The sequence below is a fragment of the Pinus tabuliformis genome, chromosome J, assembly GCF_031772625.1.
Source record: "Pinus tabuliformis cultivar Carrire ecotype Pingquan chromosome J, CPIR1, whole genome shotgun sequence".
Taxonomy (NCBI): Eukaryota; Viridiplantae; Streptophyta; class Pinopsida; order Pinales; family Pinaceae; genus Pinus; species Pinus tabuliformis.
Genome location: NC_142295.1, coordinates 95,525,748 through 95,597,836, shown reverse-complemented (window position 1 = coordinate 95,597,836; position 72,089 = coordinate 95,525,748). Strand labels below are relative to the sequence as shown.

The 72,089-nt window shown below is 40.8% G+C and overlaps 1 protein-coding gene across 5 annotated transcripts; it reads right to left on the bottom strand.

Annotated features, from left to right (window-relative positions):
• Window positions 1-36,940: 36,940 nt before the first annotated feature.
• Window positions 36,941-71,334, bottom strand: LOC149225685 (uncharacterized). 5 transcript variants are annotated; one of them, XM_089377272.1, is made up of 10 exons: window positions 70,919-71,334; window positions 70,547-70,826; window positions 39,353-43,672; window positions 39,173-39,259; window positions 38,932-39,084; window positions 38,618-38,781; window positions 38,184-38,331; window positions 37,874-37,996; window positions 37,676-37,763; window positions 36,941-37,523 (listed from the first exon to the last, which is right to left on the bottom strand). In XM_089377272.1, exons 3-10 carry the CDS (start codon window positions 41,567-41,569, stop codon window positions 37,324-37,326), a joined length of 3,180 nt encoding a protein of 1,059 aa, XP_089233398.1. In that variant the 5' UTR covers window positions 41,570-43,672; window positions 70,547-70,826; window positions 70,919-71,334; the 3' UTR covers window positions 36,941-37,323. The 5 variants fall into 5 exon arrangements, with proteins under 5 accessions (XP_089233398.1, XP_089233397.1, XP_089233401.1 ...); XM_089377271.1 differs by having other exon boundaries at window positions 70,547-70,816; XM_089377275.1 differs by having other exon boundaries at window positions 39,173-39,250; window positions 70,547-70,816.
• Between the last annotated feature and the right edge of the window lie 755 nt (window positions 71,335-72,089).

The window sequence follows — 72,089 nt, the reverse complement described above, 5'->3', positions numbered from 1 at the left end:
ACTGGGAGGTGGATTCTGAATCAAGGTCTCAATCAAATCATCCTCGTTTTGAGGACCTCCCCTGGTGGTTTCTAAGGTGCACAAGGGTGCAGAGTACACCTCATCCTCTTCCCCTTCTTCCAACCAAATTGGTAAGTCATGCTCTAATAGAGGTTGGGCAGGAGGATATAGGACTAGCTGCTTGGACATAGGACCATTTTTGATGGTCATGTTTCTTACACGGCAGCTTATGTAAGCATCCGCAGTGGCTAACCAAGGCCTTCCCAAAATAAGGGGGTATCCAGTAAGCTTTGCCTTTGGTTGAAGAACCAAGAAGTCTGCAGGGTACTCCCAAGAGTCAACAGAGACCAAGATATCCTCTACAATCCCTTCGGGAGTCACGGTGGAGCGATCCGCTAGTTGCAGGACTGTCGAGGTCTTTCTCAAGGAACCCTGAAGGTTGAGTTTGAGCATGGTATCTCTGGTCATCACATTAATGGAAGCCCCTAGATAAATCAACGTGTGGGGTATGATGGTGCCATTGATGTGGACATCAACTACAGGACTCCCAGGATCCAAATACTTTGGGCAGATTACTTGCCCCAACATAAGATCAGACAGTTGTCCTATGACGTTGATGGTTGAGGCTTCTCTTTTTCGCTTGCCTGGGTGTCTGAAACACTTTTCCTTAACCAGTTTGTTGTATATCGGTACATCTTTGATGGCTTGGAGAAGTGGTATTCTCACACACAACTGTTTGAGTTCTCCCAGAAGCTCATCCTCCTCTGGGTTGGGTTGTGTGGTTGCTGTTAGTCTCTCAGGAAAGGGTGGAATGGCTTTTGGTTCACTTTCCTGTTTATCTTCCTCGTCCTCTGGGGGAGGAGGTTGGCGATCCGGAAGAGTCTTCCCAGATCGTAGGTTGATCTCCTGGATCTCCACAGCATAGGTAGGGCATGTTGTTTCCCCAGTATATACCTGCTGGGCCTATCGGTTGTTGGGATTCGGGTTCGGTTGAGCAGGCATTTGGGGTTGTCTTGGAGGAGCAGGAGGTAATGGTTGTGGTTGAGCTGGTGGACGAGGAAAAATGGCAGGAGGAGTACTGTACTGGGGCCTCCATCCCAGTTGAGGTGCATTCCACTGAGGCTGTGGCTGGGCATGTGAGTGAAACGAATGAGTAGTGGGCTGAGTATGGTACTGAGGTGGGTAAGACCATGGGAGAGGTACAGACCAGGAAGGATGAGCAGGGGGACCCCAGGAAGGCATAGGAGCAGATTGGTTGGGGCTATAATAAGCTTGGGATGTCCCTTGCATCCCCTGCTGGTAAGGTCTCGGTCCATGTGGCCTCCTTTGGTTGAGGAAATAGAGAGGTTCAGTGGGCGCCTCCGTTCTTTGGTACATGGCTTTAAGCCCAGGTAAGGTTGGGCATTGGTTTGTGGGGTGGTCCTCCTCACAAACAAAACATACCTCTACCGAATGTAATGGGCACTCGTTCTTAGGGTGCTTCCTTGTACACCTAGGGCAGAAGATAGCCAAAGCCCTCCCAGCTTCCTCTTTCTTCTGCTGGATTCGGAATGTATCAAGTTGCATGGCAATGGTCTGTCTCACCTCGCTCTTGAGGTCCTCTAACTGATTTGCAAACTCATGTTTGGAGAAAGGAGTACTAGCTGAGAGGGGGTTTCCTCTACCTCTTTTCCGGGCTGCCCTATAGTGGTTCCTAAACACAGTCTTTATATCCTCATAAGGTAGTTGGTAAATATCTCCTCCAGCTAGCATGTGAAGGGTATCTAGAAGGTCTTCAGGGACTCCTCGGAGCAGGACCAACTTGAGAGATTCAGGGTCAAGTGTGCGAAGTAAGGAAGGTTGCCTCCAAGTTATACAAACCAATCAAGAGAGGATAGAGAGAGATATGTGATGAGATGAGTGATGTCCAAATGAAAGCGAGGTCACTCCTATTTATACACTTTGTTGACAGTGAGGGGACACATCCATTGGGCTTCTATTGATTTGGGGTAGCATCGGATGTGCTCTAGCCACGAAAATTGGTGGAGATGCTAAGGCACATGAAATCTCCAATACCCAGAAAGGGTTTGGGTAGATTCTAAACAGTTTGGGAGATATTAAAATAATTAATATTTTTAATGGATCCCTAAGTCTAAACTCAGGGAAAATAAAATAGTAATGTGAATTAATATAAAACTGTGTTAGAATGGTTCAAAAGTCATGGATCAAGCCAGATCTAATCTTAGTCGTTGATTAGGGACTTAATCTTGGTCGTTGATTTGTCAACAAGAAAAGTATAAGAGAAGGCTTGAGGGTGACTTGGAGAACACACCAAAAGATCAAGATTTCGACTTTCTGGGGCTGGGTTTGCTAAGAAAGTTGAGAGAATGATCAGAGTTGCAGCTGAGGGGTAGTGAATGCAGAAGTGGTGGGCTCCAGTATTGTAGCAATAATGCTACAACTCCTGGGACTCCCTTCTTTAATCTTATCAACCCGGTAGTTCGTAACAAACTTGGAAGCGACGATGTTGTATGCACAAGTACTTCCTTAACCAGTTTGTTGTATATCGATACATCTTTGATGGCTTGGAGAAGTGGTATTCTCACACACAACTATTTGAGTTCTCCCAGAAGCTCATCCTCCTCTGGGTTGGGTTGTGTGGTTGCTGTTAGTCTCTCAGGAAAGGGTGGAATGGCTTTTGGTTCACTTTCCTGTTTATCTTCCTCGTCCTCTGGGGGAGGAGGTTGGCGATCCGGAAGAGTCTTCCCAGATCGTAGGTTGATCTCCTGGATCTCCACAGCATAGGTAGGGCATGTTGTTTCCCCAGTATATACATGCTGGGCCTATCAGTTGTTGGGATTCGGGTTCGGTTGAGCAGGCATTTGGGGTTGTCTTGGAGGAGCAGGAGGTAATGGTTGTGGTTGAGCTGGTGGTGGAGGAAAAATGGCGGGAGGAGTACTGTACTGGGGCCTCCATCCCAGTTGAGGTGCATTCCACTGAGGCTGTGGCTGGGCATGTGAGTGAAACGAATGAGTAGTGGGCTGAGTATGGTACTGAGGTGGGTAAGACCATGGGAGAGGTACAGACCAGGAAGGATGAGCAGGGGGACCCCAGGAAGGCATAGGAGCAGATTGGTTGGGGCTATAATAAGCTTGGGATGTCCCTTGCATCCCCTGCTGGTAAGGTCTCGGTCCATGTGGCCTCCTTTGGTTGAGGAAATAGAGAGGTTCAGTGGGCGCCTCCGTTCTTTGGTACATGGCTTTAAACCCAGGTAAGGTTGGGCATTGGTTTGTGGGGTGGTCCTCCTCACAAACGAAACATACCTCTACCGAATGTAATGGGCACTCGTTCTTAGGGTGCTTCCTTGTACACCTAGGGCAGAAGATAGCCAAAGCCCTCCCAGCTTCCTCTTTCTTCTGCTGGATTCGGAATGTATCAAGTTGCATGGCAATGGTCTGTCTCACCTCGCTCTTGAGGTCCTCTAACTGATTTGCAAACTCATGTTTGGAGAAAGGAGTACTAGCTGAGAGGGGGTTTCCTCTACCTCTTTTCCGGGCTGCCCTATAGTGGTTCCTAAACACAGTCTTTATATCCTCATAAGGTAGTTGGTAAATATCTCCTCCAGCTAGCATGTGAAGGGTATCTAGAAGGTCTTCAGGGACTCCTCGGAGCAGGACCAACTTGAGAGATTCAGGGTCAAGTGTGCGAAGTAAGGAAGGTTGCCTCCAAGTTATACAAACCAATCAAGAGAGGATAGAGAGAGATATGTGATGAGATGAGTGATGTCCAAATGAAAGCGAGGTCACTCCTATTTATACACTTTGTTAACAGTGAGGGGACACATCCATTGGGCTTCTATTGATTTAGGGTAGCATCGGATGTGCTCTAGCCACGAAAATTGGTGGAGATACTAAGGCACATGAAATCTCCAATACCCAGAAAGGGTTTGGGTAGATTCTAAACAGTTTGGGAGATATTAAAATAATTAATATTTTTAATGGATCCCTAAGTCTAAACTCAGGGAAAATAAAATAGTAATGTGAATTAATATAAAACTGTGTTAGAATGGTTCAAAAGTCATGGATCAAGCCAGATCTAATCTTAGTCGTTGATTAGGGACTTAATCTTGGTCGTTGATTTGTCAACAAGAAAAGTATAAGAGAAGGCTTGAGGGTGACTTGGAGAACACACCAAAAGATCAAGATTTCGACTTTCTGGGGCTGGGTTTGCTAAGAAAGTTGAGAGAATGATCAGAGTTGCAGCTGAGGGGTAGTGAATGCAGAAGTGGTGGGCTCCAGTATTGTATCAATAATGTTACAACTCCTGGGACTCCCTTCTTTAATCTTATCAACCCGGTAGTTCGTAACAAACTTGGAAGCGACGGTGCTATATGCACAAGTACTAGCTCTTGCCGCAGCTGTCACTTGGTCAGCTGGCACAAGTCCGCTAGGAGCTTAAGCCAACTTCTATGAGCTCTTAGAAAAATCTTTTTAATTGATGGATGAAAGCTAACTCGAAGGAAGCTAATCTAATTACAAAAAGGAAACTGAAAGTCAAAAAGAAACGCAAACCCTAGCAAACCCTAATTCTACCAGCTAGTCCTACTGGCGCAAAGGAGAGCATGAAAACTACTGAAAGGGATGCCATTACTTCTATGAAGGTAAAATACATGTGTCTAGACTACCTCTATCTGAAGAAAACATCTTTTTGCATTTTTGTTCAAGTTGTTAGAATTAGCATGCTTGTGCTTTCAACTGGCTTTTTACTGTGCATAGGTGGGTCAAGGAGGAGAAATGCTTGGAAGAGGTCGGGAAGGTTCAGAGAGGGCCTAAGGAGTCCCTAACACCCTTCCAGAGAGTTTCACAAAGTTTGGATATCAAGAAACCTCATTTGTGAGCTTCTACAGGAAGTCTGCAGGGGTTCTACAAGATGTTTCAGAATTTCTACAGGATGTTCAGAAATTTCTACAGGATGTTCTACAATTGGATTTTGGATGATGGGTGAGTGAAAGAGGATGCATGAATGGATAGGGAGGTAGGATAGGGGTTTGTAATGACTTAGTGACAGAGAGATGAAGTGATGAGAGGGTGTGGAAAGCTAGCTTGTCTTAAAGAGGGCAGAGGAAATGGAAGGCCAAGAAGGTAGGGTGACGTGGGCAAAAGAGTAGTTGTGAGACAAGGGATCTAACTTGGAGATGAGCAGTTGGCCTGGACGAAGCTTAGATGGACGAGAGAGTGATGGAGATGCACCGCACAGTGTAAACTTAACCAAATCAACCACGTCCTGCACATAATCAAAATATTAACTAATCTATCCTAACTGTTGATGAAACCAATGAACAGCAACGTTATTTCTAAAGAGAACCACGTGCAGTACTGAAACAAAGAAACATCCCAAGAGGTCTGAACGCATGAATAACTCTTACAAATGAAAACACTTCACCGAAGATTGCATGGGTAAGCAAACTAGTGTTTTTGTTGGGTAGCACTATCTGCAATTCCAGCCCCTAGGAAGAGGTGAAAATGAGAGTGCAGGCAACCCTTTTCTGGAGCTTTTATCACTTCTTATCTCATTACTCTATTCTAGACGTCTGAAACAACTCTATTCTTCAACAATGACCTACTTAACCACACAACGAAATCTAACTCAACAAATTGTGTTTCAAATGCATGCAAAGAAAATCATAATGCTGAAAGGAAAGATATCAATACAAAGAAGGAGGCCCTAGGCTCTCAGGTTGGGCCCAACCCCGAGAGATATGGCTCCTCTAGAAACTCAGAGCTGAGATCAAATCTGACTGCTTCTCATTAAAAAATAATAATCATAAGTCAAGAGGTATGCCAATGATGGCTACAAAAGAACAAAAATAGAGCTGGCAGCTCGTAGTGCAGAATGTGCAAAAGTTTTTCCAAAAGTCCCTTTCGAAGGCTGAAGCCTTATCATTTATACATCACGAGGCCCCAAGCTGGCCTCCTAAATCTATGGGACTTGGCTGACCAAACTGGGAGTGAACAGCTGCTTCCACAAAATCTGTTTGGTTGCCTTCTAGATCCGGTTTTGGTGGCTTTTGGAGCTCGGAGTTGGGGGTGAAGATCCCAAGGAAGGCTATTTAATGCCGTGGAAAAACCCCCTACGAATCCTCAACCCCAGCTTGGCTGTCTCCTAGCCCTTTTCTGCTCGGTTTTGCTCCAACATGTGTCAAAAATCCTGAAATGAGCACGTGTTAGCCACCTAGGAATAGTGACTACCCTTATTCGTACAAATGACATAAACATACTAAAAAATGATGCATAAGTTATGAAAAATGAAGGATTGAGCAAGGGTAGTTAGGCCCAATGAGCCCAAAATGTTACCAAATTTGGGGCTCATCAAGAAGCAGAGAGGCAGAGATAGCAACAGGAGGATTAGCGCAGTAGCCGGAGAGAGAGACGCAGAAGCAGCCAAGGGTTCACGCAGAGCCAGCCAGGAGCTGTGCAATGCCTCAGAGGGTCAATGTGGGTGACGTAGAGGGCCAGAGGGCTGATGCAGTGCCTCCAGAGGTTGACGTGGGTCAAGTCAGAGTGACGTTGGGCTAACGCTGGGCCAAAAAGAGGCTGACGCAGTCCCTAGAGGCTGACGTTGGGGTTTCGTGGGGCATATTGGAGCTATCAAAGTGTTTATCTGGGGTTTCAGCCGGAATATCTACTTTCGAGTAGAGAGGTACTACTACCGAGATTTTTCTTTGTTAGGTGAGCCAGATTTGGCACCTAGATTGTATTCTAAAACTGCTTAATAAATAAAACCCTCAGATAGATGCACCGGTTTTCCCGCATTGTGTTTTCCCAGGCACATTAGTCCAAAAACAATGGTTTTACTTGTGTGCTTGTTTCTATTTCCTTAAGTTGATGATCTAGAATGTGTTGAGCATGTACTTGTATTTATTTCCAGTATCTACATGGTAAATAACTTGTTAATTAACAGAACAATTAGGTAGGAATAAATCAGTAAAGTACATGAATGGTTTCTAACATGTAAGACTTAGAAATTCCAACATGGTATCAGAGGGTGGTTGCAGATCACAAGAGAACTGAGGACATCAGCCGAGCAGATCAGCAGCAGCAGAAAACAGTTATCTTGAGTGACAGAAGTTGTTCCTAGCAGAGTAGCAGCAATGAAGGGGTGACGCAGTTCCTGCGTCATCAAGATTGAGCCAGGAAGAGGTAGCGCAAAGACTGAGGGAGGCAAAGACAGGTTCACGCAGACTCACGCAGATCCCAGGAGGGCTGACGCAGTTGGTTGAGAAAGCTGAATTTCCAGTGCCAAGATTGCGCAAAGCCTAGGATCTCTAACCTTCATTTTGTTGGGGTTTAGGAGGCTATGGGTAAGTTGCAGAGTGGATCTGGTGGGGCACTGTAGTCAGAACAGTACCCAATAAGGCAAGACCAAAGAGGAGGGAGTTGCTACCGAGGATTTTTAGCCAAGAAATCCGGATCTGTGGTGCAGCTGCACTAACAATCGGAGTGGGGGCATCTCGACATTGGCATAAGGGCTTCCAGGAGGGAAATCAAGGTTTAGAGGGAGTCACACCAAGAACTTCCATGTGGGAAGTAGAGGAGCAATGAGATGGCAGTGAACGGGGTAAGAGACCAGGACAGATTGGACGGAGCCTCAAACTTCATAGTCTGGAAGTCCATAATCTTGTATGTTCTAGACAGGAATTGTGTCAAGTACTTTGCCTTGAGGACGATAGCTATCTGTTGGCTAATGGGGGCCTGACCCAGGTTCAGATTTAGTTATCCAAACAAACCCCTACATTACTAGCCCTTTCAGCATCATCTCGCAGAGCGCAGATTGAAGTCTCACCCGAAACAGTATGGAGGGATGCTGGAACCAAGTTTCTACACCCTTGAGATGGATGTGATGTCGGTTTATTCCAACTAGACTTGCCTTCGCACAGGTCGCTTCGCGCCCTATTCTAACCTTCATCACCTTCGTGATCCATTACAATTGACCTTCGTGCAGCCCTAATCAGGGGTTGAGATGCTTTCGCGCTGCTAGGGCAGCGAACTGCACTATTTCCCAAACTAGGCTAAGTAACTTACTTATCTTATTGACAGATCTTAATTATCTTCACGTAAACAAATGTTCTTACTTGCGTCCACTTAACCAATACAGTTATACACATTTGTGCATCATATAAGCATTAGAAGTGAAATTCATACCCAATATAACAGATGCATAAACAAGAAATAAAGACGCAGAAATGATAGAAACTTCTCTTTATTAATACTTCCAGATGATTACAGACTCCACTCGCCCTCCGCACTTAGCTACAGGAGTCCACGCACTCAGCGGCAAACTACTAGGCCTCTGTGCACTAAGCTGCAGAGCCTTTACCTACGTTATGACCCAAAACTTAGACTTACACTTCAGAACTATCTTACATACATCTGCATTATCTTATCTTAGATGCCTTTGCTACTTAGAGCTTCGCTCTATTTATACAATTCCATGGTCCGCGGACCATAGGTAGATATTCTACAGCTGACATTCCATTATCAAAATAAGGACAGACAACCCTATGACTCTTTAACAACTAAGTGCTTCGTGCCCACAAAATGCAGATTCTTTACATTGTAATTACAAAGTTGGACCAAAATCTAGGCTTTTAGCCCCAAAACTGCCCTTGGGGGATCCCGCACCCAATAGGCCCCCAACACAAACATCATGACTTGCCCTTGAGTCACTCTACAGGTGCAGAGATCTTAGCGCGAAGACCTCCCAACTCTGATTGGATCACTGCAAGTTGGCAGCACACTGAGCGGCTGCCTGCTGGACTTCCACTACGCAATTTTTGGTGATCGTTGTTGTTGAACTGCTGCCCTGAATCCTCTCCTGAGTTGCTTAAAGTTGCGCGAGCTTTGCTTCAATGGAGGCTATAATTGTATAAGACTCATCAATCCATGGTTGTAGGCGCGCTTTTAAAACTGCCTCTTTATGTCGAGCAGCATCACCTGCTCCTTGAGCGCCTTTGCCTGCTGCATCCTTGCAAGCCTCTATGTAGTTGCCTGCGCAGTCCTTTTTACCTCATCGTATCTCTATTGCAGCTCATGCGCCTCTGTCTCTAAGCCCTCTATGATCGGGTCCTCTTGCAAGGTGGTTAGGACCTCGAAAGATTGTTCGAACAGCTTCATGCAGTCTGTCACTGCACTGTTAACCGCTGCCATTGTTGTTGTGACCGCGGCGGTACATTGTTCTCTGACCTCCGGTGGAGTTGAAGGTTGAGCCTTCAACTGCAGTTCTGTTATCTGCAAGTTCAGCTCCAGCTGAACCCTGGCCATTTCTACTCTTGTGTCGTGCACCCCTGTGGCTAACTTTCAGACGCGCGCCTCCACCAGTTCCTCTGCTTGGATGGCCAACTCCGAGACCATCTGGCAGGCTTCCTCCACAACCTGCACTATTTGTTTGTTCTGCTCCACTGCCTCGTTGCGTTGTAGGCTCAAATGCTCAATGTTGATGTGTTGCTCGCTCATTACCTGTATAACGTGACTCTCCCTAGCCCGAAGTTCTGCGTTGACTACATCCTGCAAAATATTGAACGTCTCCCGAGGGAGCGCAACCATGTTTACCCGACCCCTTTCAAACTATTGAACATAGGCCTGTTGGCCTCATTCTCTGTGATGAGTGCTCCATCTAATATCACTATTGTGTTGGTCATCTTGGTGCACAACATTTCATCGGCAGCTGAAGTGCCGACTATGAGGCGGGTGGACATTGTGCCAGCCTGAGGAGTGCGCACCTGCAACTCCTGTATTTGTGTTCGGAGAACCCCCAATACCAACTGGTGTTGTTCCACAAACTATTCGAGGGCCTCTGCGGTGACATCCCTCACTGTTTTGCCAATATCATGCAAGTCCCCTTCAGTAAGGGTGATAGGGTCAAAAGATGTCTTTGAGGCCTTTGTTTTCTTTCGTGGCCCTACCTACTCTCATGGTCGTGGATGCTTGAGCTAGGTGGACATTGTTTGCAGGTTCGCACCACCTTGTTCTGTGTCTGTCTTCAGTTCGGGGGAAGGTGACTTTTTTCCTTCACACTCTTCTTCTGTTGTTTTATGCTACTGTTCTACTAACTTCGCAACGTCACGCACTGCCTGGGCCTTAGCCGTTGCTTCTTCTTTCCTGCGCTTTTCCACCAGCTGTGCCATCCGCAGTTTTGTCTCTTCCTTCTTCCACTACGTGGCGGACTTCTCTGCTTCCATCGCGGAGTCAGCCGGATCGCGCCACTCTGGCGGCCAAGACTCAAGGACCGCGAAAATTACATCATCGATCACCAAGTATAGTAACTCATGCCACGTCTTCTTAGGGTCCTTCTGCACCCTGATGAAGACATGGTGGAAGTCGGCTTTGAACTCCGTAAAGCTCTACAAACAGTTGTACACTATAGGCAATAACCGCGGCTTGCAATTGATCCCCATCCGGATGTTCATCTCCATAAGCACCCAAAATATCTTGCTCTCCCTTATCCTCTACACGTCTCTAATCGCCTACAGCGAAGCATACTTCGCTGCCTCTGGAAGGTCCTGCGCAATCGACGAGAACTGGCTATCTTCAGGCGACTCCCATGCCACCGGTACTATCGAAAACAGGAGCCATGCATAATGAAATGTTTTTCCCTACTCTTGTGCCTCACGGCAGTTCGAAAGGAACTCACTGCATAGATAGTTTGCCCAGTTGAACGAGACCCCTTTTGTGCATTGCGCTGCTAATGCAACCACTGGCGTGGGCACCTCATCCATACGGCACTTTCGCATCTCTTTCCTACCAATATCTATGTCGCAACCTTGATTGCAAGGTTGTTGATGTTGGAGATGGCATACCCTCACTTCTTCTTCTCCAGCTTAAACTTTTTCTTCATTGCCTCCGCGAGGGCCAACTTGCCACCTTTTCCCTCTGAAATGTTTGCTGGGTCCTCTTCTGAGCAAGATAGCCGTGTAATCCGGTGAATCAGATGGTCTGTGATGGGGATGGGATCCTCCAGCCACAAGCACCCATCATGCACCAAGCAGAGCAGTTGCCTGATGACGAAAACGGTCGTTGGGGCGTTGTGCCAATGCGGCACCCAGAGCAGGTTTAGCAACCCTGCTTCCTCCACACCTCTGAGCCATTTGTGAGGATCCAACTCTACCATTCCAGCCGACGCGTCTATCTTCTGGCGCAATTGCTAAATGCAGGAACTTCTCGTGGTCCGTGAGGTCCCAATCTTCAAATTTCAATACGGGAACTCATCCCAAGTGCGTGCCCTCAAAAATAATATCATCTAAGAGCAGCGGGGTTTTGTAGAGAGCTCTTGCTCTCATCTATATCCTTTGGAACCTTAGCTTTACCCTTTCGCGGAGGAACATATTCCAATAGCCTGGTTATAGGGTCTACGCCCTGGGTTTCAACTTCCATCTCTACATCCTCCTCCTCCACTAGGATTTCTTCAAACTCTTCCTCCTCATCGACCTCCAGATTAATGGCCTTCCCCTTTTCCTGCAATGTGAGCTTGGTCCTCACTGGATTTCTGGGTGAGACGCACACCATGATCATGGTCTGCTTATCCTTCTTAGGTCTCGGTGTGTGTGGTGATTTAGGTACCTCAACGATTATTCTGGCGCTCTCTGGGGCTTCCACTTCCGCAATTTCCTGCGTGGCTCCCTCAGTTGTCACTACTCTTGTGTCCATAACTTCTTCGAGTGCTGACATGGCGCTACTCCACAATTCCTTCAGTGTCTCAGGTAGTTTCTCAAACAACGAATTCGCTTTCAGAGTCTCGAATAAGTCTCAGTTCATGAATACCTGAGCGCGCAACAACTCATTTCTCATATTTCCAAGTGTTGTTTGTTGGACATCCATTTGTAGTTTATAGTGCCTTTTGTATTTGAATTCGACCATTCCCCCACATTCAGTCCATTAATGCTAGATTGGCCGCAGATTTCCAAGAATCTAACCCATAAAGCGTGCCTTAAATGCCTACCACCCGCTCCATTTTTCCTCAAACCAACCATCAAATCGTGAACAGTGACTTTAACGGTCACTTTCCGGCAGACCTGCGCGCCAGCGCAGTTATCTTCGCGTTGTCGCGGACCCTATGACACTTTGCTACTGCACGTAGTCTTGACATCGCTCAGTTCTCGGGCAGAGTAGTTTATAGTCCCGCGCCTACTTTCAGCTGCCTGGAGCGCTAAGACTGTGCACTTTCATATAGTCACATCGTCGGATCGTCGATGTATGGCTTCAAGCGACTGCCATTCACTTTTCCTGGGAAGGGATCGCCATTCAATTTTACCAACTATACTGCGCCACCATCTGTAATCTCCTTAATAATATACGACCCTAACCAGTGCATTCTGAATTTCCCTGGGAATTTATCAAACTTACTATCATACAACAAAACCATATCATTTACCTTGAATGTGCGCAGCGTGATGTGTCAGTCGTGCCATGCCTTTTCGCACAGCTTCTGTACCTGCTGGTGAATTCCAGCGAAAAATCTCTCTTCTTCGGGCTCATCCAACTGCGCGAGCCTCTCCTCCAGGGCTCCACAATCCGTCATACCTGTGAGCATTGCTAAGCATAGACTAGGCACAATGTATTCCATAGGCATTACGGCTTTCACTTCATAGACAAGCCTAAAAGGTGTATGTCCCGTCAGTTTCTTACATGTCGTCCGATAAGCCCATAACATTGCAGCTATACGTAGGTCCTAATCACTTCGTTGCGCATTGCATACCTTGGTCCGTACAGTTTCCAGTACTTTGTTGAACGCTTCTATTGTCCCGTTAGCTTGTGGGTGATATGGTGTGCTCTTCTAGTGATACACCTGAAACTCTTTCATCGGCCCGTTGATCGTCTCGTTCAGGAAGTGTGTACCATGATTGCTCATCAAGATCTTCGGACACCCAAATCACGTCAGTAAATGTTCAAATAGAAACTTTGTGGTAGTCGCGCTCGTGCAATCCTTCACCAGCGGTGCTTCTTCCCAGCGAGTCAGATACTCAGTCGCAGTGATAATATACCTTGCGCCTGTATTTCCTTGAGGTTTAATAGGTCCTACAAAATATATTACCCACTTTTCGATTGGTTGCAACATCATTTGTGGATTCAAAGGCATTTCATCCCTTCGTGATGGCCTTCCTGTCCGCCGACAAACATCACATGCCTTGCAATATGCTTTTGAATCATGTTGAAGGGTTGGCCACCACAACCCGGCGTGTAGAATCTTCTGCGTGGTTGCTCTTCCTCCATAATGTCCTCCCACGGCGCCCCCATGAGCATCCACGAGGATGCTTCTTCACTCAAATTCAGGTACATATCTTTGCATTATTTCATCATTCCCCATCTTGTATAGATGCCCAGTGATGACAGAGAAATCTATCGTGCGCACCACTAATTCCTTCTTTTGTTGGACAGGGTATCCCTTCAGCATAGATCCAGTTGTTAGAAAGTGTATTATATCTTCAAAATGTCCATCCGCTACGCGCACAGCAAAGAGTTTCACGTCAGGGAATCCTTCCTCCAAACTAGTAGGTTCCTCCCCTGTCTTGATGCGTGACAGGTGATCCGGTCCCGTGTTCAATCGTCCAAGCTTCACAACAACTTCAAAATCGTATTCTTGGAACAATAAAAGTCGTCGGCAAATGCACCCCCCCAACACAGGCTTATTGACTAGGTACTTTAGCACGGAGTGATCTATATACATCTTAAAGTGGCCTCCTAGCAAGTAGTGTCGATACTTTTGGAGCGCATATACCATAGCTAGTCCCTTGCACTTAGTGGTGGAATAGTTCTTCTCTGCTTTGGATAATCTACGACTTGCGAACACAATAGGGTGATCCAAGCCTTCTCTGCCATCCTGCGTCAGTACTGCCCCCAGCGCTATACATGACGCATCGACATGTACATGGAACTCTTTCTTCCAGTTTGGGAAGACTAGAATCAGCGCAGTAACCATCTTTTCTTTCAATATATCCAGGCTTTTCTTACAGTCATCGTTCCAGCAGAACGTGACATCCTTTTTCAACAATTTTTCCATCAGCGTGGTGATCTGGGCATAGCCTTTGATAAAATTTCTATAATATCCCGTATGTCCCAAAGTGGCGCGCAGTTGTTTCACACTTCTCGGCGCTTCCAAGTTCAGAATCACCATGATCTTTGCAGGGTCTACCATCAGCCCTTGTCTACAAACCACATGCCCCAATAGGTTCCCAAAAGGAATGAGGAACAGACACTTCTTGAGGTTGAGCACGATTTGGTATCTTCGACAGGTAGCCAACATCAAGCGCAAGCTCGGTACATGGCACTTAACCAGCCCAAATACAGTCCAGGCATCAAAATAGAACTCCAAGAACTTATGAATATATTACTTGAATGCCGCAACAACCATGTGCGAAAAGATAGCAAGGGCATTTTTCAATCCAAACAGCATGAAAATATATTGAAAGCAATCCCACTCAGTCGCGAAGGTTGTCTTGTTCCTATCCTCCAGTACGATTTTGATCTGATGGTACCCCGAGAACCCATCAATGAAAGAATATGCTTCCTCACCTCCTACATTGTCCAACACTTCATACATGAACGGAGTTGGGAATGGATCATGCACACAAGCGTCATTCAATTTTCTAAGATCCATGCATATCCTTATCTTATCCTTCTACCTCTTCTCTTGTACCACCATAGGGCTTACCCAATCAGATTCTTCCACGAGCTCAATGATGCCTGCTGCGAGCATTTTGTCTAGTTCTACGCGGATCTTCTCCTTGTATTTCGGATTTAAGCGGTAAGGCCTCTGCTTAACTGGCTTCACGTCAGGCTTTAACGTGATCTTCATCACTCCTAGATATCTGATTAGTCCTTTCAAATCCGTAAACTTGGTCGGGAATAAGTATTGATATTTGCGGAGTAATTCGGCAACCTTATCCAACGTCACTTCGTCCTAGTAGTCTCTGATCTTCGTGAATTTGGGTTCTGCCTCCATACTAATGTTTACCTGTGTAGTTTTCACCAGCGCGATTATATCAAGGTTCTCAATCTGTGGTCTGTGAACCTTTCGGTGGCCTTTGTTTCTGGAATGTTAATATTCCGCGGATCCTCATCCTCCTCTTCAACAGTTACATTATAACATTCCAGCGCGTGACTCAGCTGAGTAGCCCATTCAGGCTAAATCAAGTCTATCGACTCCTGTGGTATCCTAAAGATGGTTGCTTTTACCTCTTGTAGCGTTTCATCAATACTGTCCCACCCATCCTCAAAACTGAAGGTCATCACGAACCCTTCCGGCAAGATATCCCATTCACCTATCCCATGGCAGAGCTCTGTTTCTATATACCAGTTCATTGGTATAACATCTAGGGTATGACAGAACAGGTGCACCCACTCAGGTTGTGACTTTTCTGCATAGGCCTACGTCCACTTGGCTAGTTGCGCGCACGGATCATCCTACCCATCACACTTATCTGTCAGTCGCACCTTAGGCTTCCCAAATCGTATTCGCATCATTCTCCTACATTCACGTCAATCATCAAACCTTCCTTTGTGCGTACCCCACCATCTCGCGGGCGTAGTGCGCAGTACCCAGTCCAAGTGCTCGAAGCGTTGCTTTTTTGGCACCTCCCTTTCAAATTCATCTAAAAAGGTATCTACCTCATTTAGACCATCATAAGTAGGCAGATCTCTTACTTCTATTGATACGCAGTGCAGCGACTTAGTCATCATATTACAATTCAGTGTAGTTACTTCGTGTAACCGATTCTATCAGCGTTCTATTTCCTCATGAAAATCCAAAGTGCAGGATCTCTCGCGCTCCCATGTAATCCATCCATCCGCGATGGGATTTACCTAGTCTTGGTCTCGTGTTGTTATCTTGTAGATGCAGTGCAGATCATCATCACTCTCATAGTCGCGGATCGGCTCCATATAGCGCGATCCTTCAGCAGGGTCCAGGAGTATAATTACGCATAGTGACTTCTTTTCAAAGATCATTTTTCGCTTCTTCGGATTAATTACCCGTTCATATCAGTGGCCCAGTCAATTCCCAGGAGCGCGAGGTAGGGATTGTTGTCATCAATAATCTCTATTACTTCAAAATATGCCAGTGCGCTCGCTTCCTCAATATCCACAATTATTCCCTGCAATCGCCCCATGGGTATTAGTTTCTTTTGGTTCGCCATTCTCAATCGAATCGAAGACCATTGCAGCACAGGTCTCTCCATTCACTCCCATGTATATTTTGGTAAAACATTCGCGTATGATCCCAAATCCAGAATGACTTGGTCCATCTCGTATTCCCCGATCTGCGCGGTTAGTCTCATTTCACGCCCCATCCTTGTCTTATGATTTTGATCTTGCAGACTACGCACAGTTCACCTGGTGCGGTCCCAACGCATCTATTTATGAGTTCTTGTAACCCCTTTACAGCCTTACTGTCTCGTAGTAGCTTCATACAGGTTTCCAAGAAAGTTGTGAGCATGGAGGGATCCATTTCTGACTCAAGCTAATCTTTGCTCCCTGACATGGAGGCCTCATCTAAGCTCTTCCTAGCTTCCATGAAGTTTTCCCGAGCGCGCTCCAAATCAATCTCAACTTCTTTCGCCGGGGCTTTGCGAACCCAATTACTGTCTTTCGGCTGCCTCCCCTTGTCATCTCCCGTCGCGATTCCACTTCGGAGCAAAATATTTATGTTTGGATCTTCCTCGCGTGACTCAGACCTCATCAATTGCAGGTTCTAAGTCGGGGGAGGGGGTAGCGCTCCTTTGTCGTGTATCCTGGCTATCAGCGTAGGACAATCTTTTGTCTCATGACCAAACAGCGTGCAATACTTGCACGATGGGCACGTTGGATTCGTGCAATCGTGGGCATAATGTCCTGGTCCTCCACAATTGTAGCAAATCAACTATTCGCGACCTCTACCAGGTCCTCCTCCGCCTCAGCCTCGTCCGCACCCCTGAAATCTTGTCTGCGTCATTCCTGCATTCTATTTAAGGGGTCGCGTTTCAGCCTGAACCGTGTAGGTGGGAGTTCTATCCATCATCAATTCATAGCTTCTGCAAGTACGCTCATCATGTCCCACCAACCTACAAAAGTTGCAGAACAACTGTTGCGAAGTTTGCGTATACTTCTGTAACAAGTGGCAGTTATTCGTGGCATGTTTTTCTGCTATTTGACAGATAGTGCACCACAAAGCAGGCACTACACTAGGTCCTTCTTGAACTTTCGGCCTTAAATCCTCCTGCAAGGTAATTCGTAAAAATCGGGTAGTGGTCTTTGTCATGACCCTGACTCTTGCATTTTACGCACCACACTTCTTCGCGCACTTCTGGTCAAAATGTCCTGTCCTGTTTCAAACTCTGCATCTCAAGGCATAGACTCTTCAGCTGCGCGTGGATCTACTAAACTCCTAGGTTAGGATACTGCATCGGGGTCTCATGTATCCTCATAGAAATCTCTAAGGCCTATGCCTGAGTTGTTATCTTCTGCTGCGATAGCGCACTCCTTAAATGTGGTAGTATCGAAGCTACAAACCACTCGCAATGTTGTCCATCTATCAGATTCACATTGGCTTCAAAAATCGTACCTTTCAGCCTTTGATCTAGTTCCCAAGGAGTCTCGCCTAGTAGCATCGTGATTCCTTTAAATCCCACGATCGACTGCACTTCAGATTTAGGCCTGTTAAATTCTCTATTTAATGTTGTTTGGATATCTGCGACTCTCACATTTGGGTTATCGTTGGAGTACTTAATATACCAGGTCAGTGCACGATCCTGCGGGGCGCTAACCAGCATCGCTTTCTTTATATGGTCATCTGTAACACCTTGCACTTCCCATACAGCCCTTACAACGAACCAAAATTGGTCTGGATCTTCAATTCTCAAACCTTTGAACATAGGCAACTTCACTGTGTTTTCCATACTGAATCGCAATGGTGGTGGAGTTGGTATGGGCGAAGATGGAGGTGATGGCTGTGAAGCCGGTGGTGGTGTGGGTGGAGGTGGTATTCGCTTATTTGTCTTACCAGGTGAATATAACTTCACGGAGAGACCTTCGCGAGCTCCTCATCCCCTCGCGGAGGTGAAATCAAGGGTTATTCTCTGGACCCTTATTTCCTTCGTTCTTATAAACCTTTCCACTTCACATAGCGAACATCAAGGTAACTACATAACCCGTTTTTCGCACAATATCATTTTAATCCAAGTATTCAAAGACTTTACATACTTACCTCGTGGTCCTTTGAGAAAGCGTCGCTCTGCCTCGCTATAGTTGACTGAGGTGTCGACCACGAATTTTGTAACAAATCCTCCTATAATATGATCAAGCCAATGATCGATAGCGCGCGCGATCTTATCCTCCAATTCTTCAGCCTTCGCACTAGCTCTGGGGTCCACACAATAAGACCGTCAAGTTTCCACCTTCCTTAGCTATCTGCTAACTTCGCGATCCACTCGTATAGCTCAGTAGGGAAGGACGCGAAAAATATTTCGTGGATCTATGTATACAAGTATTTGTCTAGCCACTCTTGTTTTGACAGTCGCGGGTTCCTATTCTCCTGCGTCGAACTCGTGAATTATTCTGTCCAACCAGCCTTCAATTTCTTTCTTAGTTGGATGCCAGCCTTCAATTTCTTTCTTAGTTGGATTCCAGTGATACGACATCACACATCTCTATGCAGATTCTGGTCCCGGCAACGCAACCATTTGTTGGCTTATGGGGGCCTGACCCAGGTTCAGAGTTAGTTAGCCAAACAAATCCTTACACTACTTGCCCTTTTGGCATCAGCCCGCGGAGCGCAGACTGAAGTCTCGCCCGAATCAGTATGGGGGGATGCTAGAACCAATTTTCCGCACCCTTGAGATGGATGTGATGCCGCTTTATTCCAACTAGACCTAACTTCATGTAGGTCGCTTCGCGCCATGTTCTAACCTTCAGCACCTTCCCAATCTATTACAATCGACCTTCGCGCAGCACTAATCAGGGGCTGAGATGCTTTCGCACCGCTAAGGCAGCAAATTGCACTATTTCCCAAACTAGGCTAAGTAGCTTACTTATCTTATTGACATATCTTAATTATCTTCGTGTAAACAAATATTCTTACTTGCGTCCACTTAACCAATACAGTCATACACATTCGCGCATCATATAAGCATTAAAAGTGAAATTCATACCTAATATAACAAATGCATAAACAAGAAATAAAGACACATAAATGATAGAAACTTCTCTTTATTAATACTTCCGGATGATTATAGACTCGACTCGCCCTGCGCACTCATCTGCAGGGGTCCGCGCACTCAGCTGCGGACTACTAGGCCTCTGCGCACTCAGCTGCAGAGCCTCTACCTATGCTATGACCCAAAACTTAGACTTACACTTTAGAACTATCTCACATACATCTGCAGTATCTTATCTTAGATTCCTTTGACTACTTAAAGCTTCGCTCTATTTAGACAATTCCATGGTCTGCGGACCATGGGTAGATATTCTAAAGCCGACATTACATTATCAAAATAAGGGCGGACAACCCTATGACTCTTTAACAACTAAGTGCTCTGTGCCCACAAAATGTGGAGTCTTTACATTGTAATTACAAAGTTGGACCAAAATCTAGGCTCTTAGCCCCAAAACTGCCCTTGGGGGATCCCACACCCAACACTATCCCAGTTGACCCAGCTGATAATGACAAGTACGAGGAGGCAATGGCGAGGGCCAAGAGCATCATTCTTGACGAGGTCAAGGACCATGTAGTACCACATATTGCTGAAAGGGAAAGGAAAAATGAGATGTGGGAGGCCCTAAAGAAATTATACCAACATACTTTTGTGCAGAGAAGTATGCTACTATAAAATCAGTTGTGATCATACTAGATGTAGAAGGGAGAACAGATCGACCCATTCATCAGTCAATTGAAGGAGATTCGGGATCAGCTGACTTCCATTGGGGCAATGCCCAATGCAGAATTGATGGTGAGAATAGCCCTGAATGCAGTCTCAGAAGACTAGAGGTGTTTGTCCATATCATACTGGGCAGGGTGACCCTTCCAGATTGGAAGGAAATGTGGGCTGCTCTTTTCCAAGAACAGATCAAAAGGCTGAGCAAGGCGGGAAGCAGTGGAAAGGGGATCATAATCAATAAGGAGGAGGAGGAGGATGTTGCCCTAGCATCTGAGGGAAAGCAGGAGAAATGGAAGAAGGACATCTCCAAGTTCAAATGCTTCCACTATGGGGAGTTGGGTCATTATGCGACCTAGTGTCCAAGGAAGAAGAGTAAGGGAGAGACCTCCGAAACCAAGACAGCGCCAGCAAGCGCAGAGAAGGAAGTGGAGACAGACGATGATTGTGCCATGAGTGCACACACACCACTTGAGCAGAAGAAGGGAGACATCGAGCTGTAGTCAGACAAACTACAGGCGATGAGGGGCGGGATCCTTGATGTACCCAGCTCTTGGATTAGACCTTGCTACAGGAGCCCCGAAGAGGAGTAGCAGTACTGGCGGATGTCAGTGGAGATGGATGCGGATGGAGCGACAAAGGGAGCTATAGAGTAGGATTCTTAGGATAGCGTGAGGCAGTAGTGCGAGAAGCATGGGAGTGTTGCACCAGTGCAAGATGGCACAGAGAAGTGTGCAACGGTGCGAGATGCATGGAATAGTTGCAGCAATGCAAAGGTCAGAGAGGGAGCACTTGTCAGTGACAGAGGGAGCTTCATCATCGAGTGTGTTTCTAGCCTGACGAAGATGTCAGAGTTGGGAGATCAGTTACTTACTTCTCAGTAACTGAGTTGCAGTGCAGCAGTTAGCAGTGGTAGTGCTATGGGCAGCACAATGCAGCGTTGATGGGGTGAAATTGCATCGAAACACATATCGGGAATTTTAAATTAATTAAACCTTTGTTTAATTAAATTATCGAACCCTGACCTCTTTAGCGGAACTCAAAACAATATAAATCTCGTTTAAACCTTCAAATTTCGTTCTTCTGTTAAAATAGTTGAACTATTCAATTTACCCGAAATATGGCAAAAACTTCAATACCCACGAAACTGAAAAGAAATAAAACTCCAGTTTATAACTTTCTCGGGTCCGATTCTTGAATTAACTCATGCACGTCTTCACCACGCGATCATTGTCGGATCGCCTCCCTTCACAACGAACGGCTACGATCAACCCAGACTCCAACTAGATTAAACCACAATTGATAACTCATCGCGTCTGAAATTTATATTAACCCGCGTGCATTTTTCGACGCGACTACCATTGGATCTGACTCCTTTAAACGAATGGCCCAGATTAACTGAGTTATTAACTCAGTTATATAAACGATTGCGTCTGATTTCAGAGTTAAACTTCAGCACTTGTTAGCGCGCAATATACGTTAGATATATGGATCTATTGATCGGATGGATCAGATCTTCTTCGGTGTTTCTCCACAAATTTATCAACTAACTCGATCTTATAACGTTTTGGGTCTGTTTCTTGTGTTAAGTTGCGTGCGCATTCACTATCGAACACCGTCGATCTTCTCATAATAGATCATCATTGATCCATCCTGTGATCAATGATGATTCATTTCTTCATTCAATCTCTGTCTGCGTTCAATCGACGATCAACAAAAACTAGTATTTAACAGAGGATTCAGCCTACGATTAAAGGATCCAATCACATAATAAAATCACGCAAAAACAAGCTTTGTACACAACACTCCTTTCATTCATAACAGTATTTACATATATGTACAGAACATCTCGTGCTCTGATCTGTTCTCTCCTCAACTTAGCTTTCTCTAACACTCTAGCACTCTATCTCAAAACTAACTCACTCTTCTTGCAGGCTTACATTTATAGAAATAAGTACATAGTTATGGATTATTCTAAATCCATAATCTTCTCCATAAATCACTCAGCGAATTCCTATTTAAGGATCTCATAATCCCTAAGATTTCTATGAGATCTACACACATTAATTATCCCTAATATTCTCACATAGTTGAGAATATTTCACAACTAAAATCCTCACACATAGATTTCCACTTAATTTATACAAGATTCTTAAAAATAACTAAAAACATCACCCCCCTAATTAACCAAATGAACAATAAATACTCTGAGCAGGATGCTCCTGCATCTGACTCCCAATGTAGAAATAATTCATAGACCCTTGTCTATGAGGTCTCTCACTCTTCTGTAGTAATGTGATAGCTGCAAGTCTAAATGACTTGCTACCTCCAGGATTCCAAAGTCTGTTTTGTAGATGGTCCTTCAAAGAAATAACTGGATCATGTAGTCTGGAATTAACTTCATAATGAATTTTGTATTTCAGAGAATTATTAAACATGATCCTCTATTCTGGAAATATAGACTCGTGTATTGCATGTGGAAACTTGAATACCCATTCTCCTGGTTTCCAAATTTTGAACGAGTCTCGAACTGATTCACCATCTGCATCTATAACTTTGCCAGGTAATTCTATCGTGCTGAGATTAGTAAGAACTAAATCTGGAAGTTCATCAGCATCATCACTCGAACAGTCAACCAAATTCTGTATATCTGTAAAACAATTTTCTCCACCATGCTCTAGGAGTAATTCCTTCTTGTTAATCACATCAACACAATTGATGTTCTCTATGGTGTCCTTTACTCCTTTTTTTTACAGGTTCTCTGGTCTCAACTTCTTTGGCTTTTGTCTCTTTGTCTGCCGCGTCTTTCTCTAGTTGAGCTGCAAAATCAACTTCATGGAATGAAGAACAATCATCCCAATTTCCTTCAGGTTCACAAAAGACTTCTTGATCAGAACAATGGTCATTAGTTGTCTATATAGCAACAAATTTCATACCTGCACTCACAGACAAACTATCAGTTTTAAAAATATCAGACCTTTTGGTCTCTCTTGATGCTTCAAGCACCAAATTCCCACCATGGAATTTCTGGGTTTCAGCAAATCCTCTTTGTTGTGACTCAATTCCTATGAGTCTCTCATTCACCAACAAATCAATATGTATTTGTTCAATTTTGTTCATCAACATAGCATTCCATTTCTGTTGCAATAGATTCTACTTGACCTGTTTCCTTATTCTCCATCCATGTCTTCGGTCTTCATTCACTTTCTCTTGAAACCATTCTTGTAGTATATCCAATTTTGCTTTCATCTATGCAATACTTATCCTATGCTCTTCATCACTCATCTGACATTTATTTGAACCTTTCCTAAGTTTCTCCATGTTCATTTTCACTAATTCTTCAAACTCAAATAAAAGAAAATATTTACCTCAATCAAATTCTAAAACTTACTCCTCTGTTTTTTCCTTTGCTTTCGTTGCGCCTCTGATTTTCCTTGTCATATGCTTTCTTGTCTTTCTAACAGATTTAACTTATGAGCTACAATCAACCTATGTAGTAACAAGTCTCCTTCTTGCTACACATGCCTCACCAAGCTTTTCTCCTCTGAGCTTAGTCTGTTAGCATTTCTTTGGTTCTCTCCTCTAGAACCATATGAGCACTCCTTGCTCTAGGCCACTGCAAATCTTCTCACCTTCCTCTGTTGTTATTCTGCACAAAAATTATAAATACTAACATTGACAATTCTGCAATATTATCATACTTCACGCAGAATCTTCTTCTGCTTTGATACCAAAATGATGGGGTGAAACTGTATCGAAACACATATCAGAAATTTTAAATTAATTAAACCTTTGTTTAATTAAATTATCGAACCCCAACCTCCTTAGCATAACTCAAAACAATATAAATTCTCGTTTAAATCTTCAAATTTCATTCTTCTATTAAAATAGCCGAACTATTCATTTACTCGAAATATGGCCAAAACTTCAATACCCACGAAACCGAAAAGAAATAAAACCCCAGTTTATAACTTTCTCAGGTCCGATTCTTGAATTAACTCGCACGCGTCTTCACCACGTGATCACCGTCAGATCTCATCCCTTCACAACGAACGGCTACGATCAACCTAGACTCCAACTAGATTAAACCACAGTCAATAACTCATCGGGTCCGAAATTTATATTAACCCGCGTGCATTTTTTGACGCGACTACAGTCGGATCTAAATCCTTTAAACAAACGGCCTAGATTAACTGAGTTATTAACTCAGTTATATAAATGATCGTGTCCAATTTCAGAGTTAAACTTCAGCGCTTGTTAGCGCGCGATATCCATTAGATCTATGGATCTGTTAATCAGATGGCTCAGATCTTCTTCGGTGTTTCTCCACGAATTTATCAACTAACTCAATCTTATAACGTTTTGGGTTCGTTTCCTGTGTTAAGTTGTGTGCGCATTCACTAGAAAACACCATCGATCTTCTCGTAATAGATCATCATTGATCCATCCTGTGATCAATGATGATTCATTTCTTCATTCAATCTTTGTCTGCGTTCAATCGACGATCAACAAAAACTAGCATTTAACCGAGGATTCAGCGTACAATTAAAGGATCCAATCACATAATAAAATCACGCAAAAACAAGCTTTGTAAAAAACACTCCTTTCATTCATAAGAGTATTTACATATATGTACGTAACATCTCGTACTCTAATATGTTCTCTCCTCAACATAGCTTTCTCTAACACTCTAGCACTCTATCTCAAAACTATCTCTCACTCTCCTCGCAAGCTTACATTTATAGAAATAAGTACATAGTTATGAATTATTCTAAATCCATAATCTTCTCCATAAATCACTCCACTAATTCCTATTTAAGGATCTCGTAATCCCTAAGATTTCTACGAGATCTACACAAATTAATTATCCTTGATATTTTCACATAGTTGAGAATATTTCACAACTAAAAGCCTCACACATAGATTTCCACACAATTTATACAAGATTCTTAAAAATAACTAAAAACGTCACCCCCCTAATTAACCAAATGAACAATAAATATTCTGAGGATGCTCCTCTATCAAGCATGATGAGAGGGGTTGCAGTGCAGATGCAGCGATGGTAGTGGCAAGGCCATGGGTAGCAGCACGGATGCAGAGAGAGCTGTCATACAGATGCAGCAGTGGCAGTGGCAGGGCCATGGGTAGCAGTACAGGATGCAGCAATGCAGATGATGGGCAGCAGGGCTAGCATTAGCACAGGGACCAATACCGAATGATCAGGGTGATACTCAGGGAGGAGTATTGCTAGAGCACAGTCCTCGCTAAGAGGGAGTGTTGATTTGGGTAGCATCAGATGTTCTCTAGCCACGAAAATTGGTGGAGAGGCTAAGGCACATGAGATCTCCAATACCCATAAAGGGTTTGGGCAGATTCTAAACAGTTTGGGAGATATTAAAATACTTAATATTTTTAATGGAGTTCCTAAGTCTAAACTTAGGGAAAATAAAATATTAATGTGAATTAATATAAAATTGTGTTAGAATGGTCCAAAAGTCATGGATCAAGTCAGATCTAATCTTAGCCGTTGATTAGGGACTTAATCTCGGTCGTTGATTTGTCAACGAGAAAAGTATAAGAGGAGGCTTGAGGGTCACTTGGAGAACACACTAAGAGATCAATATTTCGACTTTCTAGGGATGGGTTTGTTGAGAAAGTTGAGAAAGTGATCAAAGTTGCAGCTGAGGGGCAGTGAATGCAGAAGCAGAGAGGCAGAGATATCATGGGAGGATCGACGCAGTAACCAGAGAGAAGGACGCAGAAGTAGCCAAGGGTTCATGCAGAGCTAGCCAGGGCTCGCGCAGAGCAAGCCAGGCGCTGCACAGTGCCTCGGAGGGCCATCATCGGTGATGCAGAGGGCCAGAGGGCTGACGCAGTGCCTCCAGAGGCTGACGTAGACCAAGCCAGAGTGATGTTGGGCTAACATTGGGCCAGAAAGAAGCTGACGCAGTCCCTAGAGGCTGACGTTGGGGTTTCGTGGGGCAGATTGGAGCTGTGGAGCTGTCGGAGTGTTTATCTGGGGTTTCAGCCAGAATATCTGCTTCCGAGTAGAGAGGTACTACTACCGATATTTTTCTCTATTGGATGAGCCGGATTTGGCACCCAGATTGTATTTTGAAACTACTTAATAAATCAAACCCTCATATAGCTTCTTTGGTTTTCCCGCATTGGTTTTTTCCGGGGACATTAGTCCAAAAACAATGGTGTCACTTGTGTGCTTGTTTCTATTTCCTTAAGTTGATGATCTGTAATGTGTTGAGCATGTACTTGCATTTATTTCCAGTATTTACATGGTAAATAACTTGTTAACTAACAGAACAAGTAGGTAGGAATAAATCAGTAAAGTACATGAAGGGTTTCTAATGTGTCAGACTTAGAAATTCCAACACATGAGTCTACATTTGACTCAGGCCGACCTTGACAATTTGTGCATGAGAGAGAACAAATTCAAAATTTCATTTATGCTTGTCAAATGAGATGATCTTTACATCAAAATTGGACCTCTCGAAAAGAGCAATCCAATGCAATAATCATCTCCATCATATGAGTTGTCCTAAGGTGGAATTTGGCCCTAGTAGCCAATTTTAACACTCCCTTTCAACTAGGGAGAATTCCACCTCTCAATCCATCTGTCATCATGCCATCCTGTACCATCCATGTCATCACTGCCTTGCTTTGCTCTGTCATGTTGAACCATGAAGTAATAATGAAGAAGTGACCGAGAGTGAGTCATAAGATCATACCACTCTCCATTGACTAAAGTCAACCCTTGATCCTAGATCAAGTTGTTGAACACCATGCATCCTAGTCATAGGGAGTACGGTAGTACACGATGCATCCATCGGTAGTGTTATGGTCCCTAACCATATTTTCCCAAATAATTGGCCAAATGAAAGGTACTTCCCATGAGTCTCAGACTCTATGGGTAGGATGTGTGTTAAGCCATCAGCAGGAAAAGGTGAACCACTCATCCTGCTCATATGCCATAGGAGAAGGTGAACCACTCATCCTATGCATATGTCAATCATAGGGGAAGGTGAACCACTCACCCTATGGTCACTAGCTCCAAGAAGTACCCCAAGCCCCCAGGATCTCCCAGAGCTCAGTGTCCAACTCATATGGGACCTTCATAGGAGGGTCATTCCATGACTCCAAGTCTCTCTCGGAAGGTTAAGAATTTGACCATTCCCAAAGGCTTCGTGGGAATGTCTGTGACCTATTCATCTCCTAATGTGTTGGAGCCTTATTTCTCCTCGTTGTATCATATCCCGGATAAAGTAGTACTTGATATAAATGTGCTTTGAGCATTCATTGAACACGGGATTCTCTAATAGGCGAATCCCACTCTAGTTGTCGCAGAGGATCACGATGGTATCTAGCACGTGCTCAAATAGCTCACTGAAAACCTTCCTCAACGAAACTGCCTCGGCGGTGCTTAGTGCAACCTATTTCTGCTTCCTGCTCATACAAGATATTGAAGCGGACCCCAAAGAGAAGTAGCGCCCAGATGTGCTCTTACGATCCACCACACTATCAGCCTAGTCAGCGTCTGAATATCCATGTAGCCTCAAATTCGTGGTAGTGTATCTCAGTCCATAGTGGATTTTGCCTCAGAGATATCTCAATAGATTCTTAGCAGCAATCCAATGAATGTGATGAGGCTCAACCATAACTTGACTCAACGTGTTCACTGAGAAGCATATGTCAGGACGGGAGTTGACCAAAAACATTAGGGCCCCCACAAGTTGACGATACTCAGAAGGGTTTGCTAATCCAGACCCAACAACACTTCCACGTAGCTTCTTAAAGTTGAGTTCCATCGGAGTAGTTACGGACTTGAAATCCACCATCCCACATTTCTCAAGTAGCTTCACAATGTATTTTCCTTGAGAAAGGAAAATCTCACCTGGCTTTTACCAGACCTCCAGCCCTAGGAAAAAATGCATCAGTCCTAGGTCCTTCATCTCGAACTCGGAAGCCAACTCTCTCTTGCATTGATGAATGAGAGGGTCATCACTTGTCAGAAAGAGATCATCAACATAAAGGACCAAAATGAGAGCTCTGTCATTTTCAACCTTGAAGTATAGGTTTGGGTCAACATCGCTCTTTATGAATCCCAGCTTCATAAGATAGTTATTGATCCTCTCATACCAAGCCCTAGGGGCTTGTTGCAACCCATAGACAGATTTCTTCAACCTGCATACATGTGTCTCACGATCTTGAACCTCGAACCCCTCGAGTTGTTCAACATAGACTTCCTCCTTAAGCGAACCATGCAACAAGGCAGTTTGACATCCATCTAGCGTAGGCTCCATCCTTGTGAGGCGGTAAGGGCTATAATCGAACAGATGGTGGTATATTGGGTAACCGATGCAAATATCTCATCATTGTCTACTTCCTTTTGAGAGAAGCCTCGAGCTACAAATCTACCCTTGAACTTTCAGCACTCCCATCAGCTCCATGTTTGATCTTGTAGATCTATTTTGAAGTGACCACGAACTTGTCCTTGGGTCTAGGAACCACATCCCAAACATCATTCTTCATGATTGACTCATACTCCTCGTTCATCGCATCTTTCCAAACTTGTTGCTTCATGACTTCTTCGAATGTGCAAGGTTCAGATTGTACAATGGTACTCATGGTAGCTAATTACCCTTGATACCTATTCGGTTTCTTGCTTTCATGAAATGCCCCCCTCGATGCAATATGTTTCTCAGCGTCTTCAAGGGTATCTTTGAACCACAAAGATCTTTTTGTTGAAGTAGAGGGCTCACTAGGAGGTGGATCAATGGGATCCATTGAACCTTCAACATTAGGCATTGGTTCATTAGGCAGAGGTTCATCATGCTTTTCTGCATCAGCATCATCATTGTCCTTCCTAGGGATAGGAAGATCTCGAATCTTTCTAAGAGTAGAATCTTCATCAAAAGTGACATCATGACTTAATTTCACTTCCCTTTGACCAGGCACATAGATTCTATATGCCTTTGAAGTTTCACTGTAGCCCACAAATGTTCATTTCTTCCAAGATGCATCTAGTTTGTTTCTTTTTTCTTTCGGCGCATGAAAATATATGGGACAACAAAAAATTCTAAAATGAGAAACATCGAGCTTCTTATCGGTGAAAACTTCTTTGGGTGTCTTGAAGTCCAAAGCTTGATGTGGGCATCGGTTTTGAACATACACAGTAGTGTTGGCAACTTCTCTCCATAAGAACTTCGGTAGACCTTGGTCATGAAGCATGGCACGGGTGGCTTCTATGATAGTATGATTTTTCCTTTCAACAACACCATTTTGTTCAAGAGTATATGCAATAGTGGTCTCCTTCTTAATGTCAGCTTCTCTACAATAGTCTTTGAATTCATTTGACTCGTATTCAGACCCAATTATCGGTCCTTAATATTTTGATCTTCTTCCCTGTTTGATTCTCGACCAAGGCTTTGAAATAGCAGAACCATTTGAACACTTTGTCCTTCTTCTTTAAGAAATAGATCCATGTTTTGAGAGAGAAATCGTCCAAAAAAATAGCATAATATAAATATCCACCCAAAGATGTCACGGGCAACATACATGATAGATCAACGTGGACCAATTGAAGAATATCAATGGTTTGAGTTTCACTTGAGGGGAATGGTCCCCTTGTATGTTTTCCAGCGTCACATCCCTAACAAACACATCATTAGGGGAACTTTGAGGTCTAACATGAGCCTCCTAAGAAAAATGTACAACAAAAATAAACTTTATAAGAGCCAATCGGATTCAAGTTGATGATGTCAACCATGGGGATGATTCACCATTTTTGGAGTAAAAAGGTAAAAAGATTCAAAAATAATAAAATAATAAAACTACTTTTTCAACTCAGATTTTCAACTTATATCCCTAAGGTTTTACTCAAATTTTGAGTCGGAGTACTTGTTGGATGCAAAATTTAATTCCTCATCCAAGGAGTACCAATGTTGCATGCTTTTGATGGACCCTTCTACATGAAAAATGAGAAATACATGAAAAAACGTGATTACAATAACGTTTTCATGTATTTATCATTTTTCATATAGCATAGTCGATCGAAAGTATGCAACATGGGTACTCCTTGGATGAAGAATCAAATTTTGCATCCAACAAGTGTTTCCGCTCGAAATTTGAGTAAACCCATAGGAAATAAGGTTAAAATACGAATTGAAAAAATAGTTTTTTTCTTTTTTCCCTCTAAAATTTGATGATGTAATCTAATCTTATTTAATTATTTCCACTATTGTTTTATAATTTCCTTAGGAGGCCCATTTTAGACCTCAAAATTCCCCTAATTTCATGTTTTAAGTTGAATTCGGGAATACATGTGACCATCTTTTTTACATCAAGTAAGGCTTTGAAATGAAGGTGAAAAAATCTCTAGTGCCATAATTCGGATTGTAGAGAAGTATCACAAGTCATTGCTCCTAACGGACTTCCTCCAACCTGGTAGAGACCTTCAACCCTGAATCCAAGAGGGAATGCATCTCTTGGGTTCCTTTGCCAAACATGAACCTTCTCATCAATAAATGTCACCTTGAAACCTTTATCCTCTATTGCAAAAATAGATACCAAGTTCTTTTTCAGATCAGGTACATATAGCACTTCTTGTAAATGAAGAGTTTGACTTTGATTTAAGTGGAGAGAACAATCTCAATTCCTTTCATGGGATAAGTGGCATTATCCCCAAGTATAATCTCCATATTTGTCTTCTTTTCAACCAAGTTTGGGAGGGCCTCCTTGTACCCAGTGAAGTGCCTTGAGGCACCACTATCAATCAACCAATGATCCAATGTATCCGAAGGAGAGGCAATGGTGAGAGCAGAAATAAGATAAAATTATTTTTGTTTTACAACATTAACTTCTTCATACCTAGAGTTTCTCAAGTTCTTGGGAGGACGACCATTTCCATTTCGAGCAGCGGGTTCATTCCTATTTCTTTTGTTATTGAACCTATTGTTCCTTTGATTGTCATTGTCTTTGAAGTTGTTCTTGTTGTCACCATCTCTTGGAGTATCCTTCTTGTGAGGACACTCTCTAGCGAAGTGGCCAAACCTATTATAATTGAAGCATCTTCCTTTCCTTCTTTGTTTGAATCATGACTTGAACCCTTGACCTTGATTTCTTGGACCAACATTGTTCTTCCTCTTAGAATGAGCGGAGGAAACGTTAGGATTGTTTCTATTTGAGGGCTTGTCTCTTTCCATCATCCTTATTTCTTCTTGAGTGCATCTAGCCAATAATTCATCAAATCTCAGAATCTTATCATTGTTGAGGATGGTAGTGTTGAATAATTCATCAAATCTCAGAATCTTATCATTGTTGAGGATGGTAGTGTTGAACACATCCCATTCTCTTGTAAGGCCTCCAAGTGCAATAAGAGTAAACTCCTTGTCACTGGTGACTTCTCCAAAAGATAGGAGATCATTCTTGATCTCGGTAATCCTCATGAAGTAGGATTGGATGGATTCTCCGCTATCCATTTTGATGTCTTTCAACTTGTTCTTGAAAAAGAGAACTTGATTTGAATTATTTACTTTGAACATCCCAACCAGTTTGTCGGACATCTCCTTAGATGTTTCTAAAGGCTTGTGAATAGAATCAACAATAATTTGCTTAGCTTTAACCTCACATTTCTTGTACTTTGTTTGTGTAGATGTGGATGCATTTGAAAGAAACTCCATTACTCTTCCTTTTACATAGTCCATAGCATCATTTTCTTCCAATGTCAAATCTAAAGACATCTTCCATGCATGATAGTCGAATTTGTCCTTAAGCTTGTCCTCGGATTTGAAGTAAGATGTAGTCATCATTGGGACTAGTTCCAAGTCCTTGTCCAATAGCTTCCCTTAGTGATTGCTTTGCTTCACTCTTGCTTGGGCTTTGTCTTCACCTGCGCTCTGATACCATGTTAATTTTAGAGAACAATGGTATGTTCTATGCTTTAGCACAATTTACTTCAATATTCCTTATCAGCTCAATCACAATTTCTAATTATATTCAGTATCAATCACATTAACTTAAACACATTGATAGTAAATGCAAACAGAACATAAAAACATGTGCAGAAGACAAGCCAAGACAAGAGGACATAAGATATGGCGGAAGCCAGGGACAAACCCCAATGTGGGGAAACCCTTTGATCAAATCTTCTTATTATTCGTCAATAGTTCATTAGAGAGAGAGAGAGTACAAAAATCAAATTAACTTGCCCAAAAAAATCCTGTCAAATCAGCAGTCAACTGCAACCCTAACCAGAAAGTCAACGGTGGTCAAAGAAGCGCCAAAATGTCCTCCAAGCAGCTCGGTCAACAGTAGATAAATTCCGTCTTCCAAGAGGGTCAAAGTCAACCCAAAAACAATTTGGTCAACCCAACCAAACATTGTTGTAATTCCTACAGTCAAAGGCTAAAGTCAACACTGAAGTCAAACCAATCAAATTGTCCCAATCACCTCGAAAATTGTGCCAATCAAAGTGGCCTTCAAAATCGAAATTATGCCCTCAAGATCGAAGTCAACGCTGGTCAAAATCACCCAAGTCAACGCTGCCCTGTTTCCTGAAATTTTCGACCTCCAAAACAGTGTTGAAATTCATCCTCCTTTCACACATGCAAAGTAGGGAAGGCTACCTCCAAGTTGTACGAACCGATCAAGAGAGGAGACAAAGATATGTGATGAGATGAATGATGCCCAAATGAGAAAAAGGTCACTCATTTTTATACACTTCGTTGCGGGTGAAAAGACACATCCATTGGGCTTCATGAGCCTATATTTGACTGAGACCGACCTTGACAATTTGTGCATGAAAGAGAATAAATTCAAAATTCCATTTTTGCTTGTCAGAATGAGATGATCTTTATATCAAAATTGAACCTCTCGAAAAGAAAAATCCAATGCAATAATCATCTCCATCATATGAGTTGTCCTAAGGTGGAATTTGACCCTAGTTGCCAATTTTAACAAAATGAACATCAATCCAGCGAGTGCATTGAATATCAAATGGATTTTGTTGTGTTAACAACTGAGAACAAATATTGAACAAATTTTTTTGTGCTAATGAATTTTTAATTGTTTATTTATATGTTTATGTAAGTTATGGTTTAAACCGATATTATTTAGATTTTAGATTTTTTAGATTTTTTTTAGTTTTTTACTTTAGCCGACATTAGTGAAATTTCAGCCGAACAGACAAATTTACACTTCTCCCACATACTGGACTGTAGAATGTGCCTCTCAATGCAACTATGAAATAGAAACAGATACAGATCGGATGCAAATACAAATCCACCAGGTTTTTGTAAAGTCGTGATCTAGATATGGTGGGGAAACACCACATACAAAATACAGTAATACATTTTTTAATTTTAAAAAACATATTCAAAGTTTAAAATCAAAATCATTCATGAATGACAACTTACGAATGGTATTAAAGGGTCTAAAGGTCGAGGGGACATTATGTTTCCTCAGAATCCTCGCAATCCTATCAGTGGTCCCTTGAACAAAAGGTAGATGGACCCCTGGGACACGTTCTTTAGGTTATTTTTTAACCATCGAATTTTTGGAAGCTTTGAGGAAGGCCTTTTGACCTAGGTATTTGCTATAACCGTTCTCAACAAAGACATTAAGAAAATGGTATTTCTCCTTCTCGGAGCTCTTTTCATCAAAGATCCTTAGGGCACGAGTAGCGAGAGTGTTGAGAACGCCCAACTTTTGAGCTGGGAAATGATGGGAACTGGCATGGAGATATTGCTCAGTATGTGTTTTCTTCCGAAATACTTGGTGGGAGAGGGAACCGTCATTATTCTTAGAAATAAGAATATCAAGGAAAGAGAGGCAACCATCAACCTCCTTTTCCATGGTGAACTTAATGGCGTTGGACTGACTGTTAAGATGATAGAAGAAGAGATCTAACTCCTCTTGGCCATGCGACCAGATGACATTAGTGTCATCTATGAATCTTTTCCAAAGTTTAGGTAAGAGGCGAGCCGAGGCCAGAGCCTTGGATTCAAAATCTTCCATAAAAAGATTAGCAACGACAGGGGATAGGGGTGAGCCCATGGCAACACCACAGGTTTGCTCGAAGAACTCGCCCTCAAAAATATTAAAGATTTATTCTTACGATATAATACTTAAATCAATTTATTTTAATATATACATATATATATAATAAAAATTAAAATAAATATACCTTTTATGTAAATTTACTTTGAATTTAATAATAATATAACTAACTATTAATTTAATAATAACTTTAACTTAATTTAAAATATAGTTTTGCCCCCCTTTTCCCTGGGTCCGGTCCAACTAGCCGTTTCCTAGTCTAATATAGCCGTTAGTTAGTAAATTTAGTCATTTCCTGGTCAAAAGTTATAGCCGTTGGAAGTTTTGTTCTGTCTATTTAACATGCAATCTAAATCTGATTCTTCAACTTGTCCTGACGATGAACCACACTGGTTGGTTCAAAACGCGTCGACAAATATACTATCATGTGATTTAAGCCGAAGAATTCTCTTAAACATACGGATTGTTCGTTGTGATATAGCTTCCACTTCGGATTGCAGTAAAGCTACCATTGTATGAACACTTGGCCTCTCCCTCTTCCTCTGCAATAGGTATTGAGTATAGATGCACTCGATCTCTCCTAATATGTTGTTTTGGTCAAATTTATGAGCACTGTCTTGAATTATGAATTTACCATAATTAAATATTGGCTTCAACAAGAGAAAAACAAACAAATTAATGATTTTGTTCATTAAGCAAAGTTTTTTGGTTAGAAATCATATAAGAGAAATTTTTGGTCGACGCATTTCGAACCAACAAGTGTGGCTCATCATCAGGACCATATGAAGACGCAGATCATGGCAAAGGCTTAAATAGAGAACAATGTAGAAACCAAAATTTCAAGTAACAGCTATATTTGAACAATAATATTTAAATTATGATATTAATTTATTAATATATTAAAAACAAATATTATTAAGTAACGGCTATATTACACGGCTAGTTTTTGAAAAATAATATTTAAATTATGATATTAGTTTATTAATTTATTAAAACAAATATTAATAAGTAATCGCTATATTAAACGGCTAGTTTTTCAAAAATAATATTTAAATTAATTTATTAAAATCAAATATTATTAAAAAAAATTAACAAAAATCAAAAAATCAGAGTCAAACTCCAAACAAAGAGGGAAGTCAAAAATTATAAAAAGGAGTCAAGACCCTAATCGAAATAAGATCATTTAATAAATAAAAATAATTAATGAAAATAAAATTAAAACTAAATTAAAAATAATTAATGGAAAAAATAAAAATAAAAAATAAAAACACACACAAGTCAAAAGAAATATATATATATATATAGATATATTCAAAAAAAATAATCAATAAATAAAACAGGGTCAACAATAAAATATAGGGTTGAGATCCATTAAACAAATAACAAAAATACTAAAAAGAGTTAAGAACGAATAGGGTGATAAAATACTTAGAAACCACGAAAGGTCAAGAAAATAAACTCTAATGAAGAATAAATCAACAACAAATATTATAAAAAGGACATCAATACCTACATAGATAAACAAATAAACAAAATAAATCCCAAAAAGAAACCTAAAAAACTAGGAAGACAAGAGAGGAACCCAACTTCTACTAAAATTCCAACCATCATCTCTATTCAAATTATTAGGTCTTTTTTCAATTTCTAGGGCCTCCCTCAATTTACGATGATGGAAATGACTAACCCTAGCAACGACTTGGGTCTCCTCAATCCAGATGTGATGCTTAGATTTATCTGCATGCTCTGCCAAAGCAGAGGAGCGGGTCATACCATGCTTGATGTCAGCGGCATGCTCACGAATCCTTTGATTAATCGAGGGACCAGTCTCACCAATATAGGGAGTCCCACAAGAGCATGGGATAACATAAGCACCCTTAAATTCTTAGGGTCCACTGGGACTTTTACAAATCTAAAAGAGCTTTGGATGGTATTTAAAAGCCTAAAGGTTGAAGCCACTTTATGCTTCCTTAGGGTCCTCGCAATCTTGTTAGTGGTCCCTTGGGTAAAAGGAAGATGAACATCAGAAAATCGATCCTTGGTATCTTTCTTAGCATTAGGACCTTTTTCAGCGCTGAAGAAAGCCTTAGTACATTGGTGTCTACTATATCCATTATTAAAGAAAACACTTAGAAGATGTGTTTTTTCTTCATTGAGATGGTTGTCATCAGAAACTCTTATAGCTCTAGTTGCTAAGGTGTTGAGAACACCAAGTTTTTGAGCTAGCAAATGATAAGAATTAGCATGAAGATATTGTTCTGTACGAGTTTTCTTACGAAATACCTTATGAGAAAAAGAGCCATCATCATTTCTTCAGAGGAGGACATCAAGGAAGGGCAGAGTACCATTACTTTCAAATTCCATGGTGAACTTTATGGAACTAGATTGATTGTGAAGATGGAGGAAAAACAGTTTCAAATCTTCCTTACCATGGGACTAGATGACACAAGTGTCATCCACAAACCTCTTCCACATCTAGGCAGAAGATGAGAAGAAGCTAAGGCCTTTGATAAACATGGACAAACAAAGAAATTTAATTGCAGAGTTTGCAAACCGTAAAGAAGCTGGTTAGTTCATCACAAACCACACATTAAAGACAGGCTTCCAACTTGGTCAGGTCATAAGCTGTTATCTAAATAAGTTCATTTTCCATATTCACACAAATATGCGTGTTCTGAAAGCCCCAACTTGTTATTCCAAAACCCCTTTTTCCCAAAAAAATAATAATAAATAAATAGCATAACTAGAATAACCTTAAACTGTTGCATAGGATGAGAATTTAAAACCCATAACAAGATGCAAAGACATCTAAATGTATGTGGATAAATCGGATATTTCCAACCTCCCTGCAAGCAGTGCTGCAACTCAAACCTATTAAGGAAATATCAACGCGCACTCCACGATATTCAGTTGCAGGGCTTTAATAACTACATTCAACCATGATAGAAACAACAGCATTCTTCTATTTACATTTCAATATAAAATTTGCCTTTAAAATACTCTAAAATTGAGATAGGTTGATATTATTTTGCCTCTGCATCAAACAATCTTGGATGCATCTGACATAAAGTGTCAATTACAAGACAAATTCTGCATCGCAGGTTAACGGTCTCCTATACCAAAACCACAATCAAATGGCCTTCATGAACAAATAGTATGCAGGGTTCTGCACGATAATCAATAAGTACATGTGGAGTTAAGTTTTGACCTTGCTCTACAAGATTTTTTGGATTACGGATCCTGACCACATCTATAAAACAAGATATAACCAATATGGAAATATCACTAGCATCAGAAATAACTTGTATAACACTCCACCAAAATAAGGCATTGAACCCATCATTACCATTGTATACCAGCTCTTTTTTAAATGTTTAACTTTAACCATGGTGAATATGAGCACTATGACCATGCCCCTTCACATGAAATGATGTGGCTGTTGCACGCAATCGACCAGCTATTTCTGTGAAAGAAGGCCTGGCTGCAGGGTCAGCTGACCAGCACTGCTCCATTAATGATCTCCATGCGGGGTCACACCAGCTTGGTACAGGTGGACGCAATGTATTGTTCACTATACCTCCTGCACAAATTTGAAGAGGGGCTTGAGAAAGGTTTCAAAATTAATAGTGACGCTAAAATATATATTGACCTTCATCATCAACCTATTGCAGTTTCAAAGACAGCTCACAGCCTTGGGTACTGTTAGAGGTCTTGTATTTGTCAAGGGCATACCAATGATTGCTCCATAATGCATATTAGCATACGGCTCCTCGCCAGTAAGAAGTTCCCACATTACTATTCCAAATGAAAATACATCCACCTGAATCAAGTGGGAGAAAAAAATGGTACTCAAAGTGAGCAATGTTTTCAATCATTGTTCACAAGCATAAGAAACCCTGTGTAGCAGTGAAAATATTTATCTATGTTCACCTTTTCAGAAACCATGCTACTGCTGCCATTTAGTAACTCTGGAGCCATCCATGGAAGAGTTCCTCGTACACCACCAGAAACTAAGGTTTTGTGTTTAATTTTTGAAAGCCCTAGATCTCCAACCTAGAAAAGAAGGTATGAAAACACAAGGATATTCAATGCTCATAACCAACAATCAAATTTGAAAGTGGGATAACATGAAATTAATTTTAGTTGAAATTGCAATTACTTCATTACAAAAGCAGTTCATTTTGAAACAACGGTTGACACACTGAGCAAACCAGGAATTGCCAGAAAAATAGATTAATACCTTGCATATAGGACGTTGAGGATCTCTCATGTTGACCAACAAATTTTCACATTTCATGTCAAAATGCACAATATTCTTGCCATGCAAGTATTCCATTCCAAAAGCAGCATCCATAGCAATTAACCACCGCTTTCGGCGATCAATTGTCCTGCAAAAGACAATGCTGTTTTGTAATATTTGATGGTTTAAATTTGATGATAACATTTTAACTACAGGAGTGCTGTAGACACTCCCACTTTTTAGCACCACTGATTGTAATCTCTAGTCCCATTGACCTATCACTTGGTCATTTGTAGACATTAATAAAATTACCTTATCTCTTCCCACCAAATGGTTCCTAAATTATTAAGCTTAAATAGTGGATTCTACAATCGAAAGCTAGCAATCAATAATGGAAAGCATAGCAGGAGCACCATTGGAGACTCAAACCATACCTATCTTTCTTGTGCAGAACCTGTTTAAGTGAGCCATTTACCATGTATTCTGTGACGGTTGCCAAAGTTCCACCAGGCCCATCTGGTACAATACCATAAAAGGCAACAACATTTGGATGATGAAGGTGCGCAAGCAAGCGAGCTTCCTTCCAAAAGTCAGCTCTCTGTTGATTGATTGAGCCATGCCCATTAATTGACCACCATCCACTTAACCAATCTTGCAGACTTGTCAAATGCAACATGGGATAACTAATGTAGAGAAAGCAACAAATTTTTAAAGGTTAAATAGACAAAAGGTTAGATTAGGAACTCACCATTCTCTCTTGCTCTGATTCCCTTCCCATAAAGCAGCTGTTTTTAATTCGTTTAATTGCAACATCAGATCCCCTCCATTTGCCATGGAATACTGTTCCAAAGGTGCCAGATCCAAGTTCTCGCAATTCTTCAAGATCTGCATTCTTTATAATCTGTCCAAAAAGCCAAGGAAAGACACACCTTTTCAGAACCACTACAGAGTAAACTTGTTTTCTAACTTGAAAAGGCCACTGCTCTAACCTGCAACTCATGAGCTATGGCTTCAGCTTCAGCAATAACTGCATCACTAACAGGCTCATCCTTGTCTGAGTCCTCAATCTTCACTTCCTAGACATATAAAACTTGTTAGCACAGGACAAATCTATGCTAACATATGGTTTACAGAATGCAGAAAGTTCTGATGGACCAGAAAAAGCATACCTCGGTGTCTGAATATTGAATTGTCATGGATTCCTCATCTACAACTTCTGTCTCTTTCCCTAGCAAGATGTTTTCCTCAACTCTAATCTCACTTACCTGCTCCCAGTCAGACTCTGCAGGGGTTGAATCAAGATGAAAGTTTGAATGCTCTGAAGTTGTCATGCCCTCTGCAAGACTCTGTGACTCACCTTTAGTTCCCATGTCTAAATGATCTTGGACATTAACATGGGCAAAAGGAGCTTCCATAGTATTTAAACGCATGGGGGAATCCTTACTGGAGTTTTCATCTAGGTGACCTGTTCCTGTTTTGGGATTTGTTGTCTCTTGAAATAAGCCTTTACTAATACCATGGTTTGAAGAATCTGCTTTCTGATAAATTCCATCCTGTTCAGTACTGACAAGTAAGGCCACAGAATTAGAACATGCAAACTCATCAACAAAGTTGGAACTTGACAGAATACCAGAAACTGGATAAGATTGGGGCATAATATCATGATCAATCAGGCTATTTCCGAAATACTGTGCAACATCGCATTGAGACACACCCATATCACTGTTAACCATCAAGGGAAATGGATCATGAGACAAGTCATCTGCTAAATTCCCTGCTTGTCCAAAGGCATAAATAGATGCCTCAACTTTATTACAATATCTATTTGAACCCATCTCACCCCACCATGTTTTAGAAGTACTCAAAGGAATGCACTGTTCAAATCCAGCTATTGACAAGTAAGAATTTGAAGCAGTCTCTGGCATTTTTTCACACATGACCCTTTGATCCACAGTAGGCAACTTAACATGAACATCCCCATCATGATTAATAGTGGCATATTCTTCTAGACGATCAGCTGATCCACCTTCCATTGCATCGGACTCAGGCCTAGGCATTGACAATTGGTTCATTCTTCCAGATAGTTGTAATGCTTGCATGGCATCAGTAAGAATGCCTATGGCTCCCTTATCCCCTGCAGTAATAGGCAAGTTGAGTTGACATTGTGTTGCCACAAAAGTTTCAGGCTTTTCAGTTTTCTGGTAAGCTTGATAAGAATCACCCAAACTAGAAGGGAAAAAGGTATTCATATTCACTGAACATTCTATGCCACCAAAGCTTCCAGCCAAGTTGGCATTGCAACTCCCTGAAAACTCAGTGATTTTCTCAACATCATTCCCTTCAGATTGATTTACTGATGTCCTCATAGCAGGGTAAATTTTATCATCCTGGTCCAATGTTGTCTTCTGAACAACCCTATCAGTCTCATCTGACCCCTCATTAATATGAGAATTAAGAGAAGGTTGTTCATCTAAATTCTCTCCACTCACTTGTTCAACTTTATCCTCTTGGAGTCCAGAAAATATGGGTGGACCTATATTGCCTTGATGAACAGTTTGACTTTTCCCATCACCCATATCTTGCTGATCTTGGAACGGCATAAATCTTATTTGTGATGGGTTTGATTCAGAATATGAAGGCATTAGCCTTAACGAACTTTCTGACCGATGACCTTGAGAAAAAGGAATTCCTTCAAACATAGGATGGCTCGAATTCATGACACGTGTTTGTAGCACAGGATCGGAAAGCACATGAGGCAATGTCTGTTGATGAATTGACTCTTCATCCAAATCTGGAATTTGTTCGTTAAGAATGTTCTGCTGATGAGCAAATTGCTCCTCGAGATGAGACACGTTCTCACAAGGCAAAGTCTGTTGATAAACATCTTGAGGCAATTGTTCATTATAATGATGAGATGTTGAAGAGAGAAAAGCTCTGCTAGCTAGATCATTGTAATTTTGCACATTTGGGTCACTGTGCTCTTGATCAAGATCTGAAGCATTGTGAGCTTGTTGCACCTGTGCATGCAGCTGACCTTCCCCAGATTGGCATAAAGATGGAGATGAATCCCCCTGCGTCAGAGAATTGCGATTAGATTGATTAGTTAAAATAGAATTTTCAATATAAGAATCTCCAAATCCATCATCTTGAGACAGCTGTGCTGGATCAATGTATCTATGATCTGCAGAATCATGGCTTGCTATCTGATAAAGGTTGTGATGAATAATTTGTGTTGTTTGTCGTTGGACAGGCTGTTGCACATGCACACCAGACTTTATTGGAATGTAATCTGATGGCATGTAGCTATACTGATCTGCATCCAGATGATACTGCCACATGGGTTGATGCATTGGAGGTGAAATCTGAGCAACCTGCTCCAAACCCATAGGATGTAGCCCATCTGACCTAAGATCCAATATTGGCTGTGCAGTCTCAAATTGGTATTGCAGTCTGCTAGGATTTCCATGAGAGTCTAATCTTGATAAATTGGTGTCATTAAGTCGCTTATCACCTCAGTACATTGAATCTGGGTGACTTTGTAGCGAGACATCATGCAGTTGATTTATGGGCAAGTCTAGGAATTGCCTAGCTGTAATATGTTTATATTGGAGCTCATGGTCAAATGCCCCAGAAGAGGATACAGATGTTCCATAATTTGTTACACGGTGGGACTCTGGAAGATTAACTGTACAGTATGACTGACAATCAACCTGCGAGCCTTTATCAGGAAGAATGTGGATAGAAGTCTCTGCTACTTCAGGTTGCTGGACATGAACTGGCAAAGTAGAGGATAGCAGTGGAAGAGTAGGTGACTTGGTTGCAAAAGCAGTAGATATAGGTGGCTTTGAAAAGTGTGGTATCATACATGGCAGATTTGTGGTCTTCACACCATCTTTGGAAAATTGAGGTAGCAAGGTATCAAGACAACCTTCTTGAGCTCTTTGAGTAATGCTCTGATTCTCTGTGACATCCAACCCAACCGGATTCTCTGAATGTTGCAATGGCATACTTCCCATGCTGTCTGAATGCTTTCTGAAGCCAATTTCAGGGATTCCATTGACAACATGAACATATAGCTGCTCTGAATTCCTTCTATCAACTAGTGCATCAAATTGGCAAGATCCTGGTCAACTGCAGTGAAGAGAAAGATTCAGAGTCTAGAAGATCCATCACTATCTTCTAGTTTGTTGTATTCTTCCATCATATTATCAAGATCCTCCTCAGAGGTAACAGAAACAAGAGCATCAAGATCCTCACCAGGTAGCTGATACTTCAGAATAAGAGCCAGGCCATAAATGTCTCTAATCTTGTGCATAAGTTCCTCATAGCTAATATCCTTATTCACATTGATGATGCGGGTCTCGCCCCCCACACACCTTAGCTTCCCATCACTTGGCCTGGGCAGGATTGTTCCTCCAAAGCTGCACATGAACTTTGCCTTCCCAGAGGGAGAATCATTTGATGTCCCTGAAAGGTAAGATTGATATGTGGAGTAGGAAGACATTTGCTGAAGTCTAGTTTGCCGAGAAGAATGAGCAACCAATCCTCTATCCAGTTGATACATACCATCATCAACATAGTGGGAAGTTTGCATTTCTTGGATAGATTCAGCATATGTAGGATTCAAGTTGCTCCCAAAATCACTCAAGTTGCCTTTGTCTATTCCCCACGTAGAAATTTCAGAATTGCTACCTGAATCTGTTCGAACTATGCCAAGTATGCATGTTATATCCTCATAAACATAGGGGTTAGCCTCAGGAAATTTCCCCTTCGGAACTAATACCTTTCCAAATCCAGATCCCTTCTGGATCCTTGATGCTTCCTGTGAAAATTCCAGAGCAAATTCCTCACCAGTTTGCAAGGAGTAATTTGCAATGCGCATTCCTCCATTTGGTTTATTAAAGATCAAAGGACTTAAATTTGATGGAATAAAGTTTGACTCACATGCTATCCCCTGCCCTGATTGTAAAAATGCCTCATTTGTGATAGCTTGGGGTCTAGAGCCATCCTGCCTGTAAACATTGGTGTTTTCAGCTGGCCTCTCCACCTTTTCATCCATCTCAATAATATTTGCTCGATGGAGTAAGTCTTATTGCCCTGTAATGGGCATGGCAAAAATTTCTCAATTGTAAAAAGAAGAATCATGGCCAACCTATGTGCTGCTCAGAGCAATGAAAAACAAAAGCAACTACTCCATTTCCATTTGTTCCCTCCAAACCATTTCAACGGAGCTAAATATGTAAGGAAACCTCAAATCCCTTGTATTAAACTTTGATCAGTGTCCAGAGATAATTTATCTATATGAAAGTCCTCTCAAAACTAAAACTTCAACTCTGCTTCATGTTTAATTCTTTACAAACCATATCACTCTTGAACTCACTCTCCACATAAAACTCCAGTCTGAGTACCGAGTACTTATAAGAGGATGCCAAGCTATGCGTCGGGGTAAATGACTCAGACAAGTTTTGGCAAGTGAGGCACTGCAGAACCTGCAGTTTGCATATATGTAAAAGTTTAGATAGATAAAACATGATAAAACTTGCATTAAGAGAACAGACTATCAAAAATGGTTAATGGCTCTGGTTGCTGCATCATGATCGAGAACATTTGATCAAGCACAAATGTTCGTAAAGTCACTCCAACCTAGGTCTAGCACTATCACATTTAAATAGAATAGCTAAAGTGAAAAAGTAGCAAGTATAATTCATAAATTCATAATAATGTTGTATGTGCACATTGTAAAAAATTAAAAATGAAAAACACGAACAATCACAAACAACCAATGCTGTATGTGTGCATTCAAATCACGAACAACCAATCAATCAGAATACTTTTGCATTTCAACATTTAACTTTCAAGGTTCTATTTTAGAACCAAGGTTCAATCCAACCATCATCTTCCATAATACTGATACTATTCTGTTAGTCTTCAATATGAGTAACCAAATGACCATAGTCCGTACTGTTCATATTATCTTGTATATTTTTATTCAAGTTTCTTAGACTAAAGTTTCACTTGACTGTTCATATGGTTTCTGAATTTAAACTGTGTTAGAAATTAACTCTGACATTTTAGATAATACTATTATGCAAAAGTAAACTAATCTTGTAGCAAAAGGATCCTCTTTCCAGCAACAAATTTATCAAGAATCAGGCAGAAATTTTAGGCGTGATCATAATTCCACCATGATCCAAGTTCCATGCATGATGGAATGATGCCACCAAGGATTTTGCCCAAATCTGAGTCGACCCAGATCCTCAAAAATCGATCAGAACTCTGACTTATTGCATAGCAAAAATCTGACAGATAGGAGGAAGTATGCTACACAATTAGATGGCTCCCCATTACCCATCATCGGGGAGAGAAACCAGCAGTGAAAAAACAATCTGATTGAGATAGGAATGACAACAATGAAAGAACCAATAGATTTCCATGTAAATATATGTCCAATCTCAGATTCATCATTTCCATCATGAGAATTGCCTGACAGTGCAGAGCGCAGTATTTGAGCATTGCTGCTCCTACAAACAACTTTCAATAGTGTCTCTGTATTTCCTTTTACATCTCTCACTGCAATTTTTTGTAACAGTTAACAAAAACTTCTACACTATGAAAAAATTAGAGACAGACAAGAACTATACCGCTATTTGCCATCAATCAATAAAGCACGCTATGGGGATAAAGTTTCTCCTGAACCACAACAATTCTTCAATGTCATCTTTGCTGACCTTATCATTAATCACAAACCAAATATACATGTAAATCTCAAATTGCATCATGATTCATCCGGCATCGCTCAAAGGCCCCAAGCAGTTTTTAAATAACACCAAAATAACTGCAATGGGGAATTCATGTTCACTTATTCCTTCAAACCTTAAAACCGATGACAATTATATACAAAGGGCTTGTACCCTGGGTGTCTAATATCTACAAAGGATAAGATGTCTTAAAAAGCTCAGCTACCCAAAACAAAGGCCACTGAGCTTAAAATAAAGCACCATTTTCATTTTGAATGAAACATTAAAAAGTTAAAACACAAGTACACACATGGGTATACACTCTACCGCATGAAGGATACACAAAAGCATTTTAGCTTTTGGGCAACTGCTAGAACCAAACACCATCTTAGAAAGTTTAACTGTCAAAATCAAATATCTCAATGCCAATTTTAATCGGGATTCTCCTTAACTGATATTAGATATAAAAATCAGAAAATAATCAAGCTAATCATAGGCATACAAGCCTACAACACTACATCTCTCGCTGTCAGTAAGGAGACTTCTGACATTGACATTACATGATTGCCTCGTGGAAGGAGGTTTTCAATTTCTTTCAGAAGAAGCCCTTGAATAATCTTTGGAGCTGAAGTCACTGCTAAAGGAAATTGTCATCCCCTGGTTTACTGAAATTTGCATAACTGCTTAAAAGTTGGGATCTGTTGCACTACAAAGATGATATAGGAAATTTTGGGACTGTTATCAGTTGTGAGAACCAATGTGCAATTAAAGTGCCTAACCAATAAATGCTAAAAGTTAGCCCTTCTCCCTCAGCAGCTAAGTATTATCTCTTTACCAGGACAATATTCACTTTGCCAGCACCCGTTCCTTTAGTTTGCATGGTACAATAAATCCTTGATAAACTACAGCAAAGCCTCCTCCATAGAGCAGATCCCTATGTTAGGACATCAGTTTTTTACTGAAACATGATGAATGGTGTATCCAATGGATCAAAATGTTCCAAGCTAATGAGAATCTAATTGACATGGCAAGGCAAAAAGAAGGCCAGGCTCAGCTTCCCTTCATATTAACATGACCAAAGCTTCATCCACAAAAAATCCCGCTCTTCAACTTTGATTGAAAATGATAATTTACCTGGAACAAAGCAATGAACAAAGAGTTCCAATTACAAGAGACAAATCTGGGGGGCATGTCATCACTAATTGAGATGATGAACATGGTTTGTAATTTGATCTCAAACATTTACATGAAAACATCAAATAATATTATTAGGCATATTGGCATAAGATTGAAGGGTTCCAAAACAGGGTGACTGGCAAACTCAAAATAACCAAAGCAATATCCAGGGAGAAATTCAACCAACCTTTGATGTAAAATTTAAACAAATTACAAAATCCAGATTTTCCTTTGAGACCAAAGTAGAGAACTGATCACTGAATTATAATCCAATGTCATCTAGAAGAAAACAAGCCATAACAGGGAAGACTTATGACCTGCACTGAAACTGAATTTACTTTGTTTTATTCAAACACAATTAGGGGCATATCACATGACACACTCTAACCAGGAATTTCAATGTCTATGAAATACAATTTGAAAAAGGTGAAGTATCATTGAATGTAATTTCTGAGTAGTCTTCTATAAGAAATTATGTATATATGTGTATATATAAACTCAGAAGTTTGTTTAGGCAGGGATGCCCTCTCTCGCCCTTGCTCTTCCTGTTGGTTGCTGAGGGTCTGAGCAGGCTATTAAAGGAGGAAAAAAGAAGAGGTGAGCTGTGAGCTGTCTGGGTAGCTGAAAACTTGACTGTCACGCATCTTCTGTTTGTGAATGATGCCCTATTATTCAGTGATAGCTCTCGCAGAGATATGGCTTCAATTAAGGCAGTTTTCAGCTTGTTTCAGAGGGCAAAAGGCATGATGGTCAATGAACAGAAGTCATTGATATCTCTTAATGGGCTATCCAGGGATGAATCTGAATATGCTCAAATCCTCTTCCCTTTTCACAGTCAAAATATGGAAGAGGGATTGAATTATTTAGGTTTCTATTTAAAGTCAAATTATTATTGGAAAACAGACTGGCAGTGGCTTGTTGCAAAAATAGAGAAAAGAATAAACTCCTGGCGTTTCAGGTAGTTTTCCAGAAGGTTGGTTTTAATCTAATCAGTCTTAGAAGCTATTCCAGTTTTCTAGATATCCCTGTCCTGGATCCCTGTTGGAATTCTGACAGCCATTCGAAAATCATGCAGCAGATTTTTCTAGTTGGGAAACAAGGATGGGAGAATTTTTCCTTTGGTCAGATGGGATAAAATATCCCTGCCAAAGAAATGGGTAGGGTGGGGCCTAAAAAGTTTACATTCTTTTGCAAGTGCTTTGGCAGCAAAGGTTGGTTGGAGAATGCTTACCACGAGGAGTCTTTGGACAGAGGCCGCTTTCAGGAAGTATATTTATCCCAGCTCAACAGATGAATGGATGCAGAATCCAGATAAAAGGAGATCAAAAATGTCTATCATCTGAAAGGCTGTCCTCTCAGCTTTCTCTGTCGTGGAAGAGGGTCTGGCATGGAAAGTAGGAAATGGGGAGAAAGTACAGATCGGTAAAGACCCATGGGTAGGTTGTGGAGACAGTTTTCGCCTTCCAGGGGACTTGATTCAGATTTTACATGCCAAAGGCACACATACTCTCAATCAGGTTGCTGACCCTCTGCAATCATCAATATGGGCCAAGGATGGTGAACTACACAGCACCTCAATTTACCTACGGAATTTGGGGTGATATGGCAAGATTATACCTTGGCTCTAAACACAGCTCATGTCCGTATAAATGAGGATGAGCAAGATTCTCTCTGCTGGGATCACTCCTCATGGAGGAGATGCATTCCAAACGATGGTTATGAGTATATCAGCAGATTTAGACAGCCCAAAGCGCTGGCATGGTGGTGGAAAAGCCTATGGAAATTGCAGTGCCCTCCAAAATCCCGTCTATTTATGTGGTGTCTCTTAGAAAATAAGACCCCAACCTGGGACCATCTCCTAAATCCTGGCATGCGGGCCCGGATTGGTGTGTATTGTGTAAGAACACCCCTGAATTGGAATCTCACCTTTTCTTATCTTGCCCTTTTGCGTAGTCTGTTTGGAATTTGATCAGGGTCCAATTGGGAGGAGTCATGAATTGGGCCAGGGCTTCTGTTCTGGAAGCATGGCAGAGTTGGTGGGAACAGGTCAACCCAAAGAACCTCAGAAATCTGACCCCTATGGTGGAATCTAGATTGCCAGAAATAGAGAAATTTTTTAAAATTTGTGAGCTTCTCCATGTGGAAGAAGGCTCACATACTCCACGGATAATTGTCGCTAAAGAGGTGGACAAATCCTTCCCATGGGCTTATTTTGATGGAGCAGCATCCAAGAATGGAGACTAGGGTGGAGGGGCAGTCCTATACATCAATGAAAATCATCTCTTTAAACAGTTTGGGGAGGGGTACAAATAACTATGCGGAACTTCTCAGCCTTAAATTTTTGTTTCTCTTTGCCATTGAAAACAATATCCACTCTATGCAGATGTAGAAATTCCATGAAATTCTGATCTGCTAATATGAACAATCTGAAAAACACTTCATTTTCATATAAACACAGAATTTCTCTACTCAAATTGCAGCGGAATAGAACAGGAATAAATGCACAATTCACACAATAGAACCACACAATTTTTTCTAGGGAATCCAACTAGGAAAACCATGGCTTGCTTGAGAATTTTATTGAAGAAATTTGAGCAATAGATCTCTTACAAATACACTTGCTTCAATAGAGAATACAATGATCTCTCAGCCTTAGACCAGGCTTGAAACAATCTGCAACAATGCTGATCCTCTCCTCCTAAGTCTGTGTGCACTAGAAGCCCAAATTCCTCGCGCAAATTCACCTCTTATTAAATAAGGAACCTCCTATTTCTATGTGCACTTCCTTGGGAAATTGCCTTTCTCTCCAGTAATTCGCACAAGGTCTCTTGGCACCTTTCTCTCACAAGCTCACACAATATTGAAATTTGATGACAAAAAAAAGTTTCCTGCAATCCCAACCCAGTTTTAATTTCCCCTTATCACTCTCATTCAGTTAAATGCCCTTTCCCATAAACATACATTCAACATATAGAATTTTGGAAATGAAATTTTCAGATTAAAACACATGGGACTGTCAACATACGCTGAAAATAAATATGGACATAATCAGACCAGCAACACACATAAAAATACACAGATTTTTGGTCAACTTAGACCCCAAGCAAAACCCCTTCAATCTTCTCCGAGGAAAACCTGTTAGAGAGCTCTTCAAATTTATTTATCTTTCAAGTTCAGGAAAATACATTTGCAGACAAAACAAAACAGCAAAATACAACTTATCTCTTCAACCCAAAACTCCTTGAAAACCGTGTCCACTTTGCCTCAATTTTTGTGCCCACTTGAAGCTAAAAATATGTATTGTACGGATACGACTATACATACTGTACGGATTTCCGTACTGTTGTATGGCCTGTATGGATTTTTTTCAAAAACTTCTCTCAGACGGCGTGCAGCTCACAACATTCAATGTTGTTCGTACTGTACCGTCTGCTGTCTTCTATGCCTTGATTTCCATGCCCAACTTTCCCCAAAAATCACTCCTTCAGCTTGCTGCAACAAATTTCTCCTTCAGAACTTTTCTCCAACTCTTAGTCTCCTTTCTCCAATCTGCTCATGAAGAATAAATGCAGTCTCTCTTTTCTTTTCCCCCCTTTGTTTTCCTAAATGACTTTTGGGCAACCCTAAGATCTGATGGCTCAGATTCATTTAGATCAAGGGATGAGAATAAATGTGCATTTAATTCTCACTTTCTATTTTTTAATTCACCCATTAAATAAAGTACACACACTGTACTTTATGTCTAAAGTCACTTTCATTTTATAATTTAACATTGACTTTACCACTTATAAAGTCACTTTCAATTTATAAAGTCACACTTAGGAAAATAATTATTTTGGACACTTTTCCCGAGGTAGAGACTAACCCATGGGAAACCACTTGTCCAAGGTACATTAAAAATCAACACACAAATTATGATGCAAAGTGTGCCCTCGTTCCTCCTTTTAATGCAATTTGCATGGCTAAGTTTAGAAAATTTCTAATTAAGGAAAGTTGCTTTTGTGATTAACTGAGTTAACTAAGTGAAAACTCACATGCAACTCATCTTGTCTCAAATCTAAGACTTGGAACTCAACCACTCATCCTTTTCCTCAATCAACTCGCACTAGAAGACAAGTAACTCGTCCTTCCACTTAAGCACATTAGTTAACTACATCATAGCTCGTCCTAATTTTTAGGGAATCTCCTAAACTTTAGGAACTCGAGCATGCACAAGAAGGAACTCGAATTTGACTCCTTGAATGAAGGCACGAATCAAGGAATCCATTTCTCACTACTTTTTCAACACTCCCTCTTAGCAAGGAAGGGATTTTGTACAACTCCCAACTTATCCTTGTGATGAACAAAACTACTTGCCAATCCCTTGGTCGAGATGTTTGTTGTCTGCTCCTCTGTCAGAATATATAGTAGCTTCACTATCCCTTTTTGTACACAATCTCTAAGATGGTGATACCATATCTCGATATGCTTTGAGCAATCATGAAACAGTGGGTTCTCAGAAAGTTTGATGCAACTTTGATTATCACAGTGAATCACGGTACACTCCATCTTTTCCCTGAAAAGTCCCACAAGCAACTTCCTCATCCAAATAGCCTCACATATTGCCAAACTAGCAGTCATGTACTCAACCTCTGCTAAACTGAGTGCCACTGATCTCTGCTTCTTGCTATACTAGGAAACAGTTGTTGACCCAATGTTGAAGACGCCAACTGAAGTACTCTTCCTATTTGTGGAGCACCCTACCCAATCTGCATCTGTGAAGCCCTCAAGCCTCACTCCATCAACCTGCCTATACCATAATCCATTGTCTGTTGTGCCTCTAAGATATCTCAACACACACTTCGCAGCAACCCAATGCACTCTGGTCGATTCCACCATGAACTGAATCAGTTGGTTGACTGCAAAACAAATATCAAGTTGTGTGTTGACCAAGTACATCAAAAACCCATTGAGTTGCATGTATAATGTAGGCTCAACTTGCTCCAATCTACTGGCATCCATTCCTCCAATTTGTGGCTAGAGGTATGGCCATGGGCCTGCAATCCTGCATATGAAATCTCCACAGAAACTCTATAGTGTACTTGCCCTGTCCCACGAAGATCTCACCATCACCCTACCAAACCTCCAAGCCAAGGAATAATGCATAAGCCCCATATCCTTCATCTCAAACTCCCTTACAAGGTCCTCCTTACAATCCTGGATCAAGCTCTCATCTCCAATCAATATAAGGTTGTCAACGTAGAGAACTAGAATGAGCGGAAGCCCTCTAACTATGATGTAATATAGGTTATCATTTGCTTCACTCTTAGTGAATCGCAATCCTTGAAGGTAGTTGTCAATCCGAGTGTACCATGCTCTCCAAGCCTACTTCAACCCATAAAGAGCTCTCTTCAACCTGCACACGTGTGTCTCTGTTGAACTGCTCGAATCCCTATGGCTCCTACATATAAATCTCCTCCTCAACCACTCCATTGAAGAATGTTGTCTTCACGTCCATCTGACGGATCTTCCACCCCATTTGTGCTACAAGTGCCAGAATAGTCCTAATGGATGAATATCATGCTATTGGGGCAAAAGTATCATCATAGTCTATGCCCTCAATCTACAAGATGCCCTTGGCCACAAACCTGGTCTTATACTTCTCCACACTCCGATCTGCGCCATGCGTCACCTTGTACACTCATCTCGAACCAACTACTAATTTACCATCAAGTCATCGCACAATCTTCCAGACATCATTCTTCATGATAAAGGAATAGTCCACCATGGCATCTTGCCAAACCTGCTGAGAAGATGCCTCTTTGTAAGAAGAAAGCTCAGTATCCACCAACTCTATCATCGACAACTATTGATTTACCGTCAAGTCATGACACAATCTCCTAGACATCATTCTTCATGATAAAAGAATACTCCACCATGGCATCCTACCAAACTTGCTGAGAAGCTGCCTCCTTGTAAGAAGAAGGCTCAGTATCCACCAACTCTGTCATCAGTGCCATATAACCTGTGTAACTTTGTGGTAGTTTACTCTGCCTAAACATGGTGCTAGGAGCCTCGACCTGTTCCTGAGCCTCCTGAATCAAACTCTCGGCCTACTTGGCCTTCTTCCTCCCTGGTGGGTGGCTCTGGCTAATCTGTCTACTCTCGGCCTGAACTCTCCTCCTCATCCTGTTGCAAATCCTATTGTGTTGACTTCTTGCCAAGTTGCCAATTGGTTGTGGTCGGGTCTGTGGTTGACTAAAGGTACTAGTTGTGACTCCTGCTTGGGACCAAGTAGCTCCTCCTCAGGTACTACAATATGTTCATGCTCTAAGGAAACTCTCAAAGCCTAATCCTCCTCGAATCTCACATCTCAACTGAGAATTGTCTTCCTGAGTCCTGGAAGATACACCCTGTATGCCTGAGCTATCTCACTATATCCACAAAAATACCCTTTTCTTCTATGGGCTCCAGCTTCTTCCTACTATCCTTGGACACATGACAGTAGACCTTTGTGCCAAAGATCCGAAAGTGTGAAACATCAAACTTCTCTCCTATGAAAGCCTCCACTAGTGTAACTTGTCCAAACACCCTGTGTAGACTCTTGTTCTGCAAGAATATTGCAGTGTTGCACGCTTCTGCCCACAAGAACATAGGTATTCCCTGATCATGCAACATAGCCTTGGTCACTCCAACAATACTGTGGTTCTTCCTCTCAGCGACCCCATTCTGCTACGGGTTATGAGGTGCTATCAACTCTCTCCTAATACCTTCCTTTGCACCACTACTTGAACACATTGGAGACATATTCTCCACCATTGTCACTCCTCACTGCCTTGATCTTCTTCTTGGTCTGCTTTTCCACCAAGGCCTTAAACTCCATGAACTTGTCTAAGACCTCATCTTTCTTTTTCATAAAATAAATCTAGGTTTTCCAAGAAAGATCATCAATGAAAGTAACATAATACCTGCACCTCATCGATGATGGAGAAGAAAAGGGCCCGCACACATCTGAATGCACCAACTCCAAAATCCCTTTTCCTCTGTTGTCCTGACCATGGAAGGAAGACTTAGCATATTTTCCAAGCGTGCACCACTTTCACACTCCACTCTTGTCGAAGTTGTTTGTTGATAATCCTATGGCCATGATGCAAGTGTCCCATGTGCCTATGCCAAAGTTCACCAACATTTGCACATCCTGCCTTGCTGCTCAAGGTTGCACAAGTCTCTACCTGCAACCTATAAAGGTTCTTCATCCTCACACCTATTTGTTTCACTGTCCCGGAAGCTAGATGCTTAAGGTAATCCTAACCTTTGTTGAAGACGACATCATATCCTTTATCCTCAAGGATAGCTACTAAAACCAAATTCTTCTTCAACCCTGGAACATAGAGAACATCTTTGAGATGGAGAGTGCTCCTAGAATCCCTCTCAAAGCTGACAGTACCAACCCCCTTGGTCGCATACTTGCCATTATCTCCAAGCTCAATATGCACCTACAAATCCTTCTCCTCTAGCTGGCTCAAGAACTCTTTATTCCCAGACATGTGGAAAGAGGCACCTGAATCAATATACCACGCGTTGCTCCCTACTAAGCTTGCCATGCAAGCTATCAATGAGAAATCCTTCTCAAACTGAGAGGCAAACCCATCTACCTCAGTTGATGCAGCTACATGCTCCTTATTCGACCCCTTCTTCCTCTAATTAGGACACTTAGAAGTAAAGTGCCCAAACTCATGGCAATGGAAGCACTTGATCTTACTTAGATCCTTCAGCTTCTTGTCACTCTTCTGACTGTTCTCGCCCTTCCTTTTGCATTTGTTGCCTTTGGCTTTGCCTGCAAGAGGAAGATTCTCCTTTATTAAAAAATCGAAAAGGCAAAAATATTTTCTTATGTTGATAATTACTTCCGATATCTTAGTTTTCTTATTAACATTTCTTATGTTCTTCTTTTATCTTTGTTTCATCAAGCAATTATCAAAAGAAAAACATGAAGATCAAGACACCAAATGTAGGCATTCTGCCAACGCTAAAACCCCTCTATAGGGGAAAACCCAGTCAAACTCTTCCACTAGCAAATTCAACTTGAGATAGACCAAAACCCTAGACTAAAAAACCTTCCTCCACCAAGTCAGCCTTCCAATACAAATTTCAGTAGTCTCTTCTTGACCAGTAGTTTCAACCCAACAACAACCCAAAATTTTGGTCCCCAACAAATCCAGAATTTCAACCCAGCTATATTATTGCATCTTCAGCGCTTCCAGCAGCTTCACATGTGTAAGAAAGAGAGGGAATTTCGACTTCTTGTGCTTGATAATGACCTCCTTCTCCTTCGCTAGCCTTTTCCACCTTCTTCCTTGAATTTAGCACCTTTAACTACCCCCAACAACTGCAGATCAAACTTGGTGAGTGAGTGCTCCAAATGAGGTTGAGTTGTTGCCTTTATATAGGAGATTATGCCCTTTAATTAGGCCGACTTATCCAGTTAGAGGCCGACTTGGTGGAGGAGGCCTAGAAGACCTAATTTACATCAAAATAAATTTGTTTCTTGATTGACAATGCCCAAGAAGGGTCTATTACATTATGACATGGACAAGGACACTTGACATAAACCCTAGAAGCCTACAATGGAGGCTTTGACCTATAAACAATTGACCCAAGCATGAAACCCATGCTTTAATAAGTCAATTTATTTTATAATAAAATTTCTTTTTCTTTCTTTTGACAAATACATTACATCATAACTCAAATATAATTATGAAGACCGACACTAGTTACATTCTTCAACATCCTCTTCCTTCTCACCCTTCTCACCCTTGCCACTGCTGCTAGAAGCCCTAACTAGACTGAGCCTTAGCTCCTCCTGAATGAAGTCACTCCACAAGCATTCCCAATCTGGCAACTTATCTCGTCCAGTAATCCCTTGAACAAAAGTAGCCCACTCCTTGGTAAACCTGTTTATAGCAACTCGTACTAGCTCTCCATCCACCAACTTCTCTCCCACAGCTACTAGCTCATCACGGCTCCTTGAATTCTAGTGAGATAGGAAGTTACATTCTCACCCTTCTGCATCTTGATTGTTCTCAGCTTCTCCTTGAGAATCATCTTCCGATTCTCGGAAGGGTCTTGATAGAGCTTGACTAAGGCATCCCACATCTCCTTAGTTATATCTTTACCTGCAACATGAGGGACTACATGATCCCGGAGTCCATCTAGGATCATCCTCTTGGTCTTGGCCATCTGCCTTTGGAAAAGCCTTAACTTGTCTAGATCTGAAGGTTCTGCAACACCTTTCTCTGCATAATCCTTCAGCCCAAACTCGTCCAACAAGAACATTATCTGGACTTTCCAAACACCAAAATTTGAAGCACCGTCAAGTCTATCTTGCTTTCTCAATCCTATTCCTACATGTGTCATCTTAAAAATCTGAAAGTTGCACGCTGGTCGATTCTTGTTCACTGCTTTGATACCATATAGAAATTCCACGAAGTTTTGATCTCCTAATATGAACAATCTAAAAAACACTTTCTTTTCATATAAACATAGAATTCTCTAGAACAACACAACTTTTTCTAGGGAACCCAGCTGGGAAAACCCTCGCTTGCTTGAGAATTTTATTGAAGAAATTTGAGCAATAGATCTCTTACAAATACACTTGCTTCAATAGAGAATACAATGATCTCTTAGCCTTAGAGCAGGCTTGAAACAATCTGCAAGAATGTTGATCCTCTCCTCCTAAGTCTGTGCGAACTAGAAGCCCGAATTCCTTGCACAAATTCACCTCCTATTAAATAGGGAACCTCCTATTTATGTGCGCACTTCCTTGGGAAATCGCCTTTCTCTCCAACAATTCGCACAAGGTCTCTTGGTACCTTTCTCTCACAAGCTCACACAAATTATGATGCAAATTGTGCCTTCGTTTCTCCTTTTAATGCAATTCGTATGGCGAAGTTTAGCGAATTTCTAATTAAGGAAAGTTGCGTTTGCGATTTGGAGAAATTTTGAATAATATGACACTTATTCACAGAGATTATCCCGATTATACACTATTGCGGAATACATGCATAATACATAACCTCCTCTACGTTGATCATCAATTTAGTAGCATCAAAAACAATGAAACATCAATCGCATGCACACATTAACACAGTATGTAACCCGGGGAAAGCTTACAGCTGAAAACCCCACACTATCTGTATATTAATGATTGAGAACATGTAACATTACATAGTACAATACTCCTTACAAGTATCCAGCACTATCTACACTTGTTACACACAATACGGCTCAGATCTGATCTCCAAATCTCCCCCGCTGCTTTGCCTGCCTCCATTGCACAATCCTGTAAGAGAATGAATGGGAATGGCTGATCCAAACTCGTTTTTACCTTGTGAAAGTCACCCACACTGGAAATCACGTGAGCACAAGCTATATTTCACTTGGTATTGGCCCACACTGCGCAATCCTCATTGGCATTACTCAATCCATGCATGTGCAAAATCTCATGCACAATTGATAGCAATCTCAACCTCTAACACCTGTCTCCACTGAACTGTACATGCACTGAGTTAACTGATGTATTCTTCAGTTGCATTATGAGTTAATAATTAGTGAATTAATTAATAACTAATTCACACAACTCATCACTTAGTCTATTGATCAATTAGACTAAATACAACTTATTCAACTAAGTCAAACTTAACACAACTCCATTAACTCCACAATCAACTCCACCAAACTCAACTGCTTGAGTTCTAACTGAAGTCATGCATGCAACAACTCACTGACCCACAAAGAAAGCGTATTTCCTTCTGACAGCTGCATGTGCCACATCTGTAGCTCAAACTGAAGTGCTCCAAGAGGATAAGATAAAGTTTATAGTCCAAATATTATTATGAGACAATAATATTTGACTTTTCTATTTTTGACTAGCAGTCTAAAAATAGACTCTGATCACTCCTGCTGTGATCCAAAAATAGACTTTACGCCATAATTTGCCTGCGGGCCCACTTAGTGAAGGCGACTCCTTTCCACTAAGCTCCATCATCTTGTTGCATTCTCAACAAGAATTTCTTGTTGCACACTTTTCAACACTCCCTCTCAACAAGAAAGGCTTCCTCTCAAACCCGATCCTGAAACTCTGGAATGTTCTGCATGCAACACATCTGCCCGATCCACTTTGCTCCAACCACACTTGGAACAAAAACACTCCCAACTGACCACTCTGTTGGGCTAGGAACATACTCTGATGCTGAAGCTCTACCTGTTGCTGACAAGTGCTCCCTCTCTGACATCTGCACTACTGCAACATCTCCATGCATCTCGCACCATTGCACACCTCTCTGTGCCACCTAGCACTGTGCAAAACACTTGTGCCTCTCGCATTGCTGCAGCCTGCATGCTATGCACTGTCCTGGGATTCCCTACACTGTCGCTCTCTCTACCGCTCCATCCGCATCTGTCTCTACCCAATCAGTCAGTTCCTGCTACTCCACATCAGGGCTCCCATAGCAAAGTCTCATCCAAGAGGTTGGGTACCTCAAGGATCCTGCCCCTCCTCCTTGGGACGATCAATCCACATCACCCCACCTCCTACCTGGAGGTATGGCTGCATGCTATCCCTCAGCCCACCTGGCTCGAAGTTTCCCCCTACTGGAGGTCTCTGCATGAGTAGATGTCTCTACTCGATCTCCTCTCAGCTTCCCTTGTTGTGGCTGCTCCACAACCTCTTGAAACTGCTGCACCAATCGTGGCTCCTCCACATTCGTCTGAGACTTCTTTTGGCTCTGCATGTTGAGAGTTAATATACGCTCCCTCTCAACCACCAAGTCTCCATTAGTTGCCTTGCTGCTCAAGGCTTTGCATGCATCTTGAACCTCAAGAGCATACAGGTTCTTGACCCGTGAACCAATCTGCTTCACCTGTCTAGTGATGATGTGTCTAAGGAAAACCTTTCCCTTACTGAAGACTACATCATAGCCTCTATCTTCCAGCATCGCGATCGACACCAAGTTTCTCTTACGTCCTGGTACATACTTGACATCGGTCAAGGTAAGGCGAGCTCCATGCTCCCTCTGAAAAATAACCGTGCCTACACCTGAGACACTATAGTTCTCATCATTACCCATCCCTATGAGTATCTGGAGATCTTTCTCCTCCAAAGTACTAAACAAACTTTTGTCACCGGTCATGTGGAAAGAAGCTCCACTGTCAAGAAACCAACCACTTCCCACCATGGATGAAACCATGCATGCAAAGAGTGTGAAGTCCAACTCAAACTGTGAAGCAAGTGAGGTTGCCTCACCTTCAGATCCTTCCCGAATCCCTTCTTGGATTTCTTCTTTGGGCAATTAGTAGCATAATGGCCCAACTCATGACAACGAAAGCATCGCACCTTCGACTTGTCAACCTTCTTCCCATCATTGGAAGAACTGGATTCGGAAAGAGAAACCTTCCCCTTCCCCTTCTTCGCCTTACTCGCTAAGGCACAGTTCTCCTCATCATGCATAGATGAAGAACTGTCTCTGGTGCGCCGTCTAATCTCCTCTTGCACAAGATCCGACCAAAGTCTCTCCCATCCTGGCAATTTCTCCCTTCCATTCACCAAGTCCTGGTAGCTATGCCAACTCTTAGGAAGGCCAAGGAGTGCTAGACTCACCATATCCTCATCCTCAACAGTTACCCCCACACTTCCCAGCTCATCCCGGCATTGGGTGAACTTCGTGAGATACTGGGGCATACTGTCTCCATTCTCACACCTAATGTTTCTGAGTTTATCCTTGAGCGCCAACTTCCTCTGGTCGCTCTTGCTTTGGAATAATTTTGTCAACGTTTTCCACATCAAATATGGAGAAGCCTTTCCATGGAGGCTGGACACAATGTGATCCCTCACGCCCTCCAACAGAATCCTTCGACACTTTGCTGTCTTCTTTTGCCAATCCTCGACTTGAGCAGTATCAGTAGGTTTTGGGGCATCCGTCTCTATGAACTCCTTCAGCCCGTTATCATCCAATATTGCCTCCATCCTGTCCTTCCATGCAATATAGTTCGAGCTGCCCTCAAGGACATACTCCAATCGCAATCCGTTGAAAGACATTGCAACATTGACACCAAGAAAACACTGCTGCAAATTCGAATTCCACCAGCTCAACAACTCAACCGCCTCTGATCTAGAATTCGTGAGAACAAAGTATTTCTCGTACAGAGATCGACTGTATGGGCATTCACCGGATATCTCACCTTCCAAAAGAAGGATGAATCCAGAGGCTACTTGGCCCAATCACAGACTCTGCCTGAAGAAATAAAATGTAAACACTTTCTGAATAATAGGTCTGATGATCAATACAGCACTAATATCATGTAGAACTTCTTCTACAAATCAGCTCACTCTAATACCATGTAGAAATTTTGAATAATATGACACTTATTCACAAAGATTATCCCGATTATACACTATTGCGGAATATATGCATAATACATAACCTCTTCTACGTTGATCATCAATTTAGCAGCATCAAAAACAATGAAACATCAATCGCATGCACACATTAACACAGTATGTAACCTGGGGAAAGCTTACAGCTGAAAACCCCACACTATCTGTATATTAATGATTGAGAACATATAACATTACATAGTACAATACTCCTCACAAGTATCCAGCACTATCTCCACCTGTTACACACAATACGGCTCAAATCTGATCTCCAAATCTCCCCACTGCTTTGCCTGCCTCCACTGCACAATCCTGTAAGAGAATGAATGAGAATGGCTGATCCAAACTCATTTTTACCTTGTGAAAGTCACCCACACTGGAAATCACGTGAGCACAAGTGGTATTTCACTTGGTATTGGCCCACACTGCGCAATCCTCATTGGCATTACTCAATCCATGCATGTGCAAAATCTCACGCACAACTGATAGCAATCTCAACCTCTAACACCTGTCTCCACTGAACTGTACATGCACTGAGTTAACTGATGTATTCTTCAGTTGCATTATGAGTTAATAATTAGTGAATTAATTAATAACTAATTCACACAACTCATCACTTAGTCTATTGATCAGTTAGACTAAATACAACTAGTTCAACTAAGTCAAACTGAACACAACTCCATTAACTCCACAATCAACTCCACCAAACTCAACTGCCTGAGTTCAAACTGAAGTCATGCATACAACAACTCAACTGACCCACAAAGAAAGCGTATTTCCTTCTGACAGCTGCATGTGCCACATCTGTAACTCAAACTGAAGTGCTCCAAGAGGATAAGATAAAGTTTATAGTCCAAATATTATTATGAGACAATAATATTTGACTTTTCTATTTTTGACTAGCAGTCTAAAAATAGACTCTGATCACTCCTGCTGTGATCCAAAAATAGACTTTGCGCCATAATTTGCCTACGGGCCCACTTAGTGAAGGCGACTCCTTTCCACTAAGCTCCATCATCTTGTTGCATTCTCAACAAGCATTTCTTGTTGCACACTTTTCAACACGATTGACTGAGTTAACTAAGTGAAAACTCACATGCAACTCGTCTTGTCTCAAATCTAAGACTTGAAACTCAACCACTCGTCATTTTCCTCAATCAACTCACACTAGAAGACAACTAACTTGTCCTTCCACTTGAGCACATTAGTTAACTGCATCATAGCTCGTCCTAATTTTTAGGGAATCTCCTAAACTTTAGGAACTCGAGCATGCACAAGAAGGAACTCGAATTTGACTCCTTGAATTAAAGCACAAATCAAGGAATCCATTTCTTGCTACTTTTTCAACAGCAGATATTTGGTGATTCGATGATCATTGTAAATTGGTTTAATGGTTTGCAGCGATGTCACATTCACACACAGATTCCCATCCTTGAGGAGGTTCTTTTGCTCAAACAATGTTTTAATCCGATTTCTTGTCGACATATTTACAGGGAGCAGAACAGTGAAGTAGACTCTCTCTAAGGCAGGTACTTCTCAGGTTTTGGGGGTCTGGAAAATCAGGGAGCAGCTAGACAGTACTATCACAGACTTCTTCCATAGGCCTTTTATTGAAGGTCTACAGGAGGATGATCCAGGGACAGCGTCCACATGATTCTGTTCTGGTTCTTTTGGTATATGCAGGTCTCATAAGCACTGTTTATGTACAGTTCTTTTTTTCTATGATGTCTATGTACAGACTTAATGGCTGGCTGTTTATGTTTTAAACAAAAAAGACATAAGGATACTCTAAGACGGATGCATTTTTGTTTTTTTTTTATTTAAACATGTCTCTCGATTTGTCTTGAGAGAGATTATGGTTCAGGAGGCAGTTTTTGATCTCATGCGTGCTCTAAAAGCACATGCAGATGTAATTTTGTTTGCACTAATAAAATTACAGTTTTTTCTTTGGAAAAAATAAACTCAGAAGTTTGGCAATCGTGTGTAAGCTTAAGTGATTGCCCTACCCACCCAGTTTCAAAGCCCACTTTGTGACACGTTTGTTTTTAGTGAGCCTGACTGCTTCTGCCTTTAAAATAAGAGTAACTGGATAGTTCATTATTCATTATGGCTTAGCCAGATTAGCCAAAACAGGAATTACAGATGGTTTTTTTTGCTCAATGTGCAAGAAAAGTAGAGTTAAAAACTTAAAGCATATTTTCTAGGACTGTATTTAGGTCATTATGGAAGGACATGTCTCTGCATTTTGGTTCCTTGTTTCTCTACCCTCTCCATTGGAAGGCATCCATGATTCCATTCTTGGTGATTCTTTCTTGTGTTGCACAGCCTTTCTGGTCTGTGCTTAGATCTCTTCTCTTTTCAAATAGATGTAAAGTTAATCTACCTTTGAAGGTAGTAATTGTATTTGCATGAGTTTATTTTCCATAGGTTCCTGGATGAATCAGAAATTCAAGTAACTGCTAAAGGTCATGTTGTAAAAAGTATACTACAAACCAACATCTTCTTCTGGAGGTAATTAATAGGGTGATCTTCAAGAACGTTTATCAGCAGTACATCCAGACCAACTGGACATCTCCTCCCCAGCCCCTTGGCCTCAAGCTGGCCTTCCATGCAGAGCAATGCTTGCAGATTATTGATGATTTTATTATTTGGCCAAGTTATTGTAAGGAGAAATAAAGAGAAATATTCTCAAGACCATAGGGGGAGGACCAAATCAGTGTTGCCATCAATGCCAAAGGGGGAGATCGATGGCAAAGTGGGCATTGATGACAACTGAAGGTCAAAGGTCTAGTCGTAGCTAGTTTGCAGCATTTCGGGCATCAAGCTTTGTTGCATAGGTTTGGATACCTACATGGTGTAACTGAACTGCATGGTATATGTCTCTGAAAAATGCACCTGAATCGATAGCCTCCTGACCCTATATCAGTTGCTGTATATGGAATTCTGAAAGCTCACAAGGCAGAGTTGAGACAGAGAGATAATAGAGCACAAATATACAGTTCAGCATTTTCTCCCAGGCTTGCACTTTCAAGTGACAAAGGAACAGTGCATGTGTTTGGGCTCAGAACATTTGCCTCCCAAGATGATAGAGCAGATATTGCTCACTTGGCATATAACCAACCTTCAAAGGATGACAGTCTCGCAGGCATATTGACAGAGTACAATAATAAACTAGATCACATCAGAAATCATTGAGGACCATATTGCGGACAAATTATTGACATTGAGTACTTTTGTTTGAATCAGATATTCGAGAGAATATTTTCTTTATGGAGTGCACATTTGAGTGAGAATAACAGTTTCAGAATGAATAGTGTAGCAAGCACATTTGCTTTAAAGTAGAACAAAAATTTTGTTAATGCCATAGATCATACAAAGAATGCAATACCCCAAATCATACTCTGGAGAATAAACTAGATGAATAGTCACTACCTCTGTCACAAGATGGAAAATTCTCATATGGAATTTGCATCGGAGATTTGCAATATGATGAAATGGTCTACAGCCAACACAAATGCTATATACGGGCTCCAGATGCTGAACTTGTTAGAAGGCCAGAACACAAGGTGAATAGCAACCACACAGTTAATACATATTCAGGATTAGAAATGTCACTACAGATAACAAACGTGCTGTGATACCAATTGTTAAAAATTAGGCAATTACTGAGAGGGGGGTGAATTAGTAATTGTGTCATTTTGCATACCAATTTCAAATTATTTTAACAGCCTTATAACTTTCTGTTTAACAATTAGCAGTGTTATACAGGTGTTTAGAAATTAACCATGAATTCAAAAGCAAACACACAAGCAACACATGTAGACACTAAATATAAGTGGAAACCCATAAGGGAGAAAACCATGAATTTTGGTTGTGATGAAAAGGCAAGCACCCACTCCCTCTTTTACATCAATTTTTGTCGACTTCTACCTACAGGATTATAAATATTTACTACAGATAACAAATGTGCTCTGATACCAATTGTTAAAAATTTGGCAATTACAGAGAGGGGGTGAATTAGTAATTGTGTCATTTTGCAATGACCAATTTCAAATAATTGTTAAAAATAAATTTAAAAGGTTGTTAAAATAATTTGAAATTGGTCATTGCAAAAAGACACAATCACTGATTAACCCCTTAGTGATTGCCTAATTTCCAACAGTTATTGGCATTGGTCTCATACTTTTAGGTTTCCTTTCAGCCAGTTGACAGTACATTGTTGAATCGGACCATCATATCTTTCAAGAAAATAGGGTTTGTCATCTCTTCAGGAGATTGAGTCTAAAGAGCACTTCATCTTCAGGTGTTTTCGTCTATTACGAGATCCGAGGGAGATTTTCCTGTCTTTAAGGAGATTCAAAGGGCTGCTGACATCTTTCTTCTACCACCCCAAACAGAGATGTTCGGCCTTGTTTATTAGAAGAGGATCACTATATTCTGACGCTTGGCATTCTTTTTGCAAGCCATCACAGCCCATTTGGGGTCAAACACCTAAGAGATGCTATGAATATTGGTATATACACTGATACAGCACTAGACGAGTTGGACATTGTCCCCGTGTGGCCTTCAGATCGACTCATCTTTTCAATTCGGTATTGTTCTACTTGTACTGACCATACTTTTAAGTCCTTTTGATTTTTATTTTCATTTGTTTATATTCATTTAATTTCATTTCAATTTTAAAGGTTATGTGATCATGTGTGGACACTGATATAATTTTATTACGCCGTAAGGCGTTCCTTCTGAGAGGAACTCTCCTCCATGCCGCGGTGTCTCGTTATGGGCCCTTAGATCGATGGTTAGACGATGGAATAAACTCCAGCCATTAGATCATCGGTGAAAAATGTTAGACTTCGATCGGGTTGTCTATTTCTCAGGTTTTTTTTTCACCTACCATCTGTTTTTAGCGTGCCAACCAGCCATTAACATCTCTCCGGGGTAGCAATGATGTCGTAAGAACTAGCAATCTAGATACAGCACGTGTGCAGGGAAGCTTTGCTGTTGAATCCAAGCCTGTACAATACAGACAGTTCGCTTATGATAGCTTATTTCTTTTTAATTTTAATTTAATTCTAATAAAGATAATAAACGGATATCAGAAGTTGTAAAAATTTGTTTTGGTGATTTGTTCAATTCACCTGACTCTTGGGCTCTTTCGTTGGTTCACATGATATTATATATGGAGACATGGCTACAGCTGAGAGGAGAAATTGATCCGAGTGGAAAGACCATCGGGTTTCCAAACTATTTGAATTATGGTTCTCACTATACGTGCTGCAAAGACAGAGAAAACCACTGAACTATACCGTTCCATAATTCATGTAGATTTTGAGCGTTGTATCAAAGAGGTCTATGCATTAACCTGACCAGCTTGAACTTGAGAGAAAAATCTACTCGTTAAATATCTAAAGATTACAGAAGTAGTTAAATTGGATTATAATCAAGATATGGCTGAGCAGGACTTTTGGCAAAGTATTCTGGAGTATTGCACTGATGTGCAGGCTGCAATTCCTGGGCTGGAATCGGTGTCCAGGTTAGTTGTTGCGATTTGAACAAAAAAGTTACTAGCACTACTGAAATTTCATGAACTAGAACTTATAATTAAATTGATATCTTAAACCATACAGCTTCTATATTTCTAATTAATTATAAAAATGTCTTCCTGATCCATCACATTATCACATTAATATATTGTTAGTTGAGTACCTTACATCCTCATTATTTATTTTTTTTGGCAGGAATTCCGAGCTGATTGATATTACCCAATTCTCAGAAGATCTAAACAATGTAGACGATATCTTCGAAACAAAAGGTCTTCTGGATCCCGCTGACTCTATTCCAAGCCTTTGTGAGTCTTCAGACATAACAGATCCGGCTTCGTGTACCCTTTCCAAACCGTTATCGCTCCAATCAAATCCTCCCGAATGGGATATCTCTAACTGGAGCACAATTCTGATGGCTTCAATGGTTAGCCACATAATGGACCCAACGAACGTAGAATTTCCTCCAGAAGATAAAAAGATGGCTACAGATCATGTCAAGCAAAATACCGAGCTTTCTTGGAATGACAAGCTTCCAGAGATAGAGATCTCAAGCCCTCATCATCTGCCCGGGAGTTTCGTCAGTTTCAGTTCGCTCCAGGCCCATGATCCTGATCATCTCACAGGTTCGCTCCTGTATATATTTAATGGTGAATGCAACTTGCTAAACCCCAATGGTGTCCGAGAAGTATTATTGAATATCATAATTTTTTAAATCTGGTTCTGATAACAGTGGATTCTACGGGTGTCAGCTGTGGTTCAAATTAGTTATCGTTAAATGTTTTCTGCAATAATCTGTACAATCTTAAATTGTTAATTTTTCATTGGTAAGCATATTTATCAAATATAAATGCAATTAAAATAGGCAGGTGCATTTTTCTAACTTACTGTTTAATAATGTCAGATGCATTTCATGGTTTAACAAGAGATGCATAATATGACTTCTTTTGATAATAAAAAATGCAGGCTGCATACTGGCATTTGCCTCTCAATTGGACTATTTAATGGTTATTTTCCACAAGTAAATAAACAGTGTTCATTTCATGCATGTGAAACTAAGCTGCCATGTTGTTCCCTTCTATCCATTGTATAAGACTTGTGTAACTGGTTCTGTTTCCTTGGTTAAGTGCAGGTTTCAGTTGGTCAAATAAAAGCTGCAAATAAGTACAATGATGACACCATCTACGCTGGAGAAAAACTTATAATTCCTTGAGAGGGATATGGGAGCTCAGATTATATTTGAAAGTTTGTAGTACAGGTTGTCATGGAATGTGTATGCAGTAATTTGCACAACAGCCTCAAGTCCCCAATCTTGATTAGATATAAGAGGTCGGCCAGTCCAGTTTGAGTTTTGGATTGTTTATGGTAGGTTATCTATCACAAATTTTAAGGAAATATGTGATAAGCTAGTTGGAAATGTATTTGTTTTGTTTATACAGGTTTCTTTTAGATTTGTTACTCAGGGGCATGATGTCATGTTCTAGAGATACCCTGTCCATGTATCTTTACTATCTCGTAAAATGCAAGTTGAATGCTAATCATGCTAGAGTCCAGTGATTCTTTGGAAACTCGTGTAGCAAATGGGTGATTGGTGTGCCCTGCATGACAATGCTACCCTGCGTTTATTAATAAGCTTTATCGTTGTATTGAACTCTTGTATTTTGGTGAGTGGTTTGACTCTATTTATCAAGTATCTTTATTCTTTGTTCCACCTTATTGTAGAGCATTTCTTAGCGTAGTTGCTGTTCAGCTTTTTGAATGCATGTGAAACTAAAGTTGCCATCTTGTTCCCTTCTATCCATTGTATAAGACTTGTGTAACTGGTTCTGTTTCCTTGGTTGAGTGCAGGTTTCAGTTGATCAAATAAAATCTGCAAATAAGTACACTGATGACACCATTTATGCTGGAGAAAAACTTATAATTCCTTGAGAGGGATATGGGAGCTCAGATTATATTTGAAAGTTTGTAGTATAGGTTGTCATGGAATGTGTATGCAGTAATTTGCACAACAGCCTCAAGTCCCCAGTCTTGTTTAGATATAAGAGATCGGCCAGTCCAGTTTGAGTTTTGGATTGTTTATGGTAGGTTATCTATCACAAATTTTAAGGAAATATGTGATAAGCCAGTTGGAAATGTATTTGTTTTGTTTATACAGATTTCGTTTAGATTTGTTACTCAGGGGCATGATGTCATGTTCTAGAGATACCCTGTCCATGTATCTTTACTATCTCGTAAAATGCAAGTTGAATGCTAATCATGCCAGAGTCCAGTGATGCTTTGGAAACTCATGTAGCAAATGGGTGATTGGTTTGCCCTGCATGACAATGCTACCCTGCGTTTATCAATAAGCTTTATCGTTGTATTGAACTCTTGTATTTGGTGCCTCCAGAATTATTAATTTCCAACCCTTATTGCGATGTGAATGATTAGTATTTGTCATTTGGTATGCATAACAAGCTTTAACTTCTTTTGATAATAAAAAATGCAGGCTGCATACTGGCATTTGCCTCTCAATTGGACTATTTAATGGTTATTTTCCACAAGTAAATAAACAGTGTTCATTTCAGATGGCATTTTCTCTTTGAAACTGTGCCTCTGGACAACAGCCTGCTAACTTAACTGAACATTCATAAAGCTCTGCCAAATCTTAGTAGTTCATGGCCTATTTTAAATTCTATCAAACTTATTCAAACTAACACAGTATTTACTTAAGCGGGGTCATTTCACACTGCTTAGTACAATAGAATGATCTTTCTTGAAATAGAATAAGTACTTCAAAAAAAGTACCTATGAATTTTACTCATAGTTATTTGACTTTAACCTTAACAGAATCCTCTGCAGAATCCCTATATGTCTTCTGGTACAATGTATCCCTTGTTTTACCCCAAAAAAAAAAAAAAAAAACACCAAAAAGGGCATCCTGGCCTTACACAGCCCGACATTAGAAGCTCTGTTGGATTGTTTGAGAAAGAGAAGCCCTTGTACACGTACCCTGCAATTCTCAAATAATAAAACCCTGGGACAAACAGGATTGTTCCCAACAATGCAAACAACATACCTGAACAACAATAAATAGAAATCCCACAAAAATAAAATCAGATATAACCCTCAATCTTCAGCAGTAAGGCAACACCGATATAAGAGGCCAAAAAATCCAAAAACGGATTTGAGAGATAGAAGAAAAATGAAATGCTTTATTTCCGGATAAAAATCATAGACAAACCATGGGTTCTGTCACCACTGATTTGCTGAGAGAACATGAAGAGGCCAATGGCAATGACGATGGTGCCGAGGATTAACAGTGCAACTGCCAATGATATTTCCTTTCTGGGGGGCTAGCTGGGTACAATAAACGTACCGCTGAAATCATTGTTGTTTACATAAGCCATGGACATGGATGGAACAAATCAAACCTCTTCTATTCGGCTTTATTATGGCAAAAACGCTTCTCCAAATTGCTCTCCATCAGATATGTTCGTCCCAGAGATATTCAATATCTATATATAGCCACTATGATTGAACTTAGCTCCAAAAGTCGCTTTCTCTGCAAACATCTGCTTGTGACAAGGAGAGTAACGTGCATTAAAGCTTCTCCCAAACGCGTCGGAAGCCTTACCTTGGAAGTTGATCGTTCATGCTTCAAACCTCATTAACTTAAAGCTACCGATGAAAATATCAGCGTAATTTTGGCGGGGTAATAATGTTGTTTAATTACGCCGTAAGGCGTTTCTCCTCTTTGAAATGGGTAGGTCAAATTGACAGATCATTGAGTTGGAAGGTTTGTAATAGTCCTCGTAGAGAGATATTTCAAATAATTTTTCAGTATTGTGCTTGAATATAATGAAAATGGATGGAGAAACACCTAGAGAAATCTTGGGGTAGAGTTGCTGCCTTTGCTTGTGACCTTCTGAATCTCAAAAAAATAATTTGTGATGAGTCATATTGTGATTTACACTCAATATTAAATATAAGATAAATATATAAGAGTAGCATGTGAGTGTTAGATTTATAAAGAATATTCTTTTTATTATTAATAAAAATATAGATAGTTAGTTTCATTTTAAAGGGTTATAAATATGAGTTATAAATACAAGACTTAATAGGTTGTAAATATTTAAAGTGTTGTAAATATGAGTTATTAATTGTTTTTACTCAAAATCTGATAAATAGCAATTTAGTAATTTCTTTATAATGGAGTGACTTAAATTCATGTTTCTTTAGGTTGAAGGTAAAGCCACTAAAGTGCAAAAATTGTGATGCCAATAATTAGAGGGATTGTCATCATGGGGTGATAAGAAATTTAATATTCCAAGAAGAGGAGGTAGTAGTAGATTCTAAATAAATTAGCAATGCAACAACATAAATGTTTGCAACAAATTTAGAGAGATCCACCTTGTTGAATAATGCACACACTACATGGATAATGGATTTCCGCACTTTATGCCTTACGGCATTTTCTTTGCAACATCTGGTGCAAATGCTAGTAATAACACTTGCGAATTTCACCTATTTTACAATTAACAATGTTCCCATCCAATCTTGTTTAACGGAATTATGTAAGACCAGAACTTATGTTCGATTAATATGACCGGATTCATTTATTTTTCGATGAATGAGGCTGCGAAACCAAAAAACGGGATCCTTTTCTTTCATTTTTCAAACAGCCGTTGACTACTCATTAAAAACACGGCAGAAACGAACACAAGGAGGACCAAAAAAAAAGGATATCTCTAATACGTAATCTCTGAAAGTACCCTTCGGCTTTAATGTAATTTTTGCGATTTTACTGCAATTTTGCCTACGAACACTACTACAATTGCAAGCACCTTGCTCCAAGCTGCGAATCACGGAAAGACTTAGCCTGCTTACGTTCCCCTCCACCGGGTCTCCCATGTCTCCTCTCATTGTAGGGACTTTCCCTTCAGCTATCAAGCAAACCTCAGCTCATGGGGTAGGGAACTCAGCCCCTCACTCCAAAGCCTCTAAGCAGGATCCATCCAGTTTAATAAGGTGCTTTCAAGTGATTTTTCCGGTGGTCTAGCAGCATCAACCTGCCTGAACTATTTGCTTGGGACTGTTTCACGAGGCTCAGCTTTGCAATCCACCAATGGGACAGACAAAATACACCTCGAATACTGTCATGTAAGGTACTTGAATCTAATTCTATGTATTGAAAGCGAAAAAAAAAAAAGAGGTAAACTTGGATTGGAATCATTTGGAATAGGCGAATGTTTAAATCTCATAAAGCGCTTACTGACAGGGAAGATGCCGTGACAAAATTCACGCGAAAAAAAGAACACGGTGTACCTCAAGATCACAACTACTCCTACTCGGCAAAAGTTCAATCATATAAAAACTTTCTGATAAGGGAGAGGCTATCGCAAAATTCAAGCCGAAATAGCAATAAAAATTTCACCTACTCGGCAAAAGTTCAAATCTTATAAGTTTGCTACAGGGAAGATTCCATGATAAAATTCAAGCGAAAAAAATAAGTACCTTTAGATTCCGAGATGATCTGGCTAATATCGAATTAAATAACATATAAAGATCAATTCGAAAACCACGCGATCAGCTTCGAACCCCGGTAAACTGCGAAATACAGCGGTTTTGCCAGCCTCTGCCACCGATTTGTCACATTTCACTTCAAATTATATAATTTTTGCACATCGATGGAAAGTCTTGGAATACGCAAATCCACCACAACAAAACCAGCTGAAATTCATTCCATCAGAACGCGAGTAAACATATCCAGCTTCGGAATTCTACCTGAAATAAACTTTAAACCGAAATTAAGCCGAATACAACTGTCAAACAGAGATACAAACCCTAACTCGTAAAATTCAAAATAGCAGAGTTCTCAATACTCACCAGACTATAGTTCTCGCAATCCGAACTGTCCTTAACGGAAACCGCTCCCTCTTGAAGATCGCTGAACTTAGCTGTGCGAAGTGTCCCTTAGCTCCCTCCGTGCTTATTCTCTGGCCTGCTCTACCTGCACAGTCCTCTGGACCCGAGTTTTCTTCTGGCTAAAGCTTCCGTGTTTTCGATCGATCCAACGGTAGCTGAGGAAAATGGCGGCCCCGACGGGGCCGTCGATGCAGGAAATTGTAATATTTTTAATTGTTGAAGGTTGTGTAACTTTGTACGCGCTTGTTACTCTGATTCAGACGGCGATCTAGCCGTACGATCTGGCTAAGAAACGCCTAGGTTATGTCCTTAAATGGACCAGGTCCGAGTTTTTCCTTTCCGCAAAATGCAAAATGGTTTGGGTTGAAACGAGCAAATAGAGGACAACAAGGTGTTTAAATTAGCAATGGAGGAAAATTATACGAGGATTATAATGTTTGAATTGAGGCTTTTGTGATCCATAATATTTGACAGAATAATTTCGGTGTAGGTCAAATAAAGATTATAATATTGGATGAGTTTTTTACAAAATTATATGAAGATTATAATGCTGAATAAGATTTTTACAAATATGTCATTTGAACAGACTAAATGTAACATCATACATATATATATAAAAAAAAATCATTCATACAATTAATAAAAAATAAAAATATATATTTAAATATTACAATGAATAAAATCGAAGTGTTTAGAAAGAAGTTATCAATCTATTTTCCTTTACATACTATATTATTTTTTAATTCAATAATCACATTATTTATATTTTTAATATCTAGTCAAAAAAAAGTTTATACAATTTATCTAAAATAAAATCAAAAATTATTTTAATAAAAAAAATAAAAATATATATTTAAATATTATAATGAATAAAATCCAAGTGTTTAGAAAGAATTTATCAATCTATTTTCCTTTACCTACTATACTATTTTTTTAATTCAATAATCACATTATTTATATTTTTTATATTTAGTCAAAAAATTGTATACCATTTATCTAAAACAAATTTAAAAATTATTTTATTAGGTATAGTGTTTATTTCCAATATAAAAACAATTACAAACAAATATGGTTTAGATTTTTGCCATTAAAAATATATTATAATACTAAAATATTATGTGTTTATATTTTT

Coding starts and splice junctions, on each gene's coding strand:
- LOC149225685 (XM_089377272.1), bottom strand. CDS start 41,569: ATGGGTTTGGAGCAGGTTGCTCAGATTTCACCTCCAATGCATCAACCC. Junction 38,332..38,617: donor GTTCTGCACAAGAAAGATAG/GTATGGTTTGAG, acceptor TGTCTTTTGCAG/GACAATTGATCGCCGAAAGC. Junction 37,997..38,183: donor CTCAACGTCCTATATGCAAG/GTATTAATCTAT, acceptor CTTCTTTTCTAG/GTTGGAGATCTAGGGCTTTC.